Source organism: Etheostoma spectabile, unplaced genomic scaffold (assembly GCF_008692095.1).
Source record: "Etheostoma spectabile isolate EspeVRDwgs_2016 unplaced genomic scaffold, UIUC_Espe_1.0 scaffold00001427, whole genome shotgun sequence".
NCBI lineage: Eukaryota > Metazoa > Chordata > Actinopteri > Perciformes > Percidae > Etheostoma > Etheostoma spectabile.
In genome coordinates this window covers 158,518-224,393 of record NW_022602751.1, presented here as the reverse complement: position 1 = coordinate 224,393, position 65,876 = coordinate 158,518, and the positions used below count along the sequence as shown (strand labels likewise).

Below are 65,876 nucleotides of genomic sequence, written 5' to 3'. Positions count from 1 at the left end.
GGGATTATAAAGACTACTTGAACCTTGAAGTGGTGACAGGACTTGGTAAAATGTCTTCCGCAGAAGTTTTGTCTCTCATCCAAGAGACTTCTTTAGTTGTTTTTTTTTTTACAGAAAGGGTTGGACACAGTGCCCACTCCCCCACCCATATCTGACAATTGAAAGCTGTGGGGAAAGGGGGGTTCCAAAGCTAATAGACCATTCAACAAGCAGTCTGATGCACTATACTGGCCCATTCAGGATGAGCACTGTATACTCTGACTGCATCAACACAAGTTCAAATTTCAGTGATACCTAAATTTTTATGGTGATTACGAGACTGAATGCAAGTGTGTATCCCCCATGTAATCAAAGCCTATCACTTCCAGTCAATATTATCAAATGTGGAGCTTCTAAAGTTACATTAACAACAGGTGACTCCTCAACATGCCCCCACCAACATACTGTTTACAGTCTAAATGGTCAAGGACATTAAACTAAATGTGGAAAGTTGATTTTTTTTTCACCTATACTGTGCTTAAAAACACATTCCAGAGATTTGAACTCAGATCGCTGTATTCAGAGCCCAGAGTGCTAACCATTACCACACATGGAACTTTAAAAATGTTTGCTTGACAGTTGATTTGACTTGTGTGACTGTGTTGCTTGACAGTTTCTTTCATAATATCCACATAATATTGATATGATATGATATTGAAGGCACACAACAATCACAACAAAGATGAAAAAGCAACAATTATTGGCCAACTGCAGTTATTTAGTTAGCTAAGCATTCAGAGGATGTGGGAAAAGGCAAGTCAAGGACGGTTTTTCCAAAAGTAGAATGGGAGCCAGAGCGTTCCTCTCCTGTGGAACCAGGTTCCAGTTTGGGTTCAGGAGGCAGACACCATCTCCACATGTAAGAGTAGGTAAGACTTTCCTCTTTGATAAATCTATAGGTAGGGCTGGCTTGGGTGAGTCCTGAACCATCCCTTAGTTGTGCTGCTATAGGCCTAGACTGCCGGGGGACTTCCCATGATGCACTAGGTACCTCTCTCCTCATCCATTTCTCCATCTGTATGCAACCTCATATGCCTTTGAGATACAAGAACTTCTTCACTTGCGTAAATGGCCTATTTGTGCAAACAGAAGGTGGCCAAGAGGAATACCGTCAAGAGGAAGCTGATCAAGAGGGAGAGTTGTTTTATTGTACACACTGGCAGTTAAGTTTATTTGTCTGCAGCCATAAAATTGCATTAGGTTATCAACGTTTTGAGCAAAACAAATACCACGCGCTCAAGTCCCTGGTAAGGAAACAGCTTGATTTGGGATACGTATGAAGTGCTCGCTATTTTCAGTTCAGGAGATTGTTTTTTTCCACATCCAATTGCTTTCAAAGTCTGGGTAGCTCAGTGGGTATAGCATAAGACTTTTAAATCTGAGGTCCAGGGTTCAAGTCCCTGTTCAGGTGTAAAGTTGCACTTTTTGCTAGATGAGTTGTCCATTTGACTTGCCTGAACACTTCAGGCACTGCCATATCATTTGTGTTCCATGCATAAGTCTTTAAAAAGAATTGTGGCTGTTTTTTTTCAAGCAGGTTTGTATCAAAACAATGTTGCTGGTACGTCTAAATGAACAATGGGCAACCTACATCCATCTTGCCAGCACCCACATCTCTGTACTCATCTACCTGCTTGGATAGAATGTCATCTGGTGCATTTTCCTGTCACGAGGCCTAAGAGTATAGAAGTGGAACAAGAGGGAGAGTTATTTTTTGTACCCACCAGCAGTAAAGTTTACTCGTCTGGAGTTCTGTTGTTTGAATTAGGTTATCAACGTTTTGAGCGAAAAAGAATACCACAGCTCAAGTCCTTGGTAAGGCGACAGCTTTATTGTGGGATATGTATGAAGTGCTGATCTCCATGCTTGGATGGCAAGTCATCTGGTGGATTTTTCCTTCCATGGCAACAGCTTAATCTTCTTTATTTACTTGCATCTCAATTTATAGTTCAGGAGATAGTTTTTCCACAGACCTCTGTTTTCGAAGCATGGGTAGCTCAATGTTGGTGGTACGTCTAAATGAACAATGGCCAACTACATCCATCTTGCTAGCACCCAAATCTCTGTGCTGATCTCCCTGCTTGGATGGCAAGTCATCTGGTGGATTTTTCCTGTCACAAGGGCTTTTGCTCAAACTACGTATAATGCTTTGGCATTAGGACATTAAGAGTATAGAAGCGGAACCAGAGGAGAGTTGTTTTATTGTACCCACTAGCAGTAAGATTATTTGTCTGTAGCCATAAAATTGCATTAGTTTATCAACGTTTTCAGTGAAAAAGAATACCACAGCTCAAGTCCCTGATAAGGCAACAGCTTGATTCTGGGATATGAATGAAGTGCTTGCTAACGTCATCTGTCATGCAGGTTTGCAGGATGTTCACAATCTGCTAGTGGCCATGATGAGTGGTGACTTTGAGTTTTTAACTGTTTTGGCCAATTTAGCCAATTTTTAACCAGTTTGTGCAATAAAATTTGGTGTTCTCAGGCATGTGCAAATTATGGTCAACCCTCCTGCTGTCCAGAAGACCGTGATCATGGCAACAGCTTAATGGTCTTCATTTACTTGCACTTTAATTTTGTAGTCAGGGATTTTGTTTTTTCCACAGCCCTCTGTTTTAGAAGCCTGGGTAGCTCAGTCGGTAGAGCATCAGACTTTTAATCTGAGGTCCAGGGTTCAAGTCCCTGTTCAGCTGTAGAGTTGCCTGTTCTGCTAGATGAGTTGTCCATTTGACTTGCCTGAACACTTCAGACATGTCATATCATGTGTTTTCCATGCACAAGTTTTTAAAAAGAATGCGGCTCTTTTTCAAGCAGGTTTGTATCATAACAATGTTGCTGGTAAGTCTAAATGAACAATGGGCAACCTACATCCATTGCTAGCACCCAAATCTCTGTCCTCATCTCCCTGCTTGGATAGTATGTCCAGGACATACCACATATGTTCTATAACCCTTTGCATTGGTTTGCTACCACTCTTAAATAATTCCTTTCATTTTATCAATCTCAGAAATAACCAAAGAATGACAAATTCCATTAAATTGCTTGTGCCAGTGTTAAACCACACCTTCACTGTATTTTCAGCAGCATTATAGTGTTTTTGTTTTTAAAAACACCTGCCCCATGTGAGGGTTGAACTCACGACCTATAGATTATGAGACTGACAATCTGCCAACTGCGCCAACAAGGCTGTGAAAGGAGTTGCAATGGTTCGCAAAATATCAGAAAAATTACAATTTGATCGTCAATCTTGATAAAAACAATGTATGTGGAAACCTATGAACTCACACAAAGGCTAAGATCGACCCTAGATGCTTTGTCATGACCCCATGAGGGGGAGACAAAAAAGACAAAAGACTGTTTGCAAAGGTTGTATACATGTATGCAAGGTGTATGCATTAACGAGTGTGAGTTATGGTGTCAGTGATTTATGCTGGACAGTGTAAAACTAACAAAGATGAGGGGAGAGGTGCTGGACTGAGAGACCTCTAGGGCAATCACAGATGAACAACCAATAATAAAACACTACTGAGTGAATGCGTTCAGAAAATGAAGAACATTGTTCAGAAAGCTTAATGAAGCTTCATTTGACCTAACTATTAACCACCTAAACCTGGTAAAAGGTATGAGGTACTCCTACATAGCTAGCCAGTGATTTACCTACTGTAGGTGGTGGTCGGCATGCCAACGAGGCTCGAAAATTTGCAGATGGGGATTCAGAGGAGATAACAGTTTAAAAGTAATTCATTTTTCTAATTGTTGCCTACAGTGCCAACGAGAGCTCTTCTCTAATATTACCGGGTACCCAATAGCTATTCAACTTCTGAAGTTATTGTTGATCTCAGAAACAACGATAGACGACACCATGGTATCACAACGTCAATGTTTGTGTCTTTGTTATGAAACACTCTGGAAGTCTACTTGTTAAGAGTATGCGTTGCCCTTTTTCCCTATTGATTATAAAAAACCTGTCTGAGATTTTCGATCTCAGAAGTAACAATAGAATCCAGGCGCCATTCCTCACCTAAAACAATTAGTTACTGGAGTTAGGGCTGCACAATTAATCGAATTTTAATCGCGATCACGATTTTGACTTCCCACGATCAAATTGCGTGATCGAGCGATTATTTTTTTTAATGTGTCATTTCATTGAACGCTCCGGGTTTTTGCAAAGCCAATCTACCGCTACTACCGTCTGATCATGTGCCAGCCAGAGTAGTTCACTGCACCCTGTGCAGGTTAGTTTCTAGATGTAGACAGTCCCAGAGGACAGAGTAGCGTGGGGAAAACTCAACAGATAGCAGTCGGTTATACGTCGGTCTTAAGGTTTACCAGTTACCAGTAAACGCAACATGTAGTCACGTGTGTTGTTTTTCAGACAACAGCGGTGAGCAGTGCTAGTAGCGTCTGTAAACTTTTAGCTAGTAGCGTCTGTTAACTGATTGCTCCTCTAGGACGCACCAGTGCTAATGTCTTCGCATCCGCTGCAATGCTGTTTATATGGATATGGTTTAATTTTGCGTTACATGACCCATTTCGTATGTAAAGCCGTGCCTGTGTTGAATCTCTCCTCTGCTCGCTCTCGTCTTACTCTCCGTGCCCGCCACACAGCAGCGCCGGTCCACACTTCTGACATTTGTCCACAGTTTTATTTATTTTATCAACACAGCTGTATATTGTTAAGTATGAGGGGCAAACCTGTATTTATACCAGTGTTTCCGCGGGTAACTCTGCTATCGCCGCCACGGCGAAGAACACAGGAGAAGTTATTGAATGCAGCTAACTTTAGTTGGTAGAGTAACAGCGTGTGAGACGGAGCTGCTGTACCTGGACCAGAGATGTTACCCATGGCCAGAATATCAAAGTTAATAAAAATGCAGCGCAGTGAAGATACAGACGTTTCATACACACGACGTGTGTCTCCGCCGTTCGACCGTGCTGGACCCGTTCATAATGATCAGCCGTCTCTCTGTGAGTAGCGTCCATCACACTCCCTCTCCAGTTATAAATAGCCTATGTGACAATACAATTTGTTTTGGTTAAAATCAACAAATAATCGTGAGAATAATCGCGATCAAAATTTTGACCAAAATAATCGTGATTATCATTTTGGCCATAATCGTGCAGCCCTAACTGGAGTCATTCCAGTAAGTGAAAAGGAAACTCACATCTACAAAGATAAATTTGATAGACGTGACTCTCTGATGGTCTAGTGGCTAGGATTCGGCGCTCTCACCGCCACGGCCTGGGTTCAATTCCTGGTCAGGGAATGGTCTGGACTGACACAATATAAAAAAAATCTGTAATTTTACAAACACCAATACATTACAAAAATAAACTGGTAATTTAAGGGACATCTAGCACGTGTGAAACCACTTGTGGGAGTGGAACATGGATGTGTAGAGATGGGCTTTCAAACAATGCACCTTTTGACATTTTGACATGTCACAGTAGGAAAAGCAAGGGTATGAATAAAAATAAAATTATGGCAGTAGACATAAGGCACTGCAAAGTCAAGAAACTACAGTGAGGAAAATAAGTAATTGAACACCCTGCTTTTTTGCAAGTTCTCCCAGTTAGAAATCACGGAGGGTCTGAAATTGTCATCGTAGGTGCTTGACCACTGTGAGAGACATAATCTATAAAATAAAATCCAGAAATCAAAATGTATTATTTTTTAACTATTTATTTGTATGATACAGCTGCAAAAAGTATTTGAACACCTGTCTATCAGCTACAATTCTGACCCTCAAGACCTGTTAGTCTGCCTTCAAATGTCCACCTCCACTCCATTTAATATCCTAAATTAGATGCACCTGTTTGAGGTCGTTAGCTGCATAAAGACACCTGTCCACCCCATACAATCAGTAAGAATCCAACTACTAACATGGCCAAGACCAAAGAGCTGTCCAAAGACACTAGAGACAACATTCTACCTCCACAATGCTGGAAAGGGCTACGGGGACATGTCCAAGCAGCTTGGTGAAAAAAGGTCCACTGTTGGAGCAATCATTAGAAAATGGAAGAAGCTAAACATGACTGTCAATCTCCCACGGACTGGGGCTCCATGCAAGATCTCACCTCGTGGGGTCTCGATGATCCTAAGAAAGGTGAGAAACCAGCCCAGAACTACACGGGAGGAGCTGGTCCAGGACCTGAAAAGAGCTGGGACCACCGTTTCCAAGGTTACTGTTGGTAATACACTAAGACGTCATAGTTTGAAGTCCTGCATGGCCCGGAAGGTTCCCCTGCCTAAACCACCACATGTCAAGGCCCGTCTTAAGTTTGCCAACAACCATTTGGATGATCCAGAGGAGTCATGGGAGAAAGTCATGTGGTCAGATGAGACTCAAAATCGAACTTTTTGGTCATAATTCCACTAACCGTGTTTGGAGGAAGAAGATGATGAGGACCATCCAAAGAACACCATCCTACTGTGAAGCATGGGGGGTAGCATCATGCTTTGGGGGTGTTTTCTGCACATGGGACAGGGCAAGCACGAGGCCTTGTTTTATTTCTTTTATTTTGTATTTAATTGTTCCACATTGGAAACATTAAAACAATTCAATCCTTGATGTTATTTTACAAGTTTGCTTTCTATTTTCTGATTTTTGTATGACATCATCAGTGTCTTTACTTTCAGTCTGAACAGACCTCAACAGATTTAAAACCACATTCAGTCACAGAAAATATGAAATGTCAGACAAAGATTATTAAATGAAATTCCACAAAGTAGGAAAACATGACGTTAAACTACAAAACAACAATAACTTGAGAGCGTACAATAAAAATGGCCAACTTCCAGTATGTTGGTAATGATGAGAGGACCAATTTACACAAATTTGAAGTTGCTCTTATTAAAATCACAATGCTCAAAGGTTAGAGTTTTTGCCAACTTTTGGGAGTTCAGAAATATATATAAGGGTGACAAAAAAATTCCTAAAATGAAAATTACAATGACTTCCTGTCAGCCAAAAAGAATGTATGTAAACAATTTGTATGTTTCTAGAGATGAGAAGAAAGTTTTTACAAAATAAAAAAGTTTCAAACAATGTCTACGTTTTCCAACCAAAACTCTATACGTCTTAATGTTTCGCCATTGGGCCTTCTTCTTCCAGCAATTTACTGGAGAAATATATTTTTTTCTTTTTACATTTAATTTGGACTATATAGCAAACTAGGAAACTTGCAACGTTTCCTAGTAGCAGAAATCTGCAATAGCAATTGTAAAAACTGTAAACTCTCAAAAGGGTTAAGTGGCTCCCAGTCTTTTCTTTACTGTGTGAAACGGATGCAAATGGCTCTTTGCCCCAGACCACGAGCCATGAAAACCGCTTTTTATCAATTTTTCATCACGGAAATGCAGCTCCGATCTGTCATTGACTTGAAAGCTAATGGTTAAGTTCTATCTATCATATAATCAATATAATAAAACTAGAGGGAGGCAGGGCGATACAGCCCGATCCGGGGGGAGACTTCTAGCCTGAACAAGCTCCTCTCCTTACCCTGTCTCTCTTGGTTATTTTTTGATAAGCTTATGGTTAGGGCATAGAATTGAATATTGTTAGGGAGTGAGGAGTCGCAGCGTCCGCCTAACCCGGCCCACCTGCTTCTAGTCATAGTTGTCAGATTTATCTATCATATAATCAAGAATATAATAAAACTAAAGGGAGACTTGGCATACAGCCCGATCCGGTTGGGGAGAGTTCTAGCCCGACCAGGCGCCTCTCTTTACCTCGTCTCCCTTGGTTTTGCTGTAATAGTTTTAGACTGCTGGGGACTTCCTTTGACACACTGAGCTCCTCTCTCCTCTATCTTTCCATCTTTTCATTTATGTTCATCCATGTCCCAGAAATGCTTGTTACTAACCTAGCTCTGGGGAGTCATTCCCGGAGTCCTTATGTTCTTTTTTCCCAGCATGTTCCCTTGGATCAGAGAGGCTCCAAATCATGGTAGCAGCTGTTGCCATGGTCCCGCTACACGTTCTGCGATACCATGTTCATCTGCTACGCTCTGTGGTGCCCAGCTACGTCTTGCTGTGCCTTGTAAAATGCATGTGCAAAACACAATCTATAATCAATACAATATACTGTCTATTGCATAAGGGCATACCTGACACATCTAAAATAATGAAGTTTTTGTAATGTCAGCTGGTGATAGAGTTTTTTTTTGTCATTGTGTTATGATTGACTAAATGTTCCTGTTGGAAGAGAACATGTGTTAGTGTTTGGAATAATTATTTGATTTTGAAACATGTTTACAGTGTTTTGTTAGACATAGTGTGTTGTGTTAGTGTATTATTGTATTTTGAAAATTAGTTTTAGAGTTTAGTTTACAATGTGTGATTTTGAGCATGAAATTAACTGTTTTGCCAGTTGTGTGTTTGGGTGTGTTGGTGTGTTAAGAGTTTAGGAAATTTGTTATAAGTATTGAAAAATCTGTCATAGCAGTTGTAAAAACTGTAACTCCATTTCATACAGTAGATGAGATTTGGATACTTTCTCAGACTGTGAAGGTAACCACATGGTGGAGGCCCAGCCATTGTTTTGCTGCACCATAAGCATATCCAACATAGAGTGTGTGGGGGTATAGCTCAGTGGTAGAGCATTTGACTGCAGATCAAGAGGTCCCCAGTTAAAATCTGGGTGCCCCCTGAAAGGATGTGTGTAGGCTATCATCTTTATGATTGTTGTTGTTGATACTTGAAAAAAGCATACATATAACTAATATTTCTTCTTTCCAGAAGCCCTTGTGCTTTCTCCCCTCTCAGACTTCCTTGGATTGTGGAGGCACCTGAGTAGTGGATGCAGCTGCTGCCGTGGTCCTGCTGGACCCCCTGCTCTATTACTGCTACTATTATTAGTAATAGTTCTATTACCTTTACTGCTGCCATAATTACCACTGGTCATCTTTTCAATCCATTTTTCTCTCTCTCTCTCTCTCTCTCTCTCTCTCTCTCTCTCTCCCCCTAACCCCCAACTGGTTGTGTCAGATGACTGCCCTCCATGAGCCAGTTTTAGTCTGAGATTGTGCCTGTTAAAACTACATTTTCCTAATATATGTAACAACAAATGCATGCTCTTTTGGGAAATGTTGGGTTTCTGTCATTTACACAGTGTGGTCTAGATCTTCACTATATGTAAACTGTCCTGAGATAACTTCTGTTAGGATTTCACTGTATACATTTCTGGAATGGAGTTTGTGTAGTTGAGCAAAATTGAACTAGGACAGAAGCATGGTCCACATAATTACACGTACGTAGACACTTTGAGCAATGCAGGATCCTTGTGTGGACCACGTTTCTGTGCTTAGTGACGACATCTATTGTAATTAACATAAATTCAGTTGGGCCTTTATAGAAGATTACACTGTTTTCTTTCTTTTAACTCTCTTTCATACAGTAGATGAGATTTGAATACTTTCTCAGACTGTGAAGGTAACCACATGGTGGAGGCCCAGCCATTGTTTTGCTGCATCATAAGCATATCCAACATAGAGTATGTGGGGGTATAGCTCAGTGGTAGAGCATTTGACTGCAGATCAAGAGGTCCCCAGTTCAAATCTGGGTGCCCCCTGAAAGGATGTGTGTAGGCTATCATATTTATGATTGTTGTTGTTGATACTTGAAAAAAGCATACATATAACTAATATTTCTTCTTTCCAGAAGCCCTTGTGCTTTCTCCCCTCTCAGACTTCCTTGGATTGTGGAGGCACCTGAGTAGTGGATGCAGCTGCTGCCGTGGTCCTGCTGGACGCCCTGCACTACTACTGCTACTATTATTAGTAATAGTTCTATTACCTTTACTGCTGCCATAATTACCCCTGGTCATCTTTTCATTCCATTCTCTCTCTCTATCTCTCTCTCCCTCTCTCTCACCCTCTCCCCCAACTGGTTGTGTCAGATGACTGCCCACCATGAGCCAGTTTTAGTCTGAGGTTTCTGCCTGTTAAAAAGACATTATTCCTCCTACAGTGAGGAAAATAAGTATTTGAACACCTTGCTATTTTGAAAGTTCTCCCACTTCTCAAATAAATAGTTTAAAAACCATACATTGTGATTTCTGGAATTTTTTTTTAGATTATGTCTCTCACAGTGGACATGCACCTACGATGACAATTTCAGACCCCACCATGATTTCTAAGTGGGAGAACTTGCAAAATAGCAGGGTGTTCAAATATTTATTTTCTTCACTGTACTAGGTAGACAGTTATTATTACATTAGCATACCAGTGGATTTGGAGGGTGGCCTGAAGTTTGGCACAGATGGCCGGCCAAACACCTTCAAGCTGTTTTAAAAAGTGTTTTGAAAAAGGCCTTAAAACTTTTCTTTTTAGCAAAGCTTTTGGTCCCCTTTAGATGTTTTTTTTATCCTCTCTTCTAAGAATAGCTTTATTTTCTTTTTTATTCTTTCTTTTTTGTTTTATTTTTCTCTTTTTCTTTTTTTACCTGTAGCACTTTGAGATTTATTGATGAAAAGTGCATTATAAATTAAATGTATTATTATTATTATTATTATTAAGCTGCTGGTGTTGACGCACTGGGTCACATGCCTGGCATAGGTGAGCAGAGACGGACGATGGCCTATTGGTCACCGCCGCTGTCCCCTGATCCTGGTTCCACCTGTTCATGCCTTCCAGGAGGTAAAGTTGAAAATCATCTCAACACATCACAACACAGTTTAATTAAGTTATCTGTGAAAGATTTACAAGTTTTATTACTTATGCTATTTTTTCAACTGCACTTCTTTTATTTTTCAGACTATATTATCCAATCATGAGATTGAATTGCTGCATCTTGTGTACTTGGCGGCCAACGGATTTCGTTTTTAATGAAAAACAAAAAACAGCCAGTTTCCCAATTACCATTAGCAAATAGGGAAACAAAAAACGGAGACCAACCCGTTTTTTCGTTTATGTCATTAAAAAACGGAAAACGGAAAACAATCTCGTTATCCGATTGTCTTTGATGCGTTTATAGATGGTAACCGGAAAATAAAATATGAGTGTATACGTCTCATTTCTCATTTTATAATGTTTTTTTTATTAGAAGAAGCGGGTAGTGAAGACGAGGGGCAAGAGGAGGATGAGCAGGATGAGGAAACTTGTGTCAAAAGATGGAAAAATCAAAAGGTCCTCAAAAACGTTTTATCCCAGTTGCCCTAGACCTCATCGCCACGCCACCAAAAAACAAGCAACAAGCAAGTCCCACAACGAGGCCTTGGAGAGCCTGTGGCCTGAGGAGAGCGGCAGGGCCATTTCCTCTCCAAGCACAGTCAGGATGGCCGAGCGGTCCAAGGCGTTGCGTTCAGGTCGCAGTCTCCACTGGAGGCGTGGGTTCAAATCCCACTTCTGACAACTATTGTTTTCATCTGGAACTAATGTCTGAGATATGATATTGGAAATAAAGAACTTAGCTGTTCTTTGTATTTAAGAGGACATGAATGTGAGCAAGAAACGCAATTGCAAGTACAGAGTTTTGTGAGCATCTTTATTGTCAACACATGTAAAGTTACCCTCTGTTTGTACACAGTAGACATATCTACTGCTGTATTCACTGTCTGTGCCAAGTCCTTAAAAACCTGTTCTTGACTTGCTTTTTCCCACATCCTCTGAACGCTTAGCTAACTAAAGGACTTAAGTTGGCCAATAATTGTTGCCTTTTCATCTTCACTGTGATTGTTGTGCGCCTTTAATAACACACATGTGGATATTATGAAAGAAACTGCCTAGAAAACCTACCACCATTTGTAAAGGTTCCATGGTGTAATGGTTAGCACTCTGGGCTCTGAATCCAGCGATCTGAGTTCTAATCTCGGTGGAACCTGATTTTAAGCCACAGCACAGGTGAAAAAGATCAACTTTTGAAATCTAGTTTAAAGTAAGCTTACAGGTTTAATGTCCTTGGCCATTTAGACTGTAAACAGTATGTAGTGGGGCATGTTGAGGAGTCACCTGGTCGTTAATGTAACTTGATGGAGCTCCAAATTTGACAGTATTGACTGGAAGTGATAGGCTTTGAGTTACATGGGGGATACACACTTTGCATTCAGTCTCGTAATCACCATAAAATTTGGAGATTCCTGAAATTTGAACTTGTGTTGCTGCAGTCAGAGTATACAGTGCTCATCCTGAATGGGCCAGTATAGTGCATCAGAATTGCTTGTTGCATGGTCTATTAGCTTTGGAACCCCCCTTTCCCCACAGCTTTCAATTGTCAGATATGGGTGGGGGAGTGGGCACTGTGTCAGACCCTTCTGTGTAAATAAACAACGAAAGAAGTCTCTTGGACGAGAGACAAAACTTCTGCGGAGGACCTTTTACCAAGTCCAGTTGCCCTCGGCCTTGTTGTGAACTTTTGGGGTAATAGCATGGATCAGGAACCAAAACGGACACATCTGGACTCAAAGTGGGCATTGTACGACAATATTTGACACGTTTAGACCATGAAGACAGTTATCAGTCTATTTCCCATCTGGCAGGGACATTTCTGGAATCAGGTGGACATTGTTGACAGAAACATTGGTGGATCTTGATCCCACCATAGGTTTTGGCCTGTATTGCACATTGCCTTCACATCCCACGCAATGTATTGCCTTTGTCAAGCACGTTGCCACCCTGGTGACAGTTGAGAAACCTTCTCTTGTTAACTATGACATGGATGACTGAGAAACTACTATATCATGACATGTTTAATTTACTATATTATAATTTTTTTAAACAGGTCCTACTGAAAATCAGTTGGTTCAGTCAGGATGGCCGAGCGGTTGAAGGCGGTGCGCTCAGGTCGCAGTCTCCACAGGAGGCGTGGGTTCAAATCCCACTTCTGACAACAATGTTTTCATCTGGAACTAATGTCTGAGAGTTGATATTGGGAATAAAGAACTTAGCAGTTCTTTGTATTCAAGAGGACATGAATGTGCACGAGAAAAGCAATTGCAAGTACAGCGTTTTGTGAGCATCTTTAAACCGATGGATATGATTAAAACCTGTATACAGACCTACCACTTACCAATCACATCACTGGAAAGTCAGCATTACTACAGGGTCATGACAGGGTAGTGGATGTCGTCAAAATGGACAGTAACTGCCAGAACATGATTTTCCTCAAGAACATTACTTTTCATGGTGCTGTCAACCACCTTTTACAGCAGTTATATCATGATTCATCTCACCATGGAAATCAGGTTGCAAGATAATCTCTGGATTCGTTGTGTCACCAGCAAAAGAGAAGTAGCAGAGGATGGTTTTGATCCATGGTTTAGGAGGCCAGTGCCTTATCTATTAGGCCACTGGGGCTTTACATTAACCAAGTTCACCAGATTAGAAGAAATACATATACAGTTCTGAAGATGTGATGAAACAGTAACCTTGACCTTTGACCTCCAAAATCGAAATCAGTTCATCCGCGACTCCAAGTGGTTATGTATGCCAAAAATAAAAAGTGATTCCCTCTAGAGGTTCAGAGATATTGCATTCACAAGAATCGGATGGACAGACATGAGGACAAAGTCACCTTGACATTGAACCTTTGACCCCCAAAATCTCATCATTGATTTACGAGTTCTTGTGAATGTTTTTGCAAAATTTGAAGAAATTCCCTCCAGGGGGTCCAGTGTAATCACATTCACAAGAATAGGAAGTGCTTTCAAACATGTTGTTGCCCTTCGATAGCTCAGTTGGTAGAGCGGAGGACTGTAGAGGCACAAAGTTAAGATCCTTATGTCGCTGGTTCAAATCCGGCTCGAAGGAGCCCTATTTTTAAGAGTTTCCCTTCACGGGTAAATACAGTATTTCTGATTCTGATGTAGAGATGGACAGACGACCCACAAGCATAACAACTTCTTGCAGAGACATAACAAGAAAAAAAAAGATGTTGGGGAGACAGAGTTAAGCCCTGACAGAATAGAGAACTTCAGGCAAAAGTTGTGAAATAGTGCCAAGTGTGACCAGGAGAATTGGGAAAAAAAAATACCTTCTCTTTTCTCCTGTTTTGTACACAACCCAAGAGAACTTTCACCAAATCCCTCAGTTGAATCACAGTCAATACTTGTCTCACAAACCGTCTCAATGTCCAATTTAAATAATTTATCCAACAGAATTGAAACTTTATCTTACCCCCGCTGTTAGAAATTGCTTCCTTGTTGTTTTGATTTCAGATTGGAATCAGCGAGCCCTCAGTCGTTTCTGACCCTCTCTCTCTCTCACAGATGTTTTTGCGAGGTTTAGAGGCAGGTGATCATCAGATCCCTGGATGTTCCCTCATCAGTCACCAGCGAGTACCGATCTGATCCCTCCTTGAAATCCTGCCGACAACGCCAAGTTTGTTGTGGAAGTTTCTTGAACAGCGAGGGAGGAATTTGGTTTGAAGTGAGACTCTGTTGAAACAGAATAAAGACAGGCTGCCAACTGAATTACAGGTTTTTGGTATTCGGTATAAAGGTTTAATTGTTTTCTCGAGAAAACAATTTGATGACAAGAACAGCTTTTTACGATGAACAGAGTTACAGAGTGACCACAGTTCTTTGTGATACAATCAGTAATACACTTCTTTATATCTAGTGCCCCCAGAGGAGAAAAAACATCCCTTGTTTGGAAAACGGTTTAATCTGAAAGTGGACCTCAGGCAGACAGTTGGAGCTCTTACATTTTTCTGAATCTGCCCTCCTTGTTTCAAGTTTCTTGACCAGTCATTCTATCTTAGCTGAAAAGGACATCTTGTCTCTTGGATAGGCTTTGGTCTCGACCTGGGACCTGGGACCTGCTATGATAAACATAGCTTTAGGCAACTGTTTCTGTTAGACTTTATGCCATTTTTCTCCTTGGTGGGAAAATGCAAAGTCTCAACAAATTCAGTTGTCTCCTACAAGGAGAAGACACTGAGGAAAGATACAGAAGTTATATATTCTGAGAGGCATTGGAGATCTTATTATGAATAATTAATTTGAAAATCATTGGTTAAACGTAATTTTCCATTACAAGTTACTGTTTGAAAAATTGAAAATAATTGTTATTGAGATAGAGGAGATGAAGTGTTTATGACCCATCAATGATGACAAAAGGATATATCTGCTGTCGGGGGGCTGATTTAAAGGAAATGGTACTCTTTAAAAGTGTTGGGGTTCTAGCGTTACACTAATGAGGAAGAATTTGACAAATCAACCAAAAATAAGTCCACGAACTTACTCTTTCAAATCTTACACCTGAATCTGTCAAGTCCTGACCATACCCTGACCGGGAATTGAACCCGGGCCGCAGCAGTGAGAGCGCCGAATCCTAGCCACTAGACCATCAGGGAGTCACATTTATTAGATGACATCTTTGTAGATGTGAGTTTCCTTTTCACTAACTGGAATGACTCATATTGTTTTAGGCGAGTAATGGCGCCTGGCTAGAGCTTCAGAAGGCAGGACATGACAGATTACACATCTGTCACATAGTCAGTTTGTAGTCTTAAATACCAAGTCTCTTGCTGTTCCTTGACTAGTTGGCCACCCCTGCTTTGCAGTTTCTATCAGTGTAAAATGAAGCAGAGGATGGAACAATTTGGAGGCATAACAGAGAACTGGCTTTACAAAGCTGCCGCGACCCGGATTCTAACCGGGGTTGCTGCGGCAACGACGCAGAGTACTAACCACTATACAATCACGGCCCCTTAGTAGCAGTAGGGCCTTGTTGTTGTGAAAGCATAGTGGGAACTCTGAATATCAACTTACTGATATTTTCCCTCTTTCCCTGATTGTTGACTAACAAATGAAAATGTCATGGATGGTTTATCTAGCACTGCTGATTCTGTCCTTCAGGGACACATTTGTTTTTCAAGGAAAGATGATTAGCAAGCAAAACAGAAAAAAAAACAGCTTGATTATTGCTGTAGTTGACTGACACTTAGAGGCTTAGATGAATTAACACACATGTTGAAATGATAATTTCTCATCATTTGGCTCTTTATAGATGTACATTTTCTTTGTAGAGTTTGTCCTGGGGGGTAAAGTTGGAAATGACGAACAAGGGATTTAGTCGCTAAAGAGCACTACGGGTTAGCCAGGAGTCAAACCTAGAATCTTCTGATCCGTAGTCAGACACTATTATCCATTGCGCCACTAGCCCAAATTTAGCATGAACAATAGCTGTGTTCCAGTTAAAAGTTTGTTACAGTCCAAAATGGGGACTCTTGCAGGACTTTTTTTGACTTCTGGGGAGCAATAGACTCATAGGGGGGGTAAGAAGAGGAAAAAGGGGAAGAGGGAGGGAAGAAGGAAAAAGAGGAACAGGAAGAGGAAAAAGGAGAAAAAAGAGGAAATGAGAGAAAGATGAGAAAGATGCAAAATTACACACAAAGAAAATCACATCTTCAAAAATAAGTGTGATGGATGTGACTCCCTGATGGTCTAGTGGCTAGGATTTGGCGCTCTCACCGCCGTGGCCCGAGTTCAATTCCCGGTCAGGGAATGGTCAGGACTTGACAGATTCAGGTGTAATATTTGTAATGTTAAGTTCCTGGACATGTTACTGGTTGATTTAGATTTTTCATATTCTTCCTCATTAGTTTATCACTAGAACCCCAACACTTTTAAAGAGTACCATTTCCTTTAAATCAGACCCCCGACAGCGGATGTATCCTTTAGTCATCATTGATGGGTCATAAACACTTCATCTGTCTCTAACTCAATAACAATTCTTTTCATTTTTTCATACAGTAACTTGTAATGGAAAATTACATTTAACCAGTGATTTTCATATTAATTATTCATAATAAGATCTCCAATGCCTCTCAGAGTATATGACTTCTGTATCTGTCCTCAGTGTCTTCTCCTTGTAGGAGACAACTGAATTTGTCATGTCTTTGCATTTTCCCACCAAGGAGGGCTCTGCTGATTCCACTCTGAAATCCAAATGACAAGGAAGCAATTTTTTCTTTTGCTCTTATTCTGAAATCAACTTTTCTCTTTCAGAATAAGAGCTTTTGCAGCTCTTTTATAGACTGGACAATAACACCTGTTGGAGATGCCGGGGATTGAATCAGGGCCCTCAAACATGCAAAGCATGCTCTCTACCACTGAGCTACATACCTTGAATGCTCTTAAAGTTGTTGTGATTTTAGTGTGCCTTCAATATCACACATGTGGATATTATGAAAGAAACTGCCAAGCAAACACTAGCAACACTATTAAAGGTTCCATGGTGTAATGGTTAGCCCTCTGGGCTCTGACTCCAGTGATCTGAGTTCAAATCTTGGTTGAACCTCGTTTTAAGCCACAGTATGGGGGGAAAAATCAGCCTTTCAACTTTCCATATCTAGTTTACAGTAAGCTTTCAGATTTAATGTCCTTCGCCATTAAGACTGTAGCTACATCCCCTTAACGTGCTTAGACTTTTTATTTTTTTCTGAGATCATTGAGCAAGAGAAAAAACCTGGGTGAAATATGTAATATTTATGTTGCATATGGTTTCAAAACATGACGGTGGCTGGAAATTGAATAAATAAGCTATTTGTTTTAGGCCTATTGGCAGACAGCCATTTAAAATGTAGCCAATGGCACATAAAGAATAAAGAATAAAGAGTCTTTTCTCCATGTCCACTGTAGTTTCTCAGCGTCTCTCTAGTAACATCTGTCTGGTCCAGATAGCTTTGTCATTCATTAGGCTACTTTTACTTTTATACTTTAAGTAAATTTACATGCCTCTAATTTGTTACTTTTACTTGAGTAAAGACATTAAATCAGTACTTCTACTTTTACCAGAGTCTTTTTTAACATAATTATCTTTACTTCTACTTCATTACGGGAAGTGAGTACTTTTGGGATCTCTGGATGTTAACACGTAACTTCATCTGTCTTTGCTGTTGCATTGCGATAAAAATAGCTACATTTGTGTAAAGTAATCGACAGGCTTTATGCCCGTGTTGAGTAGGGAGGGAAATGTAATGCATACCCCTACGTTTTATCTTCTTCTAATATTTATCATGAAACGAGGAAGCGATATAGAGCCCTAGTGAACAAAAAGTGAGAAAAACAGCAGTGAGAGAAACAAATCAAGGGACTGAAGAGCAGGAAGAGGGAGAGCCAGAGGAGTTCTGGGAGTTTGGAGAGAGGGCGTGTGATGAAAGTGAGGGCTCTGACACACAGAGGGATATTCCAGAGGGTGAGGAAGATGAAGAAGAGGGTGAAGAGCATGAAGAAGAGAGTGAGGAGGAAGAAAACAGAAATGAGACAGAGAGAAGAACAGCCAGAGGGACAGCAAATGGATCCATGTGGATCAAGTACTGCACCATCAGGTTTGGGTTGAAGAAGGTTCTTACTATTTTCAAAGCAGTGCAATTACACTTTCATTGTAGGTCTACTGTGTGTCCTTAAAATGGTGCTTTCTGCTGGAAACCTTTCAATACAACGTTTCATTTGCAGTAAACACTGCATTGTCCAGCAGAAAGGCAACAGGTGTGTAACTTTTTGACTATGATTTATACCATAGCAGTGCAATCATTTTGCCCAGGTTTGATTTCCAGCCACTGCAGTTGCATTTACAGGTTTTGAAGCCACACAGCACAACAAGCACTTTACATGTACATATTTTACAGTTTTTATTGTACTGTATTTTGTATAGTAATGTTGAGTAGTATATTTTTTGTTCCAGTTGCTCCAGTTTTTATGTGTGTTATTGTTACTGTGTTGCTGTTATTTCCATTTTTATGGATTAAATAAGAGCCATGACGACATGGTGTTGTCTGATTGATGGTAGCAACTGTAATGGAGTCTGTCAGGCCTCAGGGGTTCTCCGCTGTAAAAACAGAACATATTTTATAGCTGTGATGGCCGAGTGGTTAAGGTGTTGGACTTGAAATCCAATAGGGTCTCCCTGCGCATGGTCAAACCCTGCTCACAGCGATTTCCAACTACAGAATTAATAAGAATACAGATCCTTACGAGTTGGCTCCTTCTTCTTAGATCCATGAAGACACGGTGATTCTTCTTTCAGTTGCATATCGCGATATAGTCAACTAATATCAAATAATCCATTCATTAATTTTCCTTCCAGCAGCACCGAAGACGTTAAAATCAGGCCGTCAGCGCCCAAAGTGCCTTGGCCGGTAAAATTCATGTTTATTTCACCTCTGACTTCAATCAGCATCACATGCACCTGAAACCCCACCCGACAGTGATGTCACAGGGTCATGGTGTACACCTGGGCCACGTTCAGCCCCAACAGAACAAGGTTTGAAAGCATTAAAAAATGGGTTCAATCCATTTCAGATATGTATTGCCACAACTGGGCAAAATTAAATAATGCTTGTTAAGCACTATAGCAAAAATAAATAACAAATATATAATCTCTTTGTAGTGCTGATAACAAAAGTATTAACTGATTATCAAGCACTGCTGGGATTTGGACCCAGGATCTCCTGTTTACAAGACAGGCGCTTTAGCCACTGAGCTACAGCACCTCCTACAGGTTTGTCTGTCATGCAAGATTACAATGAGCTAGTGAACAGGGTTCCAATAATCCATCCATCTTTGTCGAGCAGCAGCAGGGGACCCCAAACTTCCCTTTTCCGAGCAACTGGGTGATCTCGAGGCGTTCCTAGGCAAGGTTGGAGATATAATCCCTCCACCTAGTCCTGGGTCTTACCCAAGACCTCCAGGTGGACGTGCCTGGACTAGCTCCCTAGGGAGGCCCCCACGAGGCATCTTGGCCTGGTCACCAATTTCTCATTTTTGTATTGCAGCACACCCAGCTGCTAGAGCTTCTCAACGATCTGGAAGAGTGCTGGGCCCTGAAGTGTCCACCTCAGTCTGGTTCAAATGGTGACTGGTCCACCTGGTGGACTGAGCTTCCCCGGCTCTAGTTTAATGTTTGTGTTTCTTGTTGTTTAAACAAGTATAATATTAATGAAATGTAATTGGTAATACGTTATATTACTGTGTTAAAGCAAAAAGGTATACATTACTTTATCTGCGTTACTTTTGTAACACGTTACTCCCAATACTGCCAGTCAGTAAACTGTATGTTTAGCTTATTCAAGGTAAAAGAGAAATTAAGACTTAACATTATACTTGCTAATGGAGGTGCTGTGGCTTAGTTGGTTAAAGTGCCTGTCTAGTAAACAGGAGATGCTGGGTTCAAATCCCAGCAGCACCTTGTTGTTACAGAGATTACCTCAATTTGCATCCCATCATCATGTCCACCCAATCCCCCTGCTACCCATTAAACAGGTCACTTTGCATTCAGTCTCGTAATCACCATAAAAATGAGGTATCACTGAAATTTGAACTTGTGTTGCTGCAGTCAGAGTATACAGTGCTCTTCCTGAATGGGCCAGTATAGTGCATCAGAATTGCTTGTTGAATGGTCTATTAGCTTTGAAACCCCCCTTTCCCCACAGCTTTCAATTGTAAATTGTGCACTCTTGGGGTCATAGCATGGATCAGGAACCAAAATGGACACATCTGGACTCAATGTGGGCATTGGCCGGAAATATTTGACACGTTCAGACCATGAAGACAGCTATCAGTTTATTTCCCATCTGGCAGGTATACTTGTGGACTCAGTTGGACATTTTGAAGATAATTGCACAATGTTGACCCAATTGTCAGTCTATTTCCCATCTGGCAGGGACATTTCTGGATTCAGGTGGACATTGTGGACAGAAACATTGGTGGATCTTGACTCCCACCATGGGATTTAGCCTGTATTGCACGTTGGGGTACAAGGTCAATAAGATGCCATTAACATCCCGCGCAATGTATTGCCATTGTCAAGCAAATTGCCACCCTAGTGACTTTCTTCCATGTCTCCATGAACGCCCATATATTTGGGCTGACAATTACAAGAGTAGCCAAAAACCCTAGTCGACCCAGTCCAAACCATCGCGGTAAGCCTCACTGGGTGTCCAAACTAAAATGATACGAGGCAAGTTGGTTGGTCCTTACTGATGTTTATATCTATACTCACAATGCCCTGTTTTTAAAACACCAGAAAATCACAAGTGTTACATGTGAATAATCAATGTGTGAGTAATCAGGAAGCTCACATAGAAGATAGTTGCAGGGTCTACCAAATGTGTAACTTTACTACCCGTGAGCGGTTGGAACCTAGGTAGAAATTCCAGAGCAGAGTGGCGCAGCGGAAGCGTGCTGGGCCCATAACCCAGAGGTCGATGGATCGAAACCACCCTCTGCTAATTGCTATGCTTTGTATCTGTTTCCTGTCTGTTGATGTTTAACAAAGCATCAGTTTCTGAAATGAAATGGTTCCACCTAAATACTGGAGCATAAAACATTAAATACACTGCAGTACAAGTATATACATACTGTAAAACATGTACATTTAAAGTGCTTGTTGTGCTGTCTGATAGTCTGAGGTATAAAAGAGAGAGCATACCGCTTAGTTTGTGTCACAGGAGTTCTTAGTTTACCACTACGTTCTATAACCCTACCAGTCAGATTACCACGGGAGTTAGTATCTTTTGCAGCTCTTTTAAAGACTCTACCATAATACCTGCTTGGAATCAAAGCCATATCAACTGCTTGGAAGGCAGCTGTGCTCACCACTATACCACCATTGCTGGACAATATAATGTTCTCTGCAAATGTTGCAACACATCTGGTCATTGAGACTGAAAATAAATGCTCAGAGATGCAACAGTGGCTTCCAGTACCTACGAGGTATTACAATATTGTCCATGTCTGCCATAGAGGGATGTGTGACCACCATTAAATTATGGATTTTGTTGTCAGCAGGATTCAAACTTGCGAGGGGAGACGCCAATGGATTTCAAGTCCATTGACTTAACCACTCAGCCAGAACAACCTGTAAAGCAGTAAGCTACCGATTTGGACTAATATTTATAACCTATTCAAGGCATGTCAATTCAAAGTGCTTTACACAAAAAGAGTTAAAAAATAAACAAATAATAAAGTAACAAGAGATAAAACACAAGAACGAACAGTTAAAAAATAAAATTAGATAAAACACAAGAACAAAAGTTCCTAAAGAAAGGCAACATCAAAAAGAAAGGTCAGCGTTCTGAATCAGCTGCAGCTGTCTGATTGATTTTTTAGGGAGACCTGTAAAGACCCCGTTACAGTAGTCAAGTCTACTGAAGATGAAAGCATGGACAAGTTTTTTCAAATCCTGTTGACACATAAGTCCTTTAACCCTTGATATATTCTTAAGGTGATAGTAGGCTGACTTTGTAATGTCTTAATGTTGCTGTTAAAATTCAGGTCTGAGTCCATGACTACACCAAGATTTCTGGCTTTGTCTGTTGTTTTTAACATTGTTGTTTGAAGCTGAGCGCAGACTTTTAATCGTTCCTCTTTTGCTCCAAAAACAACACCTCAGTTTTTCCTTCATTTAATTTCAGAAAGTTCTGGCACATCCAGCCGTAATTTGTTCAATGCACTTAGTCAGTTTATGTATTGGACTATAGTCCCCTGGCAACAAGGTTATGTAAATTAGTGTGTCGTCCGCATAACTATGGTAACATATTTAGTTGTTTTCCATAATCTGACCAATGTGGAAGCATGTTAAGAACCAGTATTAATGCAAAGAAAGGACTGGAGCATTTATTGTAGAGAATAAGTATGCTGACACTGATGTATTGAGACAACAGTGACTGAAATTCTAATTCAATCTACATATCGGTCTTCTTAAAGACCTAAATAGATTTTCTCACCTCAGAGTCATCTGGAGCACGTAACGATTAGCTTCTGTCCCTCTGAACCCTGAGTGACAGTCACTCTGCAGTGAATGAGATGCAGTTCCCCCCCTTAGTCTAACCAAGACTATACTTTCAGGGATCATTTCTAGAGTTTCTGACTTGAGGAATGTGTTTCTAAAGTGTTTGGTCTCACTGACCACGATGATGAGTTATGATATTCCTTTCTGAGCGTGAAGCTGACAGAGAGTAATGATTCACTTCATATGCTCTGTCATTGATGATTGTTCTTTACTTCTTAATGGAGTATTGAGGAAGGGAATATGATCAGAGTGGTAGTAGTAGATGTGTGGAAACCCAACATGAGTGAAGATAATAGAACATGCTGAACTTTCTAATTAACTGCAGTTATAGTTAGTCTTGAAGTATGTTTTGTCCATGGTGGACAAGGTTATTTGAAATGGTTTACACCTACTTTCTTGACTTTGTAATGTTTTATGTCCAGTGTTAAAATGTGAACCGAGTTAAACCATAATTTATTTTTATTTCTACCTTTGCTTTTCCTACTTTGATATGTCAAAAAGGTGCATTGTTTGAAAGCCCATCTCTACACATCCATGTTCCACTCCCACAGGGGTTTCCACTTGACTAATCAGACTGTGTGGCCTTTACAGGCTCAGCTTGATTGACATGTATTAAAGGGGTGGAACGGTACACTGAAGTCCCGGTGGACGGGATGGCATGTTGGAACGAGGTTTGAGTACATACAGCAAATACTTGAAGCCAGGTTACTCCACGAGTGGATACGGGGCATTGAAGGTGACGTGGAAATCCTGATTGATTCAGTGATTTTTGGCCCTATTTGTATTTGGATCTAAAGGCTGGTTAACCACTGTAGGGAGGAGACGTTGGACAGTTTTTTTTGTCTCGTTCCGGTGATTGGCATGTCTGGGTGATGGCGTTGGATATGCGTTAGCATGTTGGATGTATTTCCACTCACATAGCAACAACGCTGATCCCCAGTCCTCGTTTTCTCCACCACTTTCTCACCTGTACTACTGGAACTGACTGGGAAACCAAAGTTTCCCCGTGGGTCGCCACCACTCGCCGTAGGAGAGGCTGCTCTTCCTTAGTGCTGCTGGCTCGGACTCATAGGAAGGGAAATATGGGGCAAAAGGTGAGAGCTTGCAGAACAAAAAAATCTGAACTTATATGTTTAAATTATAGCCGATAGATATCAGAAATCCACCCATTACCTTAATTTATGCGTTGTACTTTTCCCTTGCCGGGTGAGTTAGGGAAATTGTTACAGCATAGCACAGTTTTCTGTCCACCTCCACACGCGTAGTCTTCTCTTCAAGCAGATTTACTGCCTCCTGGTCTTGTCTTGACCTGGTTACCACTTTCTCATTTTCGTATGGGAGCACATCCAGCTGCTAGAGATTCTCAACAATCTGGAAGAGCTCCATGTTGGAAGGAACAGTGGACGTCAGAAGGTACTGTTGCGGCCGTAGCTGTTGCTCTACGATCCGTGCTGGGACCTGAAACGTTCCCCCCCAGTCTGGTTCGAATGGTGACTGGTCCATCTGGTGGACCGAGCTTCACTGGCTCTATGGGGGTGAGATGTGGATGATCAGCACCAATGGGAAGGAGTGGGCTGGCGTTCTCAAACTGCTGAAGGGAGAGACCTGCCAGGTACTTATACCTCTTCTGCAGACTGGCTAATGGATAGGATTGATCCGCCAAGCCTAGGTGAGCTAAGCCGTTACTCCCAATACTGCCAGTCAGTATACTGTATGTTTAGCTTATACCAGGTAAAAGACAAATTAAGACTTAACAGGGTAGCTACTTGTGGAGGTGCTGTGGCTTAGTTGGTTGAAGTGCCTGTCTAGTAAACAGGAGATCCTGGATTCAAATCCCAGTAGCACCTTGTTGTTGGAGAGATTACCTCTTTTGGCGTGTCATCATCATGTCAACCCAATCCCTGTGAAAGTACCCTGGTAGCAAATGAAAATTGCCTGTTACGTTTACACAGAAACACCAATAACATGCCCACAAGGTGTTCTATTTGCCTGATAACTAATGAAATTAATTAATAAATGCGCTACTTTGGCTCCACTACAGTTCTGTGTCACTCAACTGCTCCATTTCACTCACCACTCACCAGTCAGACTTAATGCCCCGCCCACAACAACATCTGATTAGCAGGCAACTTAAAAACAAGTACAGGTAATCTCTGCAACAACAAGGTGCTGCTGGGATTTGAACTAAGGAACTTCTGCTGACTAGACAGGCACTTTAACCAACCAAGCCACAGCACCTCTTGGGATGAATAAGGATCCATGGCCATTATGGAGGTACTCGGTGTAAACAACTGTGGTGGTTGGGTCATCTGGTAAGGATGCCTCCTGGGGGCCTCCGTAGAGAGCTGGTCCAGGCACGTCCAGCTGGGAGGAGGCCTCGGGGAAGACCCAGGACTAGGTGGAGAGAGTACATCTCCAACCTGGCCTGGGAACGCCTCAGGATCCCCCAGTCGGAGCTGGTTTATGTGGCTCGGCAAAGGGTAGTTTGGGGTCCCCTGCTGGAGCTGCTGGACAAAGATGGATGGATGGAGGGAAGCCTTTTCACTAGCTCATCGTATTCTTGCAAGACAGACTTAGATGCAGGAGGTGCTGTAGCTTAGTGGTTAAAGCGCCTATCTTGTAAACAGGAGATCCTGGGTCCAAATCCCAGCAGTGCCTGGTTGTCACTTAATAAAGTGTTTCCACATGGTTGCCGATACTTAACATGTGCAACCAAGTTAATGCCTGATTTTCTAGAGCACTTAAGTGACATGTGGTGTTGTTTTCTACCATAACATTACATGTGTCCATGTAAAGCGAATGAAAGCCTTTTGTTGGAGGTGTTGTTGCAACTTTAGTGTGAAGATTATAAAGTTTTTATTATCATGAATTTCAGTCTTACCTTGGAAGCTTAGGGCTCCTGCACACTGCCTGCAGGACGTGAGCGTGTCAGCTGAGGTTAGAGTGTCTACCGTATTGGCCAATACTGTTGACATAGGAGAAATTAAAACAGACACGCCACACAGCAAACGCTGTGTTGACTGTTGAGGAGGACTAAATTAGAACTGTGTTTTAAGCTTTTCATGGCTTTCCATGAGAAAAAGCATGATAACAGCTGTTTTCAGTGTTGATGGAACATGGCCTGACGGAGGGAGTGGTTAATGACCTTTGTGATGAGGGGACTCATGGCATGGAGGTTGGAGTTTACCAGGGCTGTGGGGAAAGGGTCTCTCATCTCTCAAGGTCCTTGCATAAGACTTCTGTTGTTCTTGGTAGGCCTGCCTATGAACAGTGAAGCGTCGCTCAAGGACACGTCCAGCTGTTTTCATTTGCCGGAGTTCGTAGGGGTCCCCTACTGGAGCTGCTGGACAAAGATGGATGGATGGAAGCAACCCTGTTCATTAGCTCAATGTATTCTTGCAAGACAGGCTCATCTGTAGAAGGTGCTGTAGCTTAGTGGTTAAGCGCCTTTCTTGTAAACAGGAGATCCTCGGTCCAATCCCAGCAGTGCCTAGTTATCACTTAATGAAGTGTATGCATGTGATTATTAATAAGTGCAACAAAGATACCAGTTGCATGACTTTACAGAGCAAAAAGGGACATGTATTGTTGTCTTGTACCATAATATTACAAGTGGCCACATTCATCCCCTTCAAAACAAGGTTTAAAAGCATTGACAAATGTGTTCAATGCATTTCCCTACTCAAAAAATATTTGCAAAGGAGTGTTTTCTTTCAACATCTATTATTGTCCACAACCCTGTGCCAGGGTACAAGCGGCCAAAATACGTTTCCTCAGGATGGGGGCTGGCATCTCTAACCCAATGGATGGTGGGGACTTGGAGTAGAGCCGCTGCTCCTTCATGTCGAAAGGAGCCAGTTGAGGTGGTTAGGGCATTGGGTAAGGATGCTTCCTGGGGGCCTCCGTAGAGAGCTGGTCCTGGCACGTCCAGCTGGGAGGAGGCCTCTGGTAAGACCCAGAACTAGGTGGAGAGAGTACATCTCCAACCTGGCCTGGGAACGCCTCAGGATCCCCCAGTCGGAGCTGGTTGATGTGGCTCGGCAAAGGAAAGTTTGGGGTCCCCTGCTGGAGCTGCTGGACAAAGAGGGATGGATGGATGGAACCCTGTTCACTAGCTCATTGTATTCTTGCAAGACGGACTTAGCTGCAGGAGGCGCTGTAGCTTAGTGGTTAAAGCGCCTGTCTTGTAAACAGGAGATCCTGGGTCCAAATCCCAGCAGTGCCTGGTTATCACTGAATGAAGTGTTTCCACATGGTTTGTAATACTTGATATGTGCACCAAAGATGAAGCCTAATTTTCTAGAGCACTAAACTGACATGTGATGTTGTTTTGTACCATAACAATACATGTGTCCATGTAAATCGAATAAAAGCCTTTTGTTGGGGGTGTTTTTGCAACTTTAGTGTGAAGATTATAAAGTTTTATTATCATGAATTCCTTCAGTCTTACCTTGGAAGCTTAGGGCTCCTGCACACTGCCTGCGTGGCGTGAGCGTGTCAGCTGAGGTTAGAATGCCTACCGTATTGGTCAATACTGTTAACATGAGAGAAATAAAAACAGACACGCCACACAGCAAACGCTATGTTGACTGTTGAGGAGGACTAAATTAAGACTGTTTTTCAAGCTTTTCATGGCTTTCTATGAAACATGGCCTGCCTGGAGGGGGTGGTTTATGACCTTTGTGATGAGGGGACGTATGGCATGGAGGTTGGATTTTACCAGGGCTTTGGGGAAAGGATCTCTCATCTCTCAAAGACATTGCATAGATAGGACTTCTGATGTTCTGGGTAGGCCTGCCTATGAACAGCGAGTCATGAGGCCTTAATGCGTCCAGCTGTCAAGGACACGTCCAGCTGTTTTCATTTGCCGGAGTTTGTAGGGGTCCCCTACTGGAGCTGCTGGACAAAGATGGATGGATGGAAGCAACCCTGTTCATTTGCTCATTGTATTCTTGCAAAACAAGCATATCTGTAGAAGGCGCTGTAGCTTAGTGGTTAAAGCACTTGTTTCGTAAACAGGAGATCCGGGGTCCAAATCCCAGCAGTGCCTGGTTCTCACTTAATGAAGTGTATGCATATGATTTGTGATTCTTAAGAAGTGCAACAAAGTTACCAATTGCCTGATTTTCCAGAGCACAAAAGTGACATATAATGTTGTCTTGTACCATAATGTTATTGTGGCTGAAAACAGTCTATAGAAGTGGAGTGGAATGCTGGCTTTAATAGGTGCAGGTGGGCTGCACGCTGTTAGGTCAGCCATTTTGGGAATCACTGGTTTAGACTTCCACCGATGACACTCATCAAGTGTGCAGTGATGACGGATGGCCTCGCGCCCCTCTCACCCATCTCACTCCGGACACCATCTCACCCGGACACAACCTGTTCCAGCTTCTCCCCTCTGGCAGGCGCTACAGAGCACTGTACGCCAAAACCACAGAGTCAGGACCAATTTCTTACCACAAGCCATCACTCTGATGAAATATTTGCACCGCTCTTCTATGGCTTCTGAATGAGAGTAAGTTTGTTGTTTTGTTTGTGAGTAGACTCAAGGGGTGCTGTGGCTTAGCTGGTTAAAGTGCCTGTCTAGTAAACAGGAGATCCAGGGTTCAAATCCCTGCAGCACCTTGTTGTTGCAGTCATTACCTCTGATGAAATATTTGCACCGCTTTTCTATGGCTTCTGAATGAGAGTAAGTTTGTTGTTTTGTTTGTGAGTAGTTCTGGAACAATAAGTTGAAATTGTAGGATTTTAAGAGTTGCGGTCCTAAACTGTTAATTACAGTTCTAAAATGTTACATTGTAGTTCTAGAACAATAGGTTGAAGTTGGCTGCGAAAAAATCTCACGTCTGGTCTGATGTACACAAGTTTACACAGACACCGTTGTCACATTTAAGAGTAAACTTAAAACTCTCCTCTTTGATTTAGCTTATTGTTAGGAGTCGCAGCATTCGCCTACCCCCAGACCCCCTAGGGAGAGCCCCCATCCCCACACATTACAAATCCTAATTTAAACCTGAAGGATAACGATGCTGAATGAGCCAAAGAAATTGCTTTGTATGCAGCAAAATATGGGATCCCCCCCCCCCCCCCAATTTCACTCCAAGGTTTTTGGAAAAGTTGGCAGCTCTGATATTATGTGTAGTGGATCCATACTACAGTTTTTTTACAATTGCTATGACAGATTTTAATACAATAATAATTTTCCAAAACTCTTAACACAGTTAGCACTAATCCGCATGTGTAAGCTATACTATTAACACATTTCTTGTTGCTTTACCACATAATGCATATAATTAACTCAGATTTAAAATGCTTAAACTCCTTTTACACACAAGCTCAAACAAGACCAAACGATAGACTTTTACTGCCAAATTGCCAATGCTTTAACATGTATGTCAGAACAGATAACACTATGTTCTAAACCTGACCTTACAGCTAAAGGCAAAGTGAACAACTATTCATATTGTGAATTGAAAAACAAATACATTCCCTGTATTTTTTTATTCCATTGCTAATGAGAAACATCTTATTGAAGTTATGCAATTGATGAAATCACAGCTGATTCCCATACAGAGAGGCTGGTGAACGAGTACAGCCAAACATCAGCCGGGACACAGTGGCATCTACTGTCCGTATTTCCAGAGAAACCAACAGGTAGGATATTGCTTCTCCTACATCAAAGTGTAAATACTGTAAAATTACCATTTACAGTATTAGAGTGACTTTATGCCTGGACATTCAGTCCAGAGTTGTAGAGGACAACCTTGTCTTTGGGAACATTGCAGCAATCGGCATAACATCCATTTCTCGGACTCTAGGTAAACACAGAGTCCGAATGAAACAACTATACAAAGTTGCTTTTGAAAGGAACAATGAACGCATCAAAGAACTCCGTCACCAATACGTCCAGGTAAGGTTACGCAATACAGTCATTACTGTAAACTACTCTATAAACCTGGAGTACATGAGGACATACAGTAGATATACAGTACAGCACAGCAGTTACATACACTGTGTCTAATCACTTTCAGAGAGTCATGGAGTTGGAGGCCAATCAAGTCCCACATGAAATTATCTTTGTTGACGTTCAACTTGGCGAAAAGGCGTCGCCGTGGGAGCAACATAATTGGAAAAAGGGCCCCAGTTACCGTGCCGGGCCAGAAGGGAGGTAACATCACCATGTGCGCCGCAATCTCCAACAATGGTGCACTCCTGCATAAATGTGAGACTGGCCCTTACAGCACCGACCGCCTTCTTCTGTTTTTAGAAGACCTGCACCAAAGACTGGTGCCAGAGGTAGAAAGGGGGCAGGTGGGAGACCACTTGTCAATATATGTGATCACATGGGACAATGTGGCACTCCACCATTCCCGTACGATCACAGCCTGGTTTGACTCCCATCCAAGGATGATGTCCCATTTCCTTGCCCCTTACTCTCCTTTCCTCAACCCCATTGAGGAGTTTTTCTCTGCCTGGAGATGGAAGGTTTTTGACCATCGTCCACATGACCAAATGTCCCTCTGGATGCAATGGATGCAGCATGCCAAGACATCACAGCTGAACACTGCCAGGGGTGGATAAGACATGCAAAAAAGATTCTTCCCACGATGCCTTTCCAGAGAAGATATCAGGTGTGATGTGGATGAGAACATGTGGCCAAATGCAAAAGACTGAGCAGATTAAAGATTACTTTTTGTTATTATTATTATTCTGGTGTTCTTTCTGTTTGTATATCTTGCAGTAATGTCCTTCTGCAAATAAAGTCTTTACTGCAGCAATTCTGTCTCTGTCTTTTTTTTCATAAACTGTACATTCTCTAAAGCTACTCTGAGATGGTTATTCATTTTTTGTATTGAATTTCTTCAACAAAAGAAACAAAATGCATGTGCAAAACACAATCTATGGTTAATACAATATACTGTCTATTGTATAAGGGACTACCTGACACATGTAAAATTATGAAGTTTCTGGAATGTCAGCTGATGATAGTGTTTTTTTTGTCATTGTGTTATGATTGACTAAATGTTCCTGTTGGAGGAGAACATGTGTTAGTGTTTGGAATAATTATTTGATTTTGAGACATGTTTGCAGTGTTTTGTTAGACATAGTTGTGTAGTGTTAGAGTATTTTCATATTTTGAAAATTAGTTTTGGAGTTTAGTTTACAATGTGTGATTTTGAGCATGAAATTAACTGTTTCGCCAATTGTGTAGTTTTGGGTGTGTTGTTGTGTTAAGAGTTTAGAAAACTTGTTAAATGTATTGAAAATCTGTCATAGCAATTGTAAAAAACTGTATTTTAGATGTGTCAGGTATGCCTTTATACAATAGACAGTATATTGTATTGATCATAGATTGTGTTTTGCACATGCATTTTCAATTCAATTTTATTTATAGTATCAATTCATAACAAGAGTTATCTCGAGACACTTTACAGATAGAGTAGGTCTAGACCACACTCCAGAATTTACAAGGACCCAACAAGTCTAGTAGTTTCCTCCAGAGCAAGCAACAGTGCAACAGTGGTGAGGAAAAACTTCCTTTTAGGCAGAAACCTCAGACTGACCCAGGCTCTGGTAGGCGGTGTCTGACGGGCCGGTTGGGGTTAGAATGAAGAGTGGAAATTACAAAAATAGAAAAAATAGTAGTTTGTAGAAGTTCTTTGTAGTAGTTCATGGCATAGCAGGGCACTGTGGGCACAAGGCACAGCAGGAGAATTTTTTGAAAAATCTCATAAAGTCGTTACTACTAAGAGCTATGGGAACACTTGGCTCAGTAGAGCTGTGACCATCCGTCAGCCAGGCTACAGTGCTGAAAAGAAACCTCACTTCACTTTGTTCACCATTGCATTGTTTTCACTTTTCAGAACCGGAGTACAGCTAATACTACAGTCAATGGTTAAGGTCACATTATATTCTGATTATGTAAAGATATATATCACCGAGGTTCCGTAGTGTAGTAGTTATCACGTCTGCTTTACACGCAGAAGGTCCTGGGTTCAATCCCCAGTGGAGCCAAATTTAAGGTTTAAAGTAAGAACTATGTCCTGTTACCATCTTGAAAAGTCTTAAAAAAGGGAGTGAAAGACACTTAAAAATCAAAAAAACCTTCTCCAAAGACATATCGTCTATCTGAAAGACTTCTTCACTGCTTTTGCATTGGTTTCGCTTCTTAGAACCTGACCTCCACATTTTATTTACAGTATGGTTTGATTATGTTAAAGATGACAGTATTACACAGGTTCCATAGTGTAGTAGTTATCACGTCTGCTTTACACGCAGAAGGTCCTGGGTTCAATCCCCAGTGGAACCAGACTACGCTTTAAAGTAAGAACTATGTATTGGTACCATCTGGCAATTGTCATTTGAAAAGTCTTTAGAAAGAATTGAATGCAAATAATGAAATATAAGCCCATGTCTTTCCAGAACCTCACCTCCAGCCATTATTTTTACTGTATTGTTACAATTATGTTAAAGATGACAGTATGTCAGAGGTTCCATAGTGTAGTAGCTATCACATCTGCTTTACACGCAGAAGGTCCTGGGTTCAATCCCCAGTGGAATCAGATTTATGGTTTGAAGTGAGAACTATACCCTCTTGCCACCTGACTTGCTTTAAAGGTGCTCTAAAGACGTTTTGTCTCTTCTCTGAAAGACGTCTTAAGTTCTGATCTAACAATGGGGAAACCCAACTATTTACCTTTGTGGGGTGGTTGAATGGTGTTTACTGTGAGAATGTTTGATGGTCGTTCTGACTTGGCGTTGAGAATCTCCAAGAACCATAACGAGTGTCAGAACTGAAGACTTGGTTGAAGCTGCTCCAAGACATTTCGTCTCCTATCTGAAAGTCGACTTCAGTTCTTATAGGGCAAATGTGCGTCGTCAATTTCGTCCAAAAAGTTCTGTTTTTGCCACTGATGGCGTCAAATTATTATTTTAAGTTTCTGACAACATTTGGAAAGGATCCCTACAGAGATTAACCTTGTACCTAAAGAGGAAGATCCTTAGTTAGATCAGTTTTGTGAAACGGCTCCAACATCATCATCACCAAACCCATCGACAGACAGCAAAAGAAAGTAGAAATTATCTGTGGACTTCACTACTGGTGACTTATTTTGTATACCGTCATATTCTGTTTTTGCACAAGTTGTAAGTCTGTTAACAGTTTTGATGAGATTAACTCATGACCATTTCTCTGCTTCTCATACAGTCCAGTATGGACTCCCCCACCAGAGCATCTCTGGATTGGAGGCTCCATCTTGGCCTCTCTGTCCACCTTCCAGAAGATGTGGATCAGCAAGCAAGAGTACCATGGGTCCGGCCTTCACAAATCCTTCTAAGCAGACTGTGCCTCCTTCCAAAGCCCAACAACTTCAGCTTTGTGGTAACAACCACACCACATTTTGTATACATTTGCAAATACAGGTTATTTAGTTTTCAGCGGGATTTAAAATGTTCAATTCGTTTTGAGAGTCAATTCAAATGGTAACTACATTGTTCAGACTTGTATTCGCCTCTGAATGCTGCCCAGTGTTTGCTGCATATTTAGACATCGTTTTAGTATCACTTGTATGTCAATTTTCTGTTCTTTTGCACTTTCAGAGTTAAAAATATCTTGTTCCTGATATTTGTACCTGAAAATAAAATGTATTACTTTTGTACATGGGCTAAAGTCAATTATTTGGAATTTATTAAATTCAATAGCATGTATGTAAAATATTAAAAATTGTTTGTACAGCCAATGCCAAATAGTGTAATATATTGTGAACAACAATTACAATAAAACTAAAATACAGCAAGACAATTACAGTATCATTTAGCAAATTGTACTTACAATATGATTACTGTAAGGGTATTATACAGTAAAACTAAGTTACACTAAGGATAATTTACTACTGTAAAACTAAGGTACAGAAAGGGTATTATACTACTGTAAAACTAAGGTACATTAAGGGTATTCTACTACAGTAAAACTAAGGTACAGTAAAACTAAGGTACAGTAAGGGTTATTTTTACTACTGTAAAAACTAAGGTACAGTAAGGGTATTCTACTACAGTAAAACTAAGGTACAGTAAGGGTATTACGTTACTGCAAACTAAGGTACAGTAAGCGTATTATTTTACTGTAAAACTGAGTTACAGTAAGGGTATTATACTGTAAAAAAACATATACAGTTATGATACAGTAATCGGGTAGTTACAGTAACGTGTTGCCAGTAAGTTACCGCAAATATACAATAAAAAGTCTAACAGTGTTCAGACAAACATCATTGACTTTCTTTCTTGTAAAAAACACAACTTGCTGACACACGTACAGTTGTGTGTTCAGAATAATAGTGAATAAAACAGTGAATAATGCTCCAAATCATCCTTAAGATAGCTTTTAATTCCATAACATAAATACACTGGGAACACTGTACATTCAATTCCAAATCACACTTACGTTATGACCAATAGTGTGTGTGTGTGTGTGTGTGTGTGTGCGTCTGTCTTTGTGAGCATGTATGTGTGTATATATGTTTTTGTGTGCTTGTGTATGTGAGAATGTATGTGTGTGTGTGTAACATGGTCACCAGGAAGTCCTCCTGGTGTTCGGATACTGTCGAGATAAACCTCTTTAAACCATATTATTCTGCTTTTTACCCTGCCTGCTGTCAAGTTCCAAAAGACGAGCTCCATAAGCTGCGGGTTACTCCTAATGACAGCTGTACATATGTATGATGTGTACTTATATATATATACGTGTATGTGTGGTCTCTTCTAATGACGGCTGGTGTCTTCTACTCAGAAACCCAGGTGGTGTAGTGCAGGTGTAGTTCTGTCCAGCAGGAGTTATTCCATGCTCGGCTTTACTGAGGAATCTGATGTAGAACTGGATTGGTCTGTGGCCGGGGTGGTTCAGTGGGTAGAGCGGCGCACGTGTATTTTGAGGTTATGCCTCGACACAGAGACTGGCCCGAGGTCCCGTGCTTTGCGATACAGTCCCCTGATGGGATTACTGGGAGAGTGGCCATCTTTAATTGGTGCCTGTTCTTGTGTATTTGTCTTTTTATTTAGTTTTAGTTTTTGTTTTATGGACCATGAGTCTAATAATGAAGGCTAAGTATAGTGTAATCAGCTCCTACAATCATAGCAGAGACAACACATTGGTGGCTTTCAGCTATGTAATATATGCAAAAGGTAGAGGTGGGATTTGAATCCACGCCTCTAGCGAGACTGGAGCTTTAATCCAGTGCCTCAGGCCACTAGGCCACACTACCTGCAAGCCAATGGCATCTTTGATGGCGGCAAAGGTGAGTCACTGATTTGCAACGTGTACGGCTGTAAATCTGCTCCCTAAAACAATAACACTTTACATTCTAGAACTTCAACCTAACTTTCTAGAACTGCAGCTAACATTCTAGAATTTAAAGCTAACATTGTAGAATGGCAGCTCAACATTCTAGAACTTCAACCTAACATTCTAGAACTGCCAAGTAACATTCTAGAACTGCAACATTTCAGAACTTTAAGTAAAATTTTTAGACTGCAACTCTGAACTTGAGAATTGCCTGGCTGGCTCAGTCGGTAGAGCATGAGACTCTTGATCTCAGGGTCGTGGGTCAAGCCCCACGTTGGGCAGTAGTCTTTTAGAGAGTGGGAATGCCTGAGTTCTGCACATATAGTGGGCCGATCCTCTGTCAATCGCAAGATTAGCAGTTCCATCCCAGTGTAAAAATCCCTGTAATTTACCAGACTAAGATGTACATGCATTCTACAATCATGGCCTGTTCTGAAACTTCAACCTATTGTTCCAGAACTGCAATTTAACATTCTAGAACTGCAGGTTAACGTTCTTGAAGTTTACCTAATATTCTAGATTGACAGCTTAACATTCTAGAAATTAAATCTAACATTCTAGAACTACAAATAACATTGTAGAACTGTAAGTAACATTTTAGGACCATAACTTTTAAAATTCTAAAACTACAACCTATTGTTCTACAACTGCAACTTAACATTCCAGAACTGCAGCTTAACATTCGTGAACTTAAACCTAACATTCTAGAACTTAACCTAACATTCTAGAACTGCAGCTTACCATTCTAGAACTACAATGTAACCTTTTAGGACTATGAGCAACCTTTTGGGAATGCATTTTATAAAAAATCTAAAACTTCAACCTATTGTTCTTGAATTGCAACTCAAATTTCTAGAATGAAAGCTTAATTTCTAGAACTGCATCTTTACATTCTAGAACTTCAACCTAACATTCTAGAACTGCAGCTTAACATTCTAGAAATTAAAGCTAACATTGTAGAATGGCAGCTTAACATTCTAGAACTTCAACTTAACATTCTAGAACTGCAAAGTAACATTCTAGAACTGTAACATTTCAGAACTTTTTAGTAAAATTTTTGGACCGCAACTTGAAAAGCAAGAAGCGCCTGTCTTGCTCAGGCGGTAGAGCATGAGACTCTTAATGTCAGGGTGTGGGTTCAAGCCCCACGTTGGGCCTGAGTTCTGCACTGTAAAATTGTGTGGATCGTCTGTCAATTGCAAGATTAGCAGTTCCATCCCAGTGTAAAAATCCCTGTAATTTACCAGACTAAAATGTGCCTGCATTCTACGATCATGGCCTGTGCTGACCTCCTGTTCCTCAGATCAAACTAAAGTCTGGTGACAATGCATGTTCAAATTCTAAAACTTCAACCTATTGTTCTAGAACTGCAGCTTAACATTCCAGAACTGCAGTTTAAAAGAAAGTTGATGTGTATATGCATTAATCAAAAAGAAAGTTGATGTGTATATGCATTAGTAAGTAGACCTTGTGGCGCAACGGCAGACTGTCAGTAGAAATAACCCTTTCGTTGTAAGAAAACTTGTTTAATTTGTTATGAATCTTTTTTGTAATTTTACATATGTTTAAAAATATCAGAAAACATATCAATATTGCAGTATTCATAATCAATATTGCAATATCACATTTTGTCAATATCGTGCAGCCCTAGTGTGTGTGTGTGTGTGTGTGTCTGTGTGTGTCTGTGTGTGTTGGGAGTGGGGCTGCTAAATGAACAGGGACAGAGGTGTTTTTTTATGTGACGTAGTCTATGATTGGTATTTTACAAATCACACATCATAAATATGGTAGAGAAGTAGATAGAAACAGATAGTGGCAATAAAGTCAGATATTTTAATAAGTGGAAGAAACAATATGATTTATATTATTAGAGTCTACTTGAAGCTTTCTATTTGTCTCTCTCACTCACTCACACACTGTACTACCACGTTGTTCTGCATCTATCTCCTCCCAGCCCCTGACATTTAGCAGTCCCCCTCCGCACACACACACACACACACACACACACACACACACACACACACCACACACACACACCACACACAACACACCACACACACACACACACACACACACACACACACACACACACACACACACACCACACACACACACACACAACAACACACCACACACACACAACACACACACACAACCACACACACACACAACCCACACACACAACACACACCCACACACACTAGGGCTGCACAATATTGACAAAATGTGATATTGCAATATTGATTATGAATACTGCAATATCAATAGAATTCTGATATTTCAAACATATGTAAAATTATAAAATAGATTCACAACAAATTAACAAGTTTTCTGACAACAAATGGTTATTTCAACTGACAGGTTTGGCACCTGAGCAGTTGGGGGGTACAATGCCTTGCTTAAGAGCACTGGTGGGGCCTAGGAGGTGAAGTGGCATTTCTCCAGCCTCCAATGACACTTTGGTCACATGGGGACTTAAACCATCCAGTTCCCAAACCACATCCCAACAGATTGAGTGACTGCAAACACCTAAACATTAACCCCGACGTGATTTGAACACGCAGCCTTCTGATCTGGAGTCAGACGCGAACCGTTGCACTACAAGGGCTACTGATCAGTAAATATACACATCTACTTTCTTTTAGATTATTGCATATACACATCAACTTTTTTTTGATTAATGCATATTCACATCAACACAGCAATGCAACGGTAGCGCGTCTGACTTCAGATCAGAAGGTTGCGTGTTCAAATCACGTCAGGGTCAAATGTTTGGGGGAGGGCAATAGCTCAGTCTGTATGGAGTTGGGTTAGGAACCAGAAGGTTACCGGTATAAGTCCCCATGCGCACCAAAGAACGGAGTGTGAATTGGTGGCACTTCACCTCCTGGGCACTGCCAGGTGCTCTTGAACAAGGCACTGTACCCTCCCAACCGCTCAGGGCGCTTGACCACTCCAATTTGACTGTCAGTTGATATAACTCTTTGTTCTAAGAAAAATTGTTTAATTTGTTATGAATCTATTTTGTAATTTTACATACGTTTAAAGTATCAGAATTCATCTCGATATTGCAGAATACATTTTAGTTATCCTAACACTTTTTAACAGATTTAACTGAAACACTGGCGCTGAGCTCCAGGTGCTTTTTGTTGGGGCCATCTGTAGATGCTATAAACCAGGGCCTAATGCAAGTCAACAAAGTATCTAGTGAGGGAAGTGAGAGACAGTTGAGGCTAGGACACTGTGCCCGCCAAAAGGTAACTCACGCTCACATTGCTCATCTTGAGTCAGAGAAGGACACGGAGAAACACACAGACTACAAATCAAAGAATAAACATAAAAAAGCAGTAGTGGAGCTGAGCGCTAAGGTTGATGCTCTGGCAAAGATGGTGGAAGCTCTCACAGCCACTAAGACCCATGGTAAAACATGCCGGTGCACTCACACCAAGCCAAAGCAAATATCAAAGCAATGTGGTTGCCCAAAGTGTGTTGAGAAGGGGACCAGTACATTGCCACTCCAAGTCTTCATTTTGTTTTCTTCAGCCATTCGGTGGTGGACTTGCTGGTGTGTTTAGGATCATTGTCCTGCTGCAGAACCCAAGTTCGTTTCAGCTTGAGTACACAAAACAGATAGTCGGACTTTCTCCTTCAGGATCTCTTGGTAGACAGCAGAATCATAGTTCCTTTTATCACGGCAAGTCTTCCAGGTCCTGAAGCAGCAAAACAGCCCAGCCATCACACTACCACCACCATTTTACTGTTGGTATAATGTTCTTTTTATGAAATGCAGTGTTCCTTCTACGCAGATATACTTGGACACACACCTTCCAAGAGTTGCACTTTTGTCTCATCGGCCCACAGAATGTTGTCCCAAAGTCTTGGGGATCATCAAGATGTGTTGTGGGAGAAATGAGACGAGCTTTGATGTTCTTTTTGCTCAGCAGTGGTTTTCTCCTGGAACTCTGCCATGCAGGCCATTTTTGCCCAGTCTTTTCCTGATGGTGGAGGCATGAACGCTGACCTTAACTGAGGCAAGTGAGGCCTGCAGTTCTTTGGACGTTGTTGTGGGGTCTTTTGTGACCTCTTGGATGAGTCGTCGCTGCGCTCTTGGGGTAATTTTGGGCGGCCGGCCACTCCTGGGAAGGTTCACACTGTTCCATGTCTTCGCCATTTGTGGATAATGGCTCTCACTGTGGTTCGCTGGATTCCCAAAGCTTTGGAAATGGCTTTATAACCCTTTCCAGACTGATAGATCTCAATTACTTTCTTTCTCAATTGTTCCGGAATCTTTGGGTCTCGGCATGATGTGTAGCTTTTAGGATCTTCTGGTGGATCTTACTGTGTCAAGCAGCTCCTATTTAAGTGATGCCTTGATTGTGAACAGGTGTGGCAATAATTAGGCCTGGGTGTGGCTAAGAGAAATTAACTCAGGTGTGGACAACCACAGTTATAGTATGTTTTAACAAGGGGGGCAATCACTTTTCACACAGGGCCATGATGGTTTGGATTTTTTTTCACCTTTAATAATAAACACCTTCATTTACAAATTGCATTTTGTGTTTACTTGTGTTGTCCTTGACTATTGTTTAAATTGGTTTGATGTTCCGAAACCCTTAAGTGTGACAAACATGCAAAGGAACAGGAAATGAGGAAGGGGGCAAACACTTTCACACCACTGTAGTGCCGTGCCAGTATTTGTTACCGGCCTCAGACCTAGGGGAATCTGGGAAGGTACGTATTTCTTTAATGTTTACGCACGTTTCAGTAGAAACCCAAGTACAAACTTTAAAATGAGCATATATGTCCCCTTTAATGCACTTGAAAATATATGATTTTCTCACCTACATTTTTACCCCCTAAAACATGCTGCAGTTTCCACATACTTTGGCCTCTGTGATGACCCTGAGTTCATTGTGAAGCTAACACTCTCAACTTGTTGTTTCTAGTGGCATTGTGACACTAGGCCTTACTGACACAGAGCTACAGAGGTTAGAACACAGAATTTCTATTTCCGTCCAAGTAAATCATCTGAAAAATTAATAAAAAGCACTACTGTAAGCAATTACATGGGCTACATACTAAAAATAGTACCCTAGCCACATATCTCAACTTAGAACAGAAAACATCCTGAAGAAAATGACTTATAAAATGGATTTTATATGAATGTTTTTCTACAGATATGTCTGTGCGTTTGTCTCATTTCTTATTTCTAAAAAGCCCAAAAAGTGCTAAAATACAACCTTTGAATACAAAAACACATCCACATCACTCACACACATGCCTAAAAAGAAGTACATACATAGATTATAGGAATAAGTAATCATAATTTGATGAAATGTTGAATGCCATAAGACGGCCTTATTTTTACAATGAAAGGGCTGAGACCACCCCAGGGATAGTTGTTTTGGCCATGTTGATATCATTCAACTCGTCTCCTTATTGGCTACACAGGAATGCCAGTTTTATGACCTCTTTCTCTGACTGGTGGGATATGCTGTCAGTTTTTTCCACGTTGGCCCAATGGGGACTGTGAGATTTCATTGGCTTACCTTGGGAGTATCTTGAGAAATACTGATGCTATTGGTGAGAACAAAGTTCATTGGAAACTGCAGATGCCACAGATTCTGACGGTGTGCGGAGTGAGAATGTAGCGTGCACACAAAAAAAAGATACACACGATCAAAACTGAGAAATGATGCACTATCTAGATTTCTCTACGTCGAAACTTGGCCAGAAACTACAAGATTGTGAGGGACCAGATAATTATGGATTACAAGGCTTGGATATTCTATTACCTTGGCATGTTGACGAAGTAGGACAACCACGTTTACGGCGATCTTTCAACGCTGTGGATAAAGACACAAGGACAAAGGTAGGGATGCACGCTCATTTAGACAGAAACGGTGCAGTGTTCTTAAAACACACATCTCCATGCTGGAAACGTGCTTTTCAGCCTTATTTGAGCTTTTTGTGATGTTTTAAGCTTGTTGCTGTGATTTCAACAGGTTTACAGTAGTTTCTTAACAGAAGCTTTAAAAGCCACATTTCAATGCTGGAAACGTGCTTTTCAGCCTCTTCTGAGCTGTTTGTGATGTTTTAAGCTTGTTGCTGTGATTCAACAGGTTTACAGTAGTTTCTTAAACAGAAGCTTTAAAACACACATCTCCATACTGGAAACTTGCTGTTCAGCCTGTTCTGAGCTTTTTGTGATGTTTTAAGCTCTTTGCTGTCATTTCAACAGGTATACAGTAGTTTCTTAACAGAAGCTTTAAAACACACATCTCCATGCTGGAAACGTGCTTTTCAGCCTTATTTGAGCTTTTTGTGATGTTTTAAGCTTGTTGCTGTCATTTCAACAGGTACACAGTAGTTTCTTAACAGAAGCTTTAAAACACACATCTCCATGCTGGAAACGTGCTTTTCAGCCTCTTCTGAGCTGTTTGTGATGTTTTAACCTTGTTTCAGGCATTTCAACAAGTATACAGTTTGTTCTTAACAGAAGCTTTAAAAGCCACATATCAATGCTGGAAACGTGCTTTTCAGCCTCTTCTGAGCTGTTGTGATGTTTTAAGCTTGTTGCTGTCATTTCAACAGGTATACATTAGTTTCTTAAGAGAAGCTTTAAGACACACATCTCCATGCTGGAAACTTGCTTTTCAGCCTGTTCTGAGCTGTTTGTGATGTTTTAAGCTTGTTGCTGTGATTTCAACAGGTTTACAGTAGTTTTTAACATAACCTTTAAAACACACATCTCCATGCTGGAAACGTGCTTTTCAGCCTAATCTGAGCTGTTTGTGATGTTTTAAGCGTGTTGCTGTCATTTCAACAGGTATACATTAGTTTCTTAACAGAAGCTTTAAAAGCCACATTTCAATGCTGGAAACGTGCTTTTCAGCCTCTTCTGAGCTGTTTGTGATGTTTTAAGCCTGTTGCGGTCATTTCAACAGGTCTACAGTAGTTTCTTAACAGAAGCTTTAAAACCACATCTCCATGCTGGAAACGTGCTTTTCAGCCTTATTTGAGCTTTTTGTGATGTTTTAAGCTGTTGCTGTCATTTCAACAGGTATACAGTAGTTTCTTAACAGAAGCTTTAAAAACACATCTCCATGCTGGAAACGTGCTTTTCAGCCTCTTCTGAGCTGTTTGTGATGTTTTTACCTTGTTTCAGGCATTTCAACAGATTTACTGTAGTTCTTAACAGAACTTTAAAACACAAATCTCCATACTGGAAACTTGCTTTTCAGCCTGTTCTGAGCTTTTGTGTGTTTTAAGCTTGTTGCTTCATTTCACAGGTATAGCAGTAGTTTCTTAACAGAAGCTTTAACTTTATAACGTGATTATACCGCTGTAAGTCACCTTATGCTTGTGCGGGGGCTTGATGGAATCACAAGACTTTAAGCTTTCTAATGATGTGCTGCACGTGTTGGTGACGATTTAATGCTTGCAATTCATGAATGAAAACACGTTGTGGAAAAACAGGTACCGTTTGAGGAACCGTGATGAAAGAGAGGTTAAAGTTATTGGGGAAATTGCTGCATTGTTAAAATACTTTACTAATACACTTTCAATTAATTAATTTCAATGTATTGTTAATGTAACCAGTAGTACTAGTCAGTGCACAGCTTGTCAGCTGAACATGCAACAATGTGAAATGTATCCTCCAGTCAACATGAGAGCAAAGTCTGTAAAAATAAATCAATAATGATATTTATTGATGGAGTACAATGAAGCAGGAATTTATTTCCTATTACCAAATTAACACTTTATTTCTCCTTTGAAAAAATTAGGAAATCATAACGTTGACTTATATTGTGATATTTGTCTGGTAACAAGACAACACAAATGCTACATAGTGTCTAAAGGTGACCGTAGATGTCTAGTAATGGCTGGCAGTATCTCCAAATATCTCCTGTCAAATTCTCAGTCAGCCTTATAACGAGACAGATCTCGCGCCTCTGCCTTTCATGCGCATAAAGACATCCCATTCAATCGGCAACTTTCTGCTTCATCACCACCGTGCCACTTAGCTCCTGTCTCTTTCTCTACACCCATCCCCCCTTTCTTCCTTTTTCCCCAAACTGTGTAAGACACTTGTAATATTCCAGTGGCTGGTGTTTCAGAAAGAAATCAGAGGCGATCTTTCATTATTACTCTGTCAGTGGCGTGTCCTCTTTTCCTGTGAAGCTTTTTTTACAGGACTGCTATGAAAAGAGTGCTCCTTCGAGCTGGATCTGAACCAGAGACCTAAGGATTTCAGCTTTATGTCTCTTCAGTCCTCTGCTCTACCAACTGAGCTATCGAAGGGAGCTGACACATTTACACACACAACCCATTCTTGTGATTGTGATAACACAGGACCCCCTGGAGGGACTTTCAGTGATAGAGCGCACTTCCAGTCTCAATGCCCAGATGTATTACAAGATTTGAAGTGAACATTGTAATACTAAGTGATGGTGGTATAGTGGTGAGCATCGCTGCCTTCCAAGCAGTTGACCTGGGTTTGATTCCCAGCCATCACAGTAGCTTTCTTTGAGTGATGTTATTTGCTTTTTTTACAAGAAGTCAGCAGAAAGGTTACTTGCCCAACCTGGTTTGATAAAACATTAGATCTCTTTGTGCTGCACGATTATGGCCAAAATGATTGATCAAAATGGAGATCAAGATTAATTATCACAATTATTTTTTGATTTTCTACTCTATGTCTTTTAGCTTTGAAACCCCCCTTTCCCCACAGCTTTCAACTGTCAGATATGGGTGGGGAGTGGCACTGTGTCCAAACCTTTCTGTGTAAAAAAAATCACTAAAGAAGTCTCTTGGATGAGACAAATGTCACACAATGTTGACCCAATTGTCAGTCTATTTCCCATCTGGCAGGGACAATTCTGGATTCAGGTGGACATTGTGAACAGAACATGTCAGTGGCAAGTCCTTTAAAACCTGTTTCTTGACTTTGCTTTTTCCCACATCCTCTGAACGCTTAGCTAACTAAATGACTTAAGTTGGCCGATAGTTGTTGCTTCATCGTGATTGTTGTGTGCCTTCAATATCATACATGTGGATATTATGAAAGAAACTGCCTAGCAAACACTTACAGCAGTTTTAAAGGTTCCATGGTGTAATGGTTAGCACTTTGGACTCTGAATCCAGTGATCTGAGTTCATATCTCAGTGGAACCTGTTTTTAAGCCACAGCACAGGTGAAAAAAGATCAACCTTAAAACTTTAAACGTCCAGTTTAAAGTAAGCTTACAGGTTAAATGTCCTTGGCCATTTATACTGTAAACAGTATGATGGTGGGGACATTTTGAGGTGTCACCTGGTTTTTAATGTAACTTGAAGGAGCTCCACATTTGACAGTATTGACTGGAAGTGATAGGCTTTGAGTTACATGGGGGAAACACACTTTGCATTCAGTCTCGTAATCACCATAAACATTAGGTATCACTGAAATTTGAACTTGCCACAGTCAGAGTATACAATGGGCCAGTATAGTGCATCAGAATTGCTTGTTGAATGGTCTATTAGCTTTGGAACCCCCCTTTCCCCACAGCTTTCAATTGTCAGATATGGGTGGGGGAGTGGGCACTGTGGCCAACCCTTTCTGTTTAAAAAACAACTAAAGAAGTCTCTTGGATGAGAGACAAAAGTTTTGCGGAGGACCTTTTACCAAGTCCAGTTGCCCTCTGCCTAGTTGTGGACTTTTGGGGTAATAGCATGGATCAGGAACCAAAACGGACACATCTGGACTCAATGTAGGCATTGTACGGCAATATTTGACACGTTTAGACCATGAAGACAGTTATCAGTTTATTTCCCATCTGGCAGGGACATTTTTGGATTCAGGTGGACTTGTGGACAGAAACATTGATGGGTCTTGATGGACTTTCTTCCATGTCCCCATGAACGCCCATATATTTGGGCTGACAGTTGAGAAACCTTCCCTTGTTAACTATGACATGGATGACTGAGAGCCTACTATATCATGACATGTTTAATTTACTATATTATAATTTTTGAGACAGGTCCTACTGGACATCTGTTGGATCAGTCAGGATGGCCGAGCGGTCCAAGGCGCTGCGTTCAGGTCGCAGTCTCCACTGGAGGTGTGGGTTCAAATCCCACTTGTGACAACAATTGAATTCATTTGATGTCTAAGAGTTGATATTGAGAATAAAGAACTATAGTTCTTTGTATTTAAGAGGACATGAATGTGCATGAGAAATGCAATTGCAAGTACAGTGTTTTGTGAGCCTCTTCATTGTAAACACATGTAAAGTTACTGACTGGGATTTAACTGAAGGGTTTTGGTAAAAGTTATCTTTTGTTTTGTAAAACTTTGGGTTGTGTACAAACAGGAGAAAAGGGTTCTTTGTTGCATCCAGGTTGTTACGTATAACAGATAAAAAGCGCAAATTGACATAATTCCATATAAAACGGGCAAGACGGGGTTGACATATAGATTTTAAAATCCACGCAGATGAACAGTCATTGCAGCTGTTTGCAGGATTTCAGCAAAGTTTACCGAGATTAAACTGGGCCGTATAGTGGCAATTATACGAAAAGAGAGAAGTACTTCCACTCGTTGTTACCTGTCGTTGCTATGGGTAACAAGAGTTCACAGTCACATGTTTCCTTAGGGGCCCGTAGTGGATGAAATGGTAAAACATTTGGCCCTGGATGCATAGAATGCCATATTGAGCGACAAAATTTGGGTTCTTTAAAAAGGTTCTTTAACTCTATCTCCATCATGTCTTTTTTTTGTTTCTTGTTATGTCTCGGCAATAAGTATTATGCTTTCGGGTCGTCTGTCCATCTCTACATCAGAATCAGAAATACTTTATTAATCCCTGAAGGGAAACTCTGGAAGAGACTGCTCCTCGAGCCAGATTTGAACCAGCAACCTAAGGATGTCAACTTTATACTTCTACAGTCCTCCGCTCTACCAACAAAACTATCGAAGGGAGCTAGTACATACCCACACACTTCCCATTCTTGTGAATGTGATAACACAGGACCACCTGGAGGGAATTTCAGTGATAGAGCGCACTTTCAGTCTCAATGCCCAGATGTATTACAAGAATTGAAGTGAACGTTGTATTGCCCAGTGATGGTGGTATAGTGGTGAGCATAGCTGCCTTCCAAGCAGTTGACCTGGGTTTGATTCCCAGCCATCGCAGTAGCTTTCTTTGAGTGAAGTCAGCAGAAAGGTTACTTGCCCAACCTGGTTGGATCAAAAATTAGATCTCTTTGGGCTGCAAGATTATGGCCAAAATGATCGATCAACATGGAGATCACAATTATTTGTTGATTTTCTACTCCATGTGTATTAGCTTTGGAACCCCCCTTTCCCCACAGCTTTCAACTGTCAGATATGGGTGGGGGATTGGACACTGTGTCCAACCCTTTCTGTGTAAAAAAAATCACTAAAGAAGTCTCTTGGATGAGAGACAAAACTTCGGAGGAGGACCTTTTACCAAGTCCAGTTGCCCTTGGCCTAGTTGTGAACCTTTGGGGTAATATCATGGATCAGGAACCAAAACGGACACATCTGGACTCAATGTGGGCATTGTACGGCAATATTTGACACGTTTAGACCATGAAGACAGTTATCAGTTTATTTCCCATCTGGCAGGTATATCTGTGGACTCAGTTGGGACATTTAGAAGATAATTGCACAATGCTGACCCAATTGTCAGTCTATTTCCCATCTGGCAGGGACATTTCTGGATTCAGGTGGACATTGTGGACAGAAACGTTGGTGGATCTTGATTCCCACCATAGGATTTGGGCTGTATTACACATTGCCTTCACATCCCGTGCAATGTATTGCCATTGTCAAGCACATTGCCACCCTGGTGACTTTCTTCCAAGTTTTTCCAAATCCTGTTGACACATACGTCCTTTAACCCATGATATATTCTTAAGGTGATAATAGGCTGACTTTGTAATTGTCTTAATGTGGCTGTTAAAATTTAAGGCCACGACTACACCAAGATTTCTGGCTTTGCAATCTTTGCAAAAAAATCATCTTTCGGAAATTGATCTTAATGCCTTAATTTAATAAAAAGGAAAAAGCCAACGTTTAAGGACACCAATTGTCTTGTCTAGTGATGGTGGTATAGTGTTGAGCATAGCTGCCTTCCAAGCAGTTGACCTGGGTTTGATTCCCAGCCATCACAGTAGTTTTCATTGTGATGTTACTTGCTTTATTTGTCAAGAAGTAACCAGAAAGGTTACTTGCCCAACCCGATTTGATAAAATTTTAGATCTCTGTTATGGTACAAATAAGGGAGCATATCAATCAATCAAGCTGACTCCACGAGGATCCACAGACATAGGCAGTGCACCACAATTTGCACTTTGCCCGTGTCTGGTAACTACTAGTAACCAACTGAAAAGTTTATGAACATTTGTGCAAACAGGTAATAACATGTTTCATGTTGTTGTGGCCGAGTGGTTAAGGCGATGGACTAGAAATCCATTGGGGTCTCCCCGCGCAGGTTCGAATCCTGCCAACAATGAAAAGTATTCTTTTAGAGTAATAGCAAACCAATGACACATCACACTAACCCTAATTGCAGATGTGCCTTCATGAACATTGTTGTGTTACTTCATAGGTACTGGAAGCCGACTGGCTCCACCATTTATTATCGGTCTGTGTTACAAGATTTGCAGTGAATGTTGTGTTGTCCAGCAGAAAGGCAACAGGAGTGTTACTTTTCGACTATGATTTATACCATAGCAGTGCAATCATTTTGCCCAGGTTTGATTTCCAGCCACCGCAGTTGCATTTACAGGTTTTAAAGCCATAAACAACATATTTCAATTTCCTTGCGAGAGTCATCCCAAAAGGATTAATAAAGATAAGTCTAAGTCGATCTCAGAAAAAAGTCAAAAGAATTTCAAAATCTTCAGGGGATGTAGCTCAGTGGTAGAGCTCATGCTTTACATGTATGAGGACCTGGCATCTCCAGCAGGTATTATGGTAGAGTCTTTAAAAGAGCTGCAAAAGATATTACCTCCTGTGGTAATCTGACTGGTAGAAAGCACAACAAGCACTTTAAATTTACATGTTTTACAGATTTTATTTACAGTCATTATTAACTCCAGTGTAGTATTTTTTTTTTTTATTGTTTTTATGGGTGTTACAGAGGTTAGTTTCTTTTTTAGGGATGAAATAATCTCAACCTGCAAGTAAGTCAACCCTTCAGCAGGTGGGAAATTTCACTTCAGACACTTGCTGCAACAGACTAGAACAGACGTGCTACTGATTCAAAGCATAGAAAATAGCAGAGGATGGTTTCGATCCATCGACCTCTGGGTTATGGCCCAGCACGCTTCCGCTGCGCCACTCTGCTCTGCTGATCGAACATAGGGGCTGGAAAATCTTTTATCACATTTTGAAGGAAGGTTTTGGACCCCGTGGCAACCAAGGTTCCAACAGCTTACATTACACTTAACTGTCAGGAGCTGGATAAAGATGATGAAGGGACATCCATGCGAGGCGCTTCAGCAGCTGTGGATTAGTGAGTCTGGAACACTGTGCAAGGTTGACTTGAGGCACTGTATGTAATTTGGGATCCAAGCTTTAAATGAACTTTAATTAGGCTGACTGTTCAATTTATAATCTATATTTATTACTCTCACTGGGATGGTGTGCTTTTTCAGTTGTGGACTTGGTAAAAAACTAATAATTTATGAGAAGGTCGGCAACAAACAGTAGAGGGCAGCAATACCCTATTAGCAACTAGAATGCCTAATTCAAAGCAGAAGAATGTGTTTCCTTTGGTAGTGTTTTAATAGCAACCACGTTATTTTTCCTAATCTTAAATGGTCGTTATTGCTGGTCAGCCTTCAATAAGGAGAGAAGATCAGAATATAAGAACACACCTATCAGGGCATGAGGAGGAGGAGGAGGAAACAGCTTGGCTCTGAAACATGTTCACAACAAGGCAGAGTGAATGAGCTGGTGATTTTTAAGGCTAATACTGTGAGAAAAGGTTTTCCCACATTGATCACACCAGTACGGCTTCTCTCCAGTGTGAACACGCCGGTGGCTTTCAAGGTTACCACTTAGAGAAAACCTTTCTCACATTGATCACAGCTGTACGGCTTCTCTCCAGTGTGAATGCGTTGATGTATTTTTAGATTACCCCGTCGTGTGAAAGCTGCCCCACATTGATCACAGCTGTACGGCTTCTCTCCAGTGTGAATGCGTTGATGTGTTTTTAGGTGTCCCTGCTGTGTGAAGCTGCCCCACATTGATCACAGCTGTACGGCTTCTCTCCAGTGTGAATGCGTTGATGTGTTTTTAAGTAACACTGTTGTGTGAAAGCTGCCCCACATTGATCACAGCTGTGTAGATTCTCTCCAGTGTGAACTCTCAGATGACTCTTTAAATATCCAGATGTTGTGAAGGATTTCTCACAGTGCTGACAGTGGTGACGTCTGGGTCCCTCTCCTCTCCGTTTCTATAGCAACAGAAACAGAGAGAGTAAGTGAACAACCTTCTTTGAACCCTGGATTTTCTCTTACTTACAATTTTAACTCTTCACTCAATTTATGACAAAATGAAGGAAAATTGCTGACATGTTTTAATGAAAGCAAATGCACTCTTCATGTTCTAAAATATTCTACAGTGAGGAAAATAAGTATTTGAACACCCTGCTATTTTGCAAGTTCTCCCAATTAGAAATCATGGAGGGTCTGAAATTATCATCATAGGTGCATGTCCACTGTGAGAGACATTATCTAAAAAAAGAAATCCAGAAATCACAGTGTATGATTTCTTTAACAATTTATTTGTATGATACAGCTGCAAATAAGTATTTGAACACCTGTCTATCAGCTAGAATTCTGACCCCCTTTGAGGTCGTTAGCTGCATAAAGACACCTGTCCACCCCATACAATCAGTAAGAATCCAAGTACTAACATGGCCAAGACCAAAGAGCTGTCCAAAGACACTAGAGACTAAATTGTCCCCCTCCACAAGGCTGGAAAGGGCTACGGGGACATGTCCAAGCAGCTTGGTGAAAAAAGGTCCACTGTTGGAGCAATCATTAGAAAATGGAAGAAGCTAAACATGACTGTCAGTCTCCCTCGGACTGGGGCTCCATGTAAGATCTCACCTCGTGGGGTCTTAACAATCCTAAGAAAGGTGAGAAATCCGCCCAGAACTACACGGGAGGAGCTGGTCCATGACCTGAAAAGAGCTGGGACCACCGTTTCCAAGGTTACTGTTGGTAATACACTAAGAGGTCATTGTTTGAAATCATGCATGGCCCGGAAGGTTCCCCTGCTTAAACCAGCACATGTCAAGGCCGGTCTTAAAATTGCCAACGACCATTTGCATGATCCAGAGGAGTCATGGGAGAAAGTCATGTGGTCTGAAGAGACCAAAATAGAACTTTTTGGTCAGAATTCCACTAACCGTGTTTGGAGGAAGAAGAATTATGAGGACCATCCCAAGACCACCATCCCTACTGTGAAGCATGGGGGCTACGGAGACATGTCCAAGCAGCTTGGTGTCCCTACTGTGCATCATGCTTTGGGGGTGTTTTTCTGGGACCGGGCGACTGCCCCATATTAAGGAGATGATGACCGGGGCAATGCATTTGGAGATTTTGGGGAACAACCTCCTTCCGTGAGTTAGAGAGACTGATCTAGAGAAGATCTGTGTGGAGGAGTGGGCCAAAACCCCTTCCGCAGTGTGTGCAAACCTGGTGAAAAACTACAGGAAATGTTTGACCTCTGTAATTGCAAACAAAGGCTACTGTACCAAATTTTAACCTTGATTTTCTCAGGTGTTCAAATACTTATTTGCAGCTGTATCTTTCAAATATATAGTTTAAAAAAAATCATACATTGTGATTTCTGGATTTAGTTTTTTTTAGATATATCTCTTACAGTGGACATGCAACTACAATGACAATTTGAGACACCTCCATGATTTCTAAGTGGGAGAACTATAGCAGGGTGTTCAAATACTTAATTTCCTCACTGTAAATAACATGGCAGAGTCCAGTCTAGACCTTCTCTTTATGGAAAGCGTAAAGACATAACTGTTAAAATTTAATTGAATATCTGCGTGGCCTTTTTGTTAGCGACCTTGAGCCAGGCAAAAACAACCGGGGGATGGTCTGGGATTGGTAGTGCTGGAAACTGAGTGTTTGACCCCCAGTTGAACTTGATCTAGTATCTGTAGGGGTCATCAGCCTCTCCGACTCTGGGGATTGGTTGGCACTCTTTGTTTCTTAATTAGATCAAAAATAAAAATGTGATCATAAAAAATACGTTACATGAGAACCATAATCCAGAAAAAAAAAGTGTGAATATATTGTTGAATCTGTTAAGTTTAATTGGAGGAAATGTACATTACGATACACTTGACTGCACATTATAAGAAAGCCACCGAGGAGATATCCTCACTGATTATTCCCGGCCTTTATTTATCCGTGTTGCGCCCCCCCCGGCCACTATCAGAGGGCCGCAGTTTAATTGACTACCGGTTTTTCGTTGAGGAATTATGGTATGATATATAAATCCTAAAAGACATTTGTGAAACCCTCTGTGTGCATTCATTAATATTGAGATTAGATATCTGGGACTCTTCAGTCTGGAGTACCCTCTTTCTTTCACTCACCTCCTCCTCCCTGACACCTTTCCTCTTGCCTTCCTTCTTCTTCTCCTCCGTCTCCTTGTGTTTCTGCAGGTACTCGTGATAAGGTCCAGGTCCAGGTTGTCTTGTGGCTCCCATGTGTTCTCCTCACTGGAAAGGTGAGTGCAGACAGAAGAACATCTCCTCACACTTTGTTTTTAGACAATCCATTCTCACTCTAATTGTCATTCCTATTATTACTTTTTTTCTATTGCCATCTTGTAAGGTTATTTAAGGTTATTTGTGGGTCTGCAACGTAGTGTCCAAATACCAAACTTTCAACTTTGAGGTCATGATAACATGCTGACACTTATTGCAATATGTAAATATATTATATATCTCAGGACCAAGAACACCAAGCATTAATATTCTAGACTCATACTTACTCTGAGAAACCCTTCCATTTCAGCAGAAACTCTACTCTTCCCTTCACCACTCTGCGGTCCAAAACCTTCTCCACCACATACTCCTCCTCTTCCTCTTCCACCTCCTCCTCCTTCTTGCCCTCTTTCCTGCTCTGGTCGCCAGCTTGCCGTCTGCTGAAGGTGCCTTTAGTAGACCCATGGGGGGGGGGGGGACATGCAGAGATAATGATACAAGGATTAGAAGAACTAATGGGAGGTGTGAGTGAATTCTAGTTGACTGTGTTTTACTAGATTTAAACACAAGGCAGGCCTGGTCACTTCTTTAAGGGAATACAGTGGGGTCCGTTTGAGGCAAGTTTGAGGTGATCACGATTTTGGCTTCCCACGATGAAATTTGCGTAATCAAGCGATTTTTTTTTCATTTCATAGAACGCCCCGGGTTTTTGGCAAAAGCCCATCTACTGCTCCGTAAACCACTGTCTGATCATGAGCCAGTCAGAGTAGTTCCCCGCACTGCGCAACTTAGTTTCTAGATGGAGACAGTCACAGAGGACAGAGTAACGGGAGGAAAACTCCACAGAAAACAGTCGGTTATATGGCGGTCTCAAGGTTTACCAGTTTACCAGTAAACGCAACATTTTGTCCCATCTTTGTTATTCAGAGAACAGCAGTGACCAGTGCTAGTTGGTGCTAGTTAGTGTCTGTTAGCTTACAGGGCTCTAGGGTGCTAGTTAGGGTCTGTTAGCTCACAGAGCTCTAGGGTAGGGCTGCACAATTAATCAAATTTTAATCGCGACCACGACTTCCCACGATCAAATTTGCGTGATCGAGCAATTCTTTTTTTAAGAATTCGGTCTCAAGGTTTACCAGTAAACACAACATTTTGTCTCGTCAGTTGTTTTTCAGACAACAGCAATGACCAGTGCTAGTTGCCGTCTGTTAGCTGTTAGCTCCTCTGGGACGCACCGGTGCTAATGTCCTCACGTCCGCTGCAATGTTGTTTATATGGATATGGTTTAATTTTGCATTACATGACCCATTTCGTCTGTAAAGCCGTACCTGTGTTGGCTCTCTCCTCTACTCTCTGCCCTCTTACTCCGCGCAGCCCGGCCACACAGCGGCCTGGTCCACACTTCTGACATTTGTCTACAGTTTTAATTTTTTATTAACACAGCTGTATATTGTTAAGTATGAGGGGCAACCTGTATTTGTACCAGTGTTTCGCAGGTAACTCTGCTATCGCGGCCGCCAAGGCGAAGAACACAGAAGGTATTGAATGCAACTAACTTCAGTTGGTTGAGTAACAGCGTGTGAGATGGAGCCCGCTGGAGCCATTCATAATGGGTCAGCCGTCTCTCTGTGAGTACGTCGTCGTCGCCCCCCCCCCCCTCTCCCTATCTCTTTTATCAGTTATTGTTGAAACAATTTATTTTTAATTTATCCTAGGCTATTTATTTCAGATAATTTCTATTTCCATGTGTTGCAGCTGTATGTCTATACAACATACAACTTCAACATAAGAGGAATGTAGCACATTATGGATGTGAACGCAGTTTATAAATACCCTATGTGACATAAAAGTTGTTTGGTTAACAACAAAGAAATAATCGTGATGATAATCGTGATCACATATTGACTAACTAACTTCAGTTGGTAGAGTAACAGCGTGGGAGATGGAGCTGCTGGACCTGGACCAGGACCTGGACCTGGGCCAGAGATGTGACCCATGGCCAGAATCATAGTTCATAAAAAGCAGCGCAGTGACAATACAGACATTTCATACACGCGACGTGTATCCGCCATTCGACCCGTGCTGGACCTGTTCATAATGAGTCAGCCGTCTCTCTGTGAGTAGCGTCCATTACACTCCCTCTGGCAGTTATAAATAGCCTACGTGATGATAAAATTTGTTTTGGTTAATATCAACAAATAATCGCTATCAAAATTTTGATCAAAAGAATCGTGATTATCATTTTGGCCATAATCGTGCAGCCTTACTCTAGAGTGCTAGTTAGTGTCTATTAGCTCACAGGGCTCTAGGGTGCTAGTTAGTGTCTGTTAGCTTACAGGGCTCTAGGGTGCTAGTTAGTGTCTGTTAGCTCACAGATCTATAGCGTGTGAGTAATATTTTTCCTCTAGGTCGATCCGCTGCATCTCCATAAACAAAGCAACGTTGTTTATATCAATATGGTTTATATGATTTTGCGTTACATGACCCATTTCTTCTTTAAAGCCGTGTCTGTGTTTGGTTCTCTCCTCTTACTCTCTCTCCTCTTACTCTCGCCGCAACCCCCCCATTCACTAACACAGGCTCCCCAGCAACAGAGAGGCAACAGAGCCGGTGTCACGCTTCTGACATTTGTCCACAGTTTTAACTGTTATTAAATAACACAGCTGTATATTGTTAAATATGAGGGACAAACCTGTCTTCGTAGAGGGACAGCATGTGAGACAAAACCAGCTGGACCCATTCATAATGAGTCAGTCGTCTCTGTGAGTACGTCCATCCCCCCCCCATCCATTCATAATGAGTCAGTCGTCTCTCTGTGAGTACGTCCATTGCCCCCCCCCCATCCATTCCTAATGAGTCAGCCGTCTCTCTGTGAGTACGTCCACCCCCCCCCCCCATCCATTCATAATGAGTCCGCCGTCTCTCTGTGAGTACGTCCATCGCCCCCACCCCCATCCATCCTAAGGAGTCAGCCGTTTCATGAGTCAGCCGTTTCAGTTATTGTTTAAAACAAGTGAAGGAGCTTTCACAGAGATATATTTTTTTTAAATATATCCTAGGCTATTTCAGATAATTTTTATTTCCATGTGTTGCAGCTGTACATGTACAATATTTAACTTCAACATAAGAAGAATGTAGGATTATATGGATGTGAACGCAGTTATAATACCTATGTGACAATAAATTAGTTTGAGTTCAAAATCAACAAATAATCGCGATAATAATCGCGATCACAATATTGATCAAAATAATCATGATAACAATTTTTCCACCTACTGGTTTCCGAGGCTGTCCAGATGCTGTATAAACCTCAACGGCTACCCCTTCGACAGATTCGCTACAAAATTCATAACATTTTACTGCCTTGCATGTCACACCTCAATATAAACTGTACTGAACTGAATATCTGAGCACGACACTACAATAACATTGTACAGCGGGAAAATTGTGTTTTAAAATAAATTACGATGATCCGTGTCGCGCTGGGTTCAAACCCTCTTCGGCAAAAAAATAACAACATAAGAGTCCTTTGCACCGTCCACTACACCATCGCATCAGTCACGTTTATACTGAAACAAAACTTTGATTTCTCTCAGTAGAACAGGAATTACAATTTAACAGCGTAAATCGAAACAACTTGTTACCTTGATTTAGGCTTAAAATCATGATTAAATTGTGCACTATAACCTCCTGCTACACCTCTGCTCTATCCATGTGCAAGGACTCGTCATAAATTACACCAGGCAGCACACGGTTTGAGAAACAATCTGTCTAAAACAACTGGTTACCTGGGGCTGGAAACGTGTGATCGCGAAGCTCTCAATCAGCTACAACAACACGTTTGAACTGGGCCGCTATTTTCCTATTCAAGTAAATGGGACAGCATACAGGAAAGGGCAGGTTATGTGGTTACTGTCGTTACAAACTAAATTCCTGCATTTCTATGGATTCTGTTGTGCAGTTTTGCCGACCTCGTTGACAATAATGAAACATTGGAATCTTACTTCATTGTGTTTGCATTTTTGTCTGAACGTTACTTGAACGTAAACGCTTCTGTCTGTGTGAAGTATCGGGAGCACTCATAGGACAAATATGTTAAACAACGTTCACCTTTCGTCTTACACCACTTTAAAAACGGATTTGCTGATATCTGGATAAGTAGTATAGTAATATAGCCTTTGCTACAACACCAACAATTCAAAAGGTTGTGCACAACCTTTTATTATTTCTTAAACAGAACTTTGTATTGTAGGGGTTTCAAATGCGTCTTTCCGTCGTAAACCTAACGTTGTAATTAGAAACGTAGATGTATGCATTTGATCCACGTAAATAGAAATATTGCATCTTCTCATAAATTCAAAACTTGTTGTAGCTGATTTAGAGCCTCTGGATCTCGCGTTTCCAGCCCAGGGTAACCAGTTGTTTTAGACCGATTGCGTGCTGCCTGGTGTAATTTATGCCGAGTCCTTGCACATGGATAGCGCAGAGGTGTAGCAGGAGGTTATAGTGCACGATTTAATTAATTATGAAGTTAAGCTTAAATCAAGGTAACAAGTTATTTCGGTTTGCTCTGTTAAACTGTGATTCCTGTTCTCTGAGAGAAAACCCAGAAGGCACATAACACCGGATCAACATCAAAGGACAAAGGTGCGTTCAAAGCCTCGTGCTGCTGGGCCAGTGGCTATCATTATTACATTATTATCATTATTACAGCCTCTCCAGTCTGATTGGTCCATTCTCTGCAGTTCAACCATTCACTTCATTTACTGGAACATTATTCATCATCTTAGTGCTCATAATACTGAAGAAAAGAAGGAGAAAATGAGAAAATGATGCCTCTTCCCTACCTGTAGGCGCTCCTAAACCTTCACCCCCCGTTCTTCCTGGTTTATTAATATTCCTGTAGTCCGGAAGTGTCCCCAGGTGTAGAGAATTCATCCAGGTTGGGAGTATTGTCCTGTAGAGTCCGTGCTAACTAGCTGCTAACTTCACGTGCCGACCTCGTTCCGTCTCCTCTGCCTGCACTGTGTTGCTGGGTATGTTTGTATTCCTCATGTTGCTGCCTACACAATCAAACTATCCCCGCCTTTTTCGGTTTAGTTTTCACCCCGGGGCAGCCCCCGACGTCCAGCAAGCGTTCCCACTGTGGAGCGCCAATACGCTGCGTCATCTCTCTGAGCGGCCATCTTAGAAACAGCTCTCATTGGCTATCAACACGTCAATCATGCCAGTTGTAGCCAATCACGTTCCCTTTCCAAGGGTTCATGGCGTGATAGGAACATCCAATGGGAGCCTAAGCCCCGCCTCCCAGAGCCAGCAGGTTCACACATGTGATTTATGAAAACAAAGCTGTTCAGCAGTGAGTTTTTTTTTCATGTCATCTTTATTACAAAAATAGGAAACAGAACACTAATGACATATAAAAGTATATAATACAAACATAATAAACATAATACAATACAATGTTGCCAGGGGAAGCTTAAAGGCCGTTACAAGATAATGAAGACCATATGTTAACAGTTTAATTGCCTTCAGAATCAGAAATACTTTATTGATCCCCGAAGGGAAACTCTGTGTTGCAGTTGCACAAATAGTATAAATATCAGAGTAGAAATACAAATAAAGAAATATAAGGAGTGTGGACATGTACGGTATTTACATAGTTAAAAGAATGTTACTATACATTATTTACGTAATTAACATAATTTAGGAATTGCAATGGTGAAAAGTAAAATAATAATAATAATAATAATAATAATAATAATAATAATAATAATATTGTAGCAGTTGAGTATTGCACACATGTCAGGCCAGTGTTATTGCACAAAACAGATAATACAGATAATATTGTCCAGTTTCAACCTCTCTGAGTTATAAAGTTTGATGGCCACAGGCAGGAATGACTTCCTGTGGCGCTCTGTGGTGCATTTTGGGAGAATGAGTCTATCACTGAAAGGGCTCCTGTGATTGAGCAGCAAGCCATGGAGTGGGTGCGAGACATTGTCCAAGATGGCATGTAGTTTGGACAGCGTCCTCTCTGACACACCCGACAGAGAGTCCAGATCCACCCCCACGACGTCACTGGCCTTGCGAATCAGTTTGTTGAGTCTGTTGGCGTCCGCTACCCTCAGCCTGCTGCCCCAGCATGCAACAGCAAAGAGGATAGCACTGGCCACCACAGACTCATAAAACATCCTCAGCATCGTCCTGCAGATGTTGAAGGACCTCAGCCTCCTCAGAAAGTAGAGACGGCTTTGGCCCTTCCTGTAGAGGGCTTGAGTGTTCTTGGCCCAGTCCAGTTTATTGTCCCAGTGCACTCCCAGATGTTTGTAGTCCTCTACAATGTCCACACTGACTACCTGGATGGAAACAGGGCTCACTGCTGCCTTGGCTCTCCTTAGATCCACCACCAGCTCCTTGGTCTTGTCACGTTGAGCTGTAGATGGTTCTGCTCACTCCATGTGACAAAGTCCCCCCCCCCACAGCTCTGTACTCAGCCTCGTCCCCCTCGCTGATACATCCAACCACAGCAGAGTCATCAGAAAACTTCTGAAGATGGCAAGACTCTGTGTGTGTGGTAGTTGAAGTCTGTGGTGTAGATGGTGAAGAGGAATGGCGCCTGACTTCAGAAGGCAGGAGATGACAGATTACACATCTGTCACATAGTCAGTTTGTAGTCTTAAATACCAAGTCTCTTGCTGTTCCTTGACTGGCCCCCCCTGCTTTGCATCGCTCCAGGTAAGTAGAAAGCAATCTGTTATGCACCTTTGCATTGCACTAAAATGTCCACATTTGGACCTGAATCCAACAATAACTTTACTTGACACTCATATACATTGGTTTTCAGGTAAAAAATGTTGGTCAGGGGTTTAGTTACTGTTTGAAAAAGGAAAATAATTGTTAGATGAATTATGATGTAATTGCAGATGAAGTATTTATGACCCATCAAAGACAACAAAAGGATACATCAGTTGTCGGGGGTCTGATTTAAAGGAAATTATACTCTTTAAAAGTGTTGGGGTTCTAGCGTTAAACTAATGAGGAAGAATTGACATATCTAAGTTAACCAAAAGGTTTCTCTTTCAAATGTTACATCTGTATCTGTCAAGTCCTGACCATTCCCTGACCGGGAATTGAACCCAGGCTGCGGCGGTGAGAGTGTCGAATCCTAGCCACTAGACCATCAGGGAGTCACATATAGCAAATTTATCTTTGTAGATGTGAGTTTCCTTTTCCCTTAATGGAATGACTCATATTGTTTTAGGCGAGGAATGGCACCGTAGTTTTAGATGTTAAAATGTGCGCACAAGAAAGCTGAGGGATTACTGTGGGGAAATGGAGAATGACTAGGTTAACTGAAGATTTTAAATATTGTGAAAATTAACAGAACATATGAACACGTTAAACATATACGGGCATATAACATATACCTGCAGTCTCAGTCTCAGTGGTAGCGTATGCGCCCCGTCATAGTTACCGACAATTTTGTTGATGAATGAGTATTTCACATTGAACACTTAAGATTGGGTGTTCATTTAAAAACAGGGAATTGCCAGTAAAGATAAAAACAACAGATTCAGCAAGGAGTCACTAATGACTTTAGTCACTTCACCAAGCTATGTCATAAGAGTATAATGTAACTGATACAAATTCAAGTCAACGTATGGTTTGTCTTCCACCTATGTAACATCAGCAAATGGCAGTGGTGGGATTTGAACCCACGCCTCCAGAGAGACTGGAGCCTTAATCCAGCGCCTTAGACCACTCGGCCACACTACCTGCATGTATCAGTTCTCCACATCGTGAGACACACATGGACCGTAACTAACGGTATATTTGTCAATGTCATTGGAATAAAACTTTCGCAAGGAAAAAGCCAATACTTTATTGGAAAATGTTGTCACTCTTTGTCATTTTTCTCTGGCATTGTTGAGTTTAGAATTTTGTAACCAGCATTAAGTGAGTAGGTTTAGGTCTGTGTGAACATGGGCTGAGCATTTACCTGGGCTGAATATGTGAACATCTTCTATTGCATATTCACTGTAAAGAGCCATTACTCCTCCAACTGCCAACTATTGTTCCAGAGACAATAGGATATACAGTTTTAGATTGGAAGGTAACTGTCCAACACCAAAGACTTCACTGAAATACCTCAAGTGATCAAAACAGTTTGTCAAAATGGGAAAGGTCATGTTTTTGATTACAAATTCCAGCACAGTTGTTCATCTACCATTCAAAAACAAAAGTACAATCATGAAACACATACTACTTAGACAGAATGAACCTGGTCAGGTAGCAATGAAAGAATTCCAGAGACGTGGACCCTCTGGCACAGCCATACTTGGTCAGGACAACACCCCCCTTCTTGATAGTGCCCTTCTTGATGTGCTCCATGCGCACCTGGTCCAGCAGTGGCACCACCATGAGGTCCCTTCCGTTTGCCCCTCCCAGTTGCTCGTAACAGAGAGAGGTCCCCTGCATCCCACTCAAATATGCAGGCAGAGAGACGGCTCATGAAGGTGGGACCAGACGTGAGATTTCTTTCGCAGCCCACGCTCACGTTCAAATTGATAAATGCCGTACTCTGCGTAGGAACCGGCGTACCCCCGTCCTACGCCTGTTTTAGGTCGTATGCACATTTCATAAATAAGGGCCCTTGTGAGCACAATAAAGATTTCTTAAAGAAAGGTTTGTACTTTATAGTTCTAGTTTTTTTCCAGTTCTTCTGGTCACACTTGGCACTATTTCACATGGTTTGTCTGTAGTTCTCTATTCTGTCAGGGCTTAACTCTGTCTCCCACACCTATTTTCTTTTTTGTTTCTTGTTATGTCTCGGGAAGAAGTATTGTGCTTTTAGGTCAACCATCCATCTGTACATCAGAATCAAAAACACTTTATTGATCCTTGAAGGTAGCCTCTGGAAAAAAGGTGCTCCTTCAAGCCGGATTTGAACCAGCGACCTAAGAATTTCAGTTCTATACCTCTACAGTCCTCCGCTCTACCAACTGAGCTATCGAACGGAGCTACCATAGCCATACGCACTTCTCATTCTGTGAATGTGATAACACGGGGCCCCCCTGGATCTGACACTCTTTAGGGGATGTAGCTCAGTGGTAGCGTGCATGCTTCACAGGTTTTTATGGTTGATTGTATGAAATTCTTTCATATTGGAACTAGTTTTGCTTGAACACTGTGACAACACATATCCTGTACTGGATATGGAGGCACTGACTATTTGTCTAATCTTCTGGATTTTGTCTATGAAGAAGGAGGCAAAGTCATTGCAGGCCTTGGTAGATAACAGTTCAGATGCTACTGGTACTGGAGGGTTTGTTAACCTATCGACAGTAGCAAACAAAGCACGTGAATTATTATTGTTTCCAGAGATAATATCAGAGAAGACCTCCTTGCCTTCGTTAGTTCCAAATTATAAATGCAAAGTCTCTCTTAAGCAGAAAATGCGTTTGGATTGGTAGGAAATGGAGATGGGCGTTGCCAAGAGGAGGCGCCTTTTTGATTGACAAGAAATGGATTTGAAGTCTCTCAGGATTGGCAAAAAATGGAAGGGAGCTTTGAGTTTGATTGGTGAGAAAAGAAGATGAGAAAGTGGACAAATATGTTCTGGGTCATGACAATGCATCTAGGGTCAGTCTTAGCCTTTGTGTGAATACATAGGTCTCCACAAACATTGTTTTTATTAAGATTGACGACCAAATTGTTAGTATTTCTGAAACTTTCCCAACCATTGCGATAGCTTTCATAGCCTCGTTGGCGCCACCCGGAACGTATTTGTCCACTTTCTCATCTCCTTTTCTTACCAATCAAACCCAAAGCTCCCTTCCATTTTCTGCCAATCATGAGAGACTTTACATCCATTTCTTGCCAATCAAAAAAGCGCCTCCTCTTGGCAACGCCCATCTCCATTTCCTACCAATCAAAACCCATTTTGTGCTCAATGGAAGCTTTGCCGCAATCGCAAGAGAAGATTACTCATCGCGGTAGAAAATATAAATAGTTAGATTGTACTATGCATACAATACTATGATGTATTGTGATTTATATGTTATGTGTGTTTTACTCTTTGTACAGAAGTAGTTTGTTGATTCTCTTATTTTCCTCCCTGGTGTAAAAACCTTTGTATAGTCAGTCATTTCTTGTGCTAAACAATATTTATTTGTTACCTAAAGACATATTGTTTTGTTGAGATCAATAATGTAATAAAGTTGGCATGTTTATATTAATTGGCTTCATTTCAATATTATTCCAAATTATAGTGTGCACACTGCTGAGCATATGACTTGCCTTTATACACCCTACTTCCCTGCAATGATTACTGTAAGACATACTAGCTTTTAGAGAAAAGAGAACTAAAAATGCTTGGTTTTACCTGTCATACATTGTTTAAAGAAAAAGAAAATTATTTATTACTAAACAATACTTGTTATAAAGACTAACTTTTAATATTGACCAAATATAGCACGATTACTAAATGTATGCAGTGCTAAAAACAGATATATTGTTCAAAAGTCAATCTAAACGTGATAAATTATTTGTTTAAATTGGTTCCCAACCTTACTAATATCTTATTCCTCCAAAACTTTGTTTAGTAGAACAATATAGTTGTGGACAGTGTAACTGGATCTTCTGGCACTAGGTGGGGATGGAACCTAAGATCTGGTGCTAGGTGGGGATCGAACCTGTGACCTTTGAATCTACGTTAAACTTCCCTTATTTCCCAGAAACATTTCAATTTCAGCAATTAAATTAAAATCTGACTTAATAGAAACTATACAACTCTTACACTTTGTGGGTAATTTAGCATCTTTCTCATCTTTTCTCTCATTTCTCCTTTTTTCCTCCTTTTTCCTCTTCCTTTTCCTCTTTTTCCTTCTTCCCTCCCTCTTCCCCTTTTTCCTCTTCTTCCCCCCCCCTTACAGACTATTGTTCCCCAGCTTTGGCGCAGTAGGCAGCGCGTCCGTCTCATAATCTGAAGGTTGTGAGTTCAATCCCCTCACATGGGGCAGGTGTTTAAATAACAAAAAATACAACTGATGCCGAAAAGACAGTGAACAGTGGCACAAGTACATGAATGGAAGTTGTGATTCTATGGCTATTTCTGAGATTGAGATAACGAAAGACATTCTTTGACTGTACGTTCGCACTGCCACCGACTTGAGCGTTTAAAGATACCGGAAGTCATTCATTTTCAATGGAAGCCGGCTTCTCTCAGCTGCAAGGAGCGGCAGATCTGTCGGCGTCGCGTTTTGGGCGTTTTGTGTACACATTTTCAAGCCTTGTTGTCATGCCGGCCACCATCTACAGTAGGTAATTCACTGGCTGGCTATGGTTTCTTTCTAGGAGCGGTTAAAAATTACATTGCACTATTTTGTCTAATTTCTTAGGGCATAATATTTCCAGAGACTTCATTTATTTCAGGTGGTTACTAGTTATGGTCAAATGAAGCTTCATTAAGCTTTCTGAACAATGTTCTTCATTTTCTGAACGCATTCACTCAGTAGTGTTTTATTATTGGTTGTGCATCTGTGATTGCCCTAGAGGTGCTCTCAGTCCAGCACCTCTCCCGCTCATCTTTGTTAGTTTTACTCTGTCCAGCATAAATCGCTGACACCATACCTCACACTCATCCATGCATACACACTCACCACTGACTAAACTGACTACCACCATCATTGAATTATCATTTCTTTTGTTGTGGTCCTATTTTCGCATTTCCTTCAACCTTTGCACACGGTCTTTTGTCCTGATCTTTTCATGGGGTCATGACAAAGTAGGGTCAATTTTAGCCTTTGTGTGAGTACATAGGTTTCCAGAAACATTGTTTTTATTGAGATTAAAGACCAAATTGTTAGTTTTTCTGAAATTTTCCCAACCATTGCAATAGCTTTCAAGGCCTCGTTGGCACAGTAGGCAGTGTGTCAGTCTCATAATCTGAAGGTCGTGTGTTCAACCCTCACACGGGGCAGTTATTTTAATAACCAAAAAACACAACTGATAGTGAAAATACACAGATTTGGTGTATTGGTGGTTGTCAGATGTGCCTTTATTAACAATATTGTGTTATCTCATAGGTACTAGAAGCCACCCGGCTCCACCAATGCATCTCTTAGCATTTGATTTCAGTCTTTGTTACAAAATTTGCCGTGAACGTTGTATTGTCCAGCAGAAAGGGAACAGGTGTGTTACTTAACGACCATAGCAGTGCAAGTATTTTGCCCAAGTTTGATTTTCAGCAACCGCAGTTGCATTTACAAGTTTTGAAGCCATTTACAACATTAACATTACATGTTTTACCCAGATTTCTTAGACTTAGACTTAGACTTAGACTTTTCTTTATTGATCCTTTTGGGATGACTCCCGCGAGGAAATTAAAAGTTCCAGCAGCAGTTTTCAGCAAGAAAAGAAATAAAAATAGATAAAAAAGACAGAATAAAGACAACAAAATAACAATATTAATAATAACGACAAAAAGAACATTCGTCAAATAAACAAAGAAAGACAGTGTTGAATCCAGTGTTGAAGTGATAAAGTGACCAGGTGTTCTTCTTTTATTCAGTGATATTTCAATTTCCTTGCGAGAGTCATCCCAAAAAGATTAATAAAGATAAGTCAATCTCAGAAAAAAGTCCAAAAAATCTGAAGATCTTCAGGGGATGTAGCTCAGTGTTAGAGCTCATGCTTTACATGTATGAGGACCTGGCATCTCCAGCAGGTATTATGGTAGAGTCTTTAAAAGAGCTGCAGAAGATATTACCTCCTGTGGTAATCTGACTGGTAGGGTTATAGAACGTAGTGGTAGACTAAGACCTCCTGTTACACAAACTAACTAAGTGGTATGCTCTCTCTTTTATACCTCAGACTATCAGACAGCACAACAAGCACTTTAAATGTACATGTTTTACAGTTTCTATTTTACTGTATTTATGTTCTTGTACTGTAGTGTAGTATATTTATAGTATTACGCTCCAGTTTTATAGATATTATGGCAGGTATGAGCACTGTAGTTTCCATTTTATTAGATGAAATAAACTTGACATGCCATTAAGTTTACTCTTCAGCAGGTGGAGACATTTCACATCAGCAACAGATGCTTTGTTAAACATCAACAGACTGGAAATAGACTTAAGTTGGCCAGTAATTGTTGCTTTTTCATCTTTGTTGTGATTGTTGTGTGCCTTTAATATCACAAATATTAAAGGCAGTCTACCATATTTTCATTGTCTATTTCTTGCCTGTATTTCTTGCCTTGTATTTCTTTCGTGCTTACTTGTTTGTGTGTTATTGTTTTGTTTTTTGTTTTTTTGCTGTTGCTGCTATGCTGCTACTGTAACGACAGAATTTCCCCGTCGTGGGATGAATAAAGTATAATCTAATCTAATCTAATCTAATCTAAATGTGGATATTATGAAAGAATCTGCAAAGAAAACCTTTCCAGCAAGTTTAAAGGTTCTATGTTGTAATGGTTAGCACTCTGGACTCTGAATCCAATGCAAGCAAAGAGTTCCAATCTCAGTGGAACCTGTTTTTAAGCCACAGCACAAGTGAAAAAGATCAACCTTTCAACTTTCCACATCTAGTTTAAAGTAAGCTTACAGGTTTAATGTTCTTCACCATTTAGACTGTAAACAGTACATTGGTGGGGGCATGTTGAAGAGTCACCTGGTCGTTAATGTAACTTGAAGGGGCTCCAAATTTGACAGTATTGACTGGAAGTGATAGGCTTTGAGTTACATGGGGGATACACACTTCGTATTCAGTCTCGTAATCACCATAAAAATTAGGTATCACTGAAATTTGAACTTGTGTTGCTGCAGTCAGAGTAGACAGTGCTCATCCTGAATGGGCCAGCATAGTGCATCAGAACTGCTTGTTGAATGGTCTATTAGCTTTGGAACCCCCCTTTCCCCTCAGCTTTCAATTGTCAGATATGGGTGGGGGAGTGGGCTTTGTGTCCAAACCTTTCTGTTTAAAAAACAACTAAAGAAGTCTCTTGGA

At 41.1% G+C, this 65,876-nt stretch overlaps 18 non-coding genes across 18 annotated transcripts; 15 read left to right on the top strand and 3 right to left on the bottom strand.

Moving 5' to 3' along the window:
* Nucleotides 1–8,618: 8,618 nt before the first annotated feature.
* On the top strand, nucleotides 8,619–8,690 carry trnac-gca (transfer RNA cysteine (anticodon GCA)). The gene has a single exon. It is a non-coding gene; the product is annotated as a tRNA-Cys (tRNA).
* Nucleotides 8,691–9,539: 849 nt separating this feature from the next.
* trnac-gca (transfer RNA cysteine (anticodon GCA)) lies at nucleotides 9,540–9,611 on the top strand. Its single transcript has one exon. It is a non-coding gene; the product is annotated as a tRNA-Cys (tRNA).
* Nucleotides 9,612–11,308: 1,697 nt separating this feature from the next.
* Nucleotides 11,309–11,391, top strand: trnal-cag (transfer RNA leucine (anticodon CAG)). Its single transcript has one exon. It is a non-coding gene; the product is annotated as a tRNA-Leu (tRNA).
* A 2,306-nt stretch (nucleotides 11,392–13,697) lies between these two features.
* On the top strand, nucleotides 13,698–13,785 carry trnay-gua (transfer RNA tyrosine (anticodon GUA)). The gene is given in 2 exon segments: nucleotides 13,698–13,734; nucleotides 13,750–13,785. It is a non-coding gene; the product is annotated as a tRNA-Tyr (tRNA).
* A 5,050-nt stretch (nucleotides 13,786–18,835) lies between these two features.
* On the top strand, nucleotides 18,836–18,917 carry trnas-uga (transfer RNA serine (anticodon UGA)). Its single transcript has one exon. It is a non-coding gene; the product is annotated as a tRNA-Ser (tRNA).
* Nucleotides 18,918–19,401: 484 nt separating this feature from the next.
* On the bottom strand, nucleotides 19,402–19,474 carry trnat-ugu (transfer RNA threonine (anticodon UGU)). Its single transcript has one exon. It is a non-coding gene; the product is annotated as a tRNA-Thr (tRNA).
* A 621-nt stretch (nucleotides 19,475–20,095) lies between these two features.
* trnat-agu (transfer RNA threonine (anticodon AGU)) lies at nucleotides 20,096–20,169 on the top strand. The gene has a single exon. It is a non-coding gene; the product is annotated as a tRNA-Thr (tRNA).
* Nucleotides 20,170–22,813: 2,644 nt separating this feature from the next.
* LOC116675037 (small nucleolar RNA U3) lies at nucleotides 22,814–23,027 on the top strand. Its single transcript, XR_004328277.1, has one exon. It is a non-coding gene; the product is annotated as a small nucleolar RNA U3 (small nucleolar RNA).
* Nucleotides 23,028–25,358: 2,331 nt separating this feature from the next.
* trnat-ugu (transfer RNA threonine (anticodon UGU)) lies at nucleotides 25,359–25,431 on the top strand. Its single transcript has one exon. It is a non-coding gene; the product is annotated as a tRNA-Thr (tRNA).
* Nucleotides 25,432–26,925: 1,494 nt separating this feature from the next.
* On the top strand, nucleotides 26,926–26,998 carry trnat-ugu (transfer RNA threonine (anticodon UGU)). The gene has a single exon. It is a non-coding gene; the product is annotated as a tRNA-Thr (tRNA).
* A 752-nt stretch (nucleotides 26,999–27,750) lies between these two features.
* On the top strand, nucleotides 27,751–27,823 carry trnat-cgu (transfer RNA threonine (anticodon CGU)). Its single transcript has one exon. It is a non-coding gene; the product is annotated as a tRNA-Thr (tRNA).
* A 501-nt stretch (nucleotides 27,824–28,324) lies between these two features.
* On the top strand, nucleotides 28,325–28,398 carry trnat-agu (transfer RNA threonine (anticodon AGU)). Its single transcript has one exon. It is a non-coding gene; the product is annotated as a tRNA-Thr (tRNA).
* Nucleotides 28,399–31,715: 3,317 nt separating this feature from the next.
* trnav-uac (transfer RNA valine (anticodon UAC)) lies at nucleotides 31,716–31,788 on the top strand. Its single transcript has one exon. It is a non-coding gene; the product is annotated as a tRNA-Val (tRNA).
* Nucleotides 31,789–32,010: 222 nt separating this feature from the next.
* trnav-uac (transfer RNA valine (anticodon UAC)) lies at nucleotides 32,011–32,083 on the top strand. Its single transcript has one exon. It is a non-coding gene; the product is annotated as a tRNA-Val (tRNA).
* A 180-nt stretch (nucleotides 32,084–32,263) lies between these two features.
* On the top strand, nucleotides 32,264–32,336 carry trnav-uac (transfer RNA valine (anticodon UAC)). Its single transcript has one exon. It is a non-coding gene; the product is annotated as a tRNA-Val (tRNA).
* A 10,990-nt stretch (nucleotides 32,337–43,326) lies between these two features.
* Nucleotides 43,327–43,414, bottom strand: trnaf-gaa (transfer RNA phenylalanine (anticodon GAA)). Its single transcript is given in 2 exon segments — nucleotides 43,327–43,362; nucleotides 43,378–43,414. It is a non-coding gene; the product is annotated as a tRNA-Phe (tRNA).
* Nucleotides 43,415–47,548: 4,134 nt separating this feature from the next.
* trnas-aga (transfer RNA serine (anticodon AGA)) lies at nucleotides 47,549–47,630 on the top strand. The gene has a single exon. It is a non-coding gene; the product is annotated as a tRNA-Ser (tRNA).
* An 11,930-nt stretch (nucleotides 47,631–59,560) lies between these two features.
* On the bottom strand, nucleotides 59,561–59,642 carry trnal-aag (transfer RNA leucine (anticodon AAG)). The gene has a single exon. It is a non-coding gene; the product is annotated as a tRNA-Leu (tRNA).
* Nucleotides 59,643–65,876: the final 6,234 nt, after the last annotated feature.